This window comes from Taurulus bubalis (genome assembly GCF_910589615.1).
Source record: "Taurulus bubalis genome assembly, chromosome: 5".
Classification (NCBI taxonomy): domain Eukaryota; kingdom Metazoa; phylum Chordata; class Actinopteri; order Perciformes; family Cottidae; genus Taurulus; species Taurulus bubalis.
The window spans coordinates 25819271-25891359 of record NC_136593.1 but is presented as its reverse complement, the minus strand read 5'-3'; the positions used below and the strand labels follow the sequence as shown (position 1 = coordinate 25891359).

Below are 72089 nucleotides of genomic sequence, written 5' to 3'. Positions count from 1 at the left end.
GTTTCAGCCTCACCAGAGTCCAAAAGTGCATTTTGTTGTCAAACACTTAGATTCTATGATTTCCTGCATTTAATGCATCATAGAATACCAGACACTCAAGTTGTACTATAGTGTAAGAGTACCTGATGCTCTCATCACGTTTTACTGCTTTAAGTTACATTTCTAACTTTTATGCTCCGAAAAGACGTTTCAGCCTCAACAGAGTCCAAAAGTGCATTTTGTTGTCAAACACTTAGATTCTATGATTTCCTGTATTTTAATGCATCACAGAATCTAAGACATTTAAGTTGTACTATAGTGTAAGAGTCCCTGATGCTCTCATCACGTTTTACTGCTTTAAGTTACATTTCTAACTTTTATGCTCCGAAAAGACGTTTCAGCCTCACCAGAGTCCAAAAGTGCATTTTGTTGTCAAACACTTAGATTCTATGATTTCCTGCATTTAATGCATCATAGAATACTAGACATTCAAGTTGTACTATAGTGTAAGAGTACCTGATGCTCTCATCACGTTTTACTGCTTTAAGTTACATTTCTAACTTTTATGCTCCGAAAAGACGTTTGAGCCTCAACAGAGTCCAAAAGTGCATTTTGTTGTCAAACACTTAGATTCTATGATTTCCTGCATTTAATGCATCATAGAATACCAGACATTCAAGTTGTACTATAGTGTAAGAGTACCTGATGCTCTCATCACGTTTTACTGCTTTAAGTTACATTTCTAACTTTTATGCTCCGAAAAGACGTTTCAGCCTCAACAGAGTCCAAAAGTGCATTTTGTTGTCAAACACTTAGATTCTATGATTTCCTGTATTTAATGCATCACAGAATCTAAGACATTTAAGTTGTACTATAGTGTAAGAGTACCTAAAGCTCTCATCACGTTTTACTGCTTTAAGTTACATTTCTAACTTTTATGCTCCGAAAAGACGTTTCAGCCTCACCAGAGTCCAAAAGTGCATTTTCTTGTCAAACACTTAGATTCTATGATTTCCTGCATTTAATGCATCATAGAATACCAGACACTCAAGTTGTACTATAGTGTAAGAGTACCTGATGCTCTCATCACGTTTTACTGCTTTAAGTTACATTTCTAACTTTTATGCTCCGAAAAGACGTTTCAGCCTCAACAGAGTCCAAAAGTGCATTTTGTTGTCAAACACTTAGATTCTATGATTTCCTGCATTTAATGCATCATAGAATACCAGACATTCAAGTTGTACTATAGTGTAAGAGTACCTGATGCTCTCATCACGTTTTACTGCTTTAAGTTACATTTCTAACTTTTATGCTCCGAAAAGACGTTTCAGCCTCAACAGAGTCCAAAAGTGCATTTTTTTGTCAAACACTTAGATTCTATGATTTCCTGTATTTAATGCATCACAGAATCTAAGACATTTAAGTTGTACTATAGTGTAAGAGTACCTGATGCTCTCATCACGTTTTACTGCTTTAAGTTACATTTCTAACTTTTATGCTCCGAAAAGACGTTTCAGCCTCACCAGAGTCCAAAAGTGCATTTTGTTGTCAAACACTTAGATTCTATGATTTCCTGCATTTAATGCATCATAAAATACTAGACATTCAAGTTGTACTATAGTGTAAGAGTACCTGATGCTCTCATCACGTTTTACTGCTTTAAGTTGCATTTCCAACTTTTATGCTCCGAAAAGACGTTTCAGCCTCAACAGAGTCCAAAAGTGCATTTTGTTGTCAAACACTTAGATTCTATGATTTCCTGTATTTAATGCATCACAGAATCTAAGACATTTAAGTTGTACTATAGTGTAAGAGTACCTGATGCTCTCATCACGTTTTACTGCTTTAAGTTACATTTCTAACTTTTATGCTCCGAAAAGACGTTTCAGCCTCAACAGAGTCCAAAAGTGCATTTTGTTGTCAAACACTTAGATTCTATGATTTCCTGCATTTAATGCATCATAGAATACCAGACATTCAAGTTGTACTATAGTGTAAGAGTACCTGATGCTCTCATCACATTTTACTGCTTTAAGTTACATTTCTAACTTTTATGCTCCGAAAAGACGTTTCAGCCTCAACAGAGTCCAAAAGTGCATTTTGTTGTCAAACACTTAGATTCTATGATTTCCTGCATTTAATGCATCATAGAATACCAGACATTCATGTTTCATTGTTATATAAGAGTACCTGATGCTCTCATCACGTTTTACTGCTTTAAGTCGCATTTCCAACTTTTATGCTCCGAAAAGACGTTTCAGCCTCACCAGAGTCCAAAAGTGCATTTTGTTGTCAAACACTTAGATTCTATGATTTCCTGCATTTAATGCATCATAGAATACTAGACATTCAAGTTGTACTATAGTGTAAGAGTACCTGATGCTCTCATCACGTTTTACTGCTTTAAGTTACATTTCTAACTTTTATGCTCCGAAAAGACGTTTGAGCCTCAACAGAGTCCAAAAGTGCATTTTGTTGTCAAACACTTAGATTCTATGATTTCCTGCATTTAATGCATCATAGAATACCAGACATTCAAGTTGTACTATAGTGTAAGAGTACCTGATGCTCTCATCACGTTTTACTGCTTTAAGTTACATTTCTAACTTTTATGCTCCGAAAAGACGTTTCAGCCTCAACAGAGTCCAAAAGTGCATTTTGTTGTCAAACACTTAGATTCTATGATTTCCTGCATTTAATGCATCATAGAATACTAGACATTCAAGTTGTACTATAGTGTAAGAGTACCTGATGCTCTCATCACGTTTTACTGCTTTAAGTTACATTTCTAACTTTTATGCTCCGAAAAGACGTTTCAGCCTCAACAGAGTCCAAAAGTGCATTTTTTTGTCAAACACTTAGATTCTATGATTTCCTGTATTTAATGCATCACAGAATCTAAGACATTTAAGTTGTACTATAGTGTAAGAGTACCTGATGCTCTCATCACGTTTTACTGCTTTAAGTTACATTTCTAACTTTTATGCTCCGAAAAGACGTTTCAGCCTCACCAGAGTCCAAAAGTGCATTTTGTTGTCAAACACTTAGATTCTATGATTTCCTGCATTTAATGCATCATAAAATACTAGACATTCAAGTTGTACTATAGTGTAAGAGTACCTGATGCTCTCATCACGTTTTACTGCTTTAAGTTGCATTTCCAACTTTTATGCTCCGAAAAGACGTTTCAGCCTCAACAGAGTCCAAAAGTGCATTTTGTTGTCAAACACTTAGATTCTATGATTTCCTGTATTTAATGCATCACAGAATCTAAGACATTTAAGTTGTACTATAGTGTAAGAGTACCTGATGCTCTCATCACGTTTTACTGCTTTAAGTTACATTTCTAACTTTTATGCTCCGAAAAGACGTTTCAGCCTCAACAGAGTCCAAAAGTGCATTTTGTTGTCAAACACTTAGATTCTATGATTTCCTGCATTTAATGCATCATAGAATACCAGACATTCAAGTTGTACTATAGTGTAAGAGTACCTGATGCTCTCATCACATTTTACTGCTTTAAGTTACATTTCTAACTTTTATGCTCCGAAAAGACGTTTCAGCCTCAACAGAGTCCAAAAGTGCATTTTGTTGTCAAACACTTAGATTCTATGATTTCCTGCATTTAATGCATCATAGAATACCAGACATTCATGTTTCATTGTTATATAAGAGTACCTGATGCTCTCATCACGTTTTACTGCTTTAAGTCGCATTTCCAACTTTTATGCTCCGAAAAGACGTTTCAGCCTCACCAGAGTCCAAAAGTGCATTTTGTTGTCAAACACTTAGATTCTATGATTTCCTGCATTTAATGCATCATAGAATACCAGACATTCAAGTTGTACTATAGTGTAAGAGTACCTGATGCTCTCATCACGTTTTACTGCTTTAAGTTGCATTTCCAACTTTTATGCTCCGAAAAGACGTTTCAGCCTCAACAGAGTCCAAAAGTGCATTTTGTTGTCAAACACTTAGATTCTATGATTTCCTGCATTTAATGCATGATAGAATACCAGACATTCAAGTTGTACTATAGTGTAAGAGTACCTGATGCTCTCATCACGTTTTACTGCTTTAAGTTACATTTCTAACTTTTATGCTCCGAAAAGACGTTTCAGCCTCAACAGAGTCCAAAAGTGCATTTTGTTGTCAAACACTTAGATTCTATGATTTCCTGCATTTAATGCATCATAGAATCCCAGACATTCATGTTTCATTGTTATATAAGAGTACCTGATGCTCTCATCACGTTTTACTGCTTTAAGTCGCATTTCCAACTTTTATGCTCCGAAAAGACGTTTCAGCCTCACCAGAGTCCAAAAGTGCATTTTGTTGTCAAACACTTAGATTCTATGATTTCCTGCATTTAATGCATCATAGAATACTAGACATTCAAGTTGTACTATAGTGTAAGAGTACCTGATGCTCTCATCACGTTTTACTGCTTTAAGTCGCATTTCCAACTTTTATGCTCCGAAAAGACGTTTCAGCCTCAACAGAGTCCAAAACTGCATTTTCTTGTCAAACACTTAGATTCTATGATTTCCTGCATTTAATGCATCATAGAATACCAGACACTCAAGTTGTACTATAGTGTAAGAGTACCTGATGCTCTCATCACGTTTTACTGCTTTAAATTACATTTCTAACTTTTATGCTCCGAAAAGACGTTTCAGCCTCAACAGAGTCCGAAAGTGCATTTTGTTGTCAAACACTTAGATTCTATGATTTCCTGCATTTAATGCATCATAGAATACCAGACACTCAAGTTGTACTATAGTGTAAGAGTACCTGATGCTCTCATCACGTTTTACTGCTTTAAGTTACATTTCTAACTTTTATGCTCCGAAAAGACGTTTTAGCCTCAACAGAGTCCAAAAGTGCATTTTGTTGTCAAACACTTAGATTCTATGATTTCCTGCATTTAATGCATCATAGAATACCAGACATTCATGTTTCATTGTCATATAGGAGTACCTGATGCTCTCATCACGTTTTACTGCTTTAAGTTGCATTTCCAACTTTCATGCTCCGAAAAGACGTTTCAGCCTCAACAGAGTCCAAAAGTGCATTTTGTTGTCAAACACTTAGATTATATGATTTCCTGCATTTAATGCATCATAGAATACCAGACATTCAAGTTGTACTATAGTGTAAGAGTACCTGATGCTCTCATCACGTTTTACTGCTTTAAGTTACATTTCTAACTTTTATGCTCCGAAAAGACGTTTCAGCCTCAACAGAGTCCAAAAGTGCATTTTGTTGTCAAACACTTAGATTCTATGATTTCCTGCATTTAATGCATCATAGAATACCAGACATTCATGTTTCATTGTTATATAAGAGTACCTGATGCTCTCATCACGTTTTACTGCTTTAAGTCGCATTTCCAACTTTTATGCTCCGAAAAGACGTTTCAGCCTCACCAGAGTCCAAAAGTGCATTTTGTTGTCAAACACTTAGATTCTATGATTTCCTGCATTTAATGCATCATAGAATACTAGACATTCAAGTTGTACTATAGTGTAAGAGTACCTGATGCTCTCATCACGTTTTACTGCTTTAAGTCGCATTTCCAACTTTTATGCTCCGAAAAGACGTTTCAGCCTCAACAGAGTCCAAAAGTGCATTTTGTTGTCAAACACTTAGATTCTATGATTTCCTGCATTTAATGCATCATAGAATACCAGACACTCAAGTTGTACTATAGTGTAAGAGTACCTGATGCTCTCATCACGTTTTACTGCTTTAAGTTGCATTTGCAACTTTTATGCTCCGAAAAGATGTTTCAGCCTCAACAGAGTCCAAAAGTGCATGTTGTTGTCAAACACTTAGATTCTATGATTTCCTGCATTTAATGCATCATAGAATACCAGACATTCATGTTTCATTGTTATATAAGAGTACCTGATGCTCTCATCATGTTTTACTGCTTTAAGTTGCATTTGCAACTTTTATGCTCCGAAAAGATGTTTCAGCCTCAACAGAGTCCAAAAGTGCATTTTGTTGTCAAACACTTAGATTCTATGATTTCCTGCATTTAATGCATCATAGAATACCAGACATTCAAGTTACATTTCTAACTTTTTATGCTCCGAAAAGACGTTTCAGCCTCAACAGAGTCCAAAACTGCATTTTCTTGTCAAACACTTAGATTCTGTGATTTCCTGCATTTAATGCATCATAGAATACCAGACATTCAAGTTGTACTATAGTGTAAGAGTACCTGATGCTCTCATCACGTTTTACTGCTTTAAGTTGCATTTCCAACTTTTATGCTCCGAAAAGACGTTTCAGCCTCAACAGAGTCCAAAAGTGCATGTTGTTGTCAAACACTTAGATTCTATGATTTCCTGCATTTAATGCATCATAGAATACCAGACATTCAAGTTGTACTATAGTGTAAGAGTACCTGATGCTCTCATCACATTTTACTGCTTTAAGTTACATTTCTAACTTTGTATGCTCCGAAAAGACGTTTCAGACTCAACAGAGTCCAAAAGTGCATTTTGTTGTCAAAGACTTAGATTCTATGATTTCCTGCATTTAATGCATCATAGCATACCAGACATTCAAGTTACATTTCTAACTTTTTATGCTCCGAAAAGACGTTTCAGCCTCAACAGAGTCCAAAAGTGCATTTTCTTGTCAAACACTTAGATTCTATGATTTCCTGCATTTAATGCATCATAGAATACCAGACATTCAAGTTGTACTATAGTGTAAGAGTACCTGATGCTCTCATCACGTTTTACTGCTTTAAGTTACATTTCTAACTTGTTATGCTCCGAAAAGACGTTTCAGCCTCAACAGAGTCCAAAACTGCATTTTGTTGTCAAACACTTAGATTCTATGATTTCCTGCATTTAATGCATCATAGAATACCAGACATTCAAGTTACATTTCTAACTTTTTTTGCTCCGAAAAGACGTTTCAGCCTCAACAGAGTCCAAAAGTGCATTTTGTTGTCAAACACTTAGATTCTATGATTTCCTGCATTTAATGCATCATAGAATACCAGACATTCAAGTTGTACTATAGTGTAAGAGTACCTGATGCTCTCATCACATTTTACTGCTTTAAGTTACATTTCTAACTTTTTATGCTCCGAAAAGACGTTTCAGACACAACAGAGTCCAAAAGTGCATTTTGTTGTCAAACACTTAGATTCTATGATTTCCTGCATTTAATGCTTTATAGAATACCAGACATTCAAGTTACATTTCTAACTTTTTATGCTCCGAAAAGACGTTTCAGCCTCAACAGAGTCCAAAAGTGCATTTTCTTGTCAAACACTTAGATTCTATGATTTCCTGCATTTAATGCATCATAGAATACCAGACATTCAAGTTGTACTATAGTGTAAGAGTACCTGATGCTCTCATCACGTTTTACTGCTTTAAGTTGCATTTCCAACTTTTATGCTCCGAAAAGACGTTTCAGCCTCAACAGAGTCCAAAACTGCATGTTGTTGTCAAACACTTAGATTCTATGATTTCCTGCATTTAATGCATCATAGAATACCAGACATTCAAGTTGTACTATAGTATAAGAGTACCTGATGCTCTCATCACATTTTACTGCTTTAAGTTACATTTCGAACTTTGTATGCTCCGAAAAGACGTTTCAGACTCAACAGAGTCCAAAAGTGCATTTTGTTGTCAAAGACTTAGATTCTATGATTTCCTGCATTTAATGCATCATAGAATACCAGACATTCAAGTTACATTTCTAACTTTGTATGCTCCGAAAAGACGTTTCAGCCTCAACAGAGTCCAAAAGTGCATTTTCTTGTCAAACACTTAGATTCTATGATTTCCTGCATTTAATGCATCATAGAATACCAGACATTCAAGGTGTACTATAGTGTAAGAGTACCTGATGCTCTCATCACGTTTTACTGCTTTAAGTTACATTTCTAACTTGTTATGCTCCGAAAAGACGTTTCAGCCTCAACAGAGTCCAAAACTGCATTTTGTTGTCAAACACTTAGATTCTATGATTTCCTGCATTTAATGCATCATAGAATACCAGACATTCAAGTTACATTTCTAACTTTTTATGCTCCGAAAAGACGTTTCAGCCTCAACAGAGTCCAAAAGTGCATTTTCTTGTCAAACACTTAGATTCTATGATTTCCTGCATTTAATGCATCATAGAATACCAGACATTCAAGTTGTACTATAGTGTAAGAGTACCTGATGCTCTCATCACGTTTTACTGTTTTAAGTTACATTTCAAACTTTTTATGCTCCGAAAAGACGTTTCAGACTCAACAGATTCCAAAAGTGCATTTTGTTGTCAAACACTTAGATTCTATGATTTTCTGCATTTAATGCATCATAGAATACCAGACATTCAAGTTGTACTATAGTGTAAGAGTACCTGATGCTCTCATCACGTTTTACTGCTTTAATTTACATTTCTAACTTTTTATGCTCCGAAAAGACGTTTCAGCCTCAACAGAGTCCAAAAATGCATTTTGTTGTCATACACTTAGATTCTATGATTTCCTGCATTTAATGCATCATAGAATACCAGACATTCATGTTTCATTGTTCTATAAGAGTACCTGATGCTCTCATCATGTTTTACTGCTTTAAGTTGCATTTCCAACTTTTATGCTCCGAAAAGACGTTTCAGCCTCAAAAGTGCATTTTGTTGTCATACACTAAGATTCTATGATTTCCTGCATTTAATGCATCATAGAATACCAGACATTCATGTTTCATTGTTATATAAGAGTACCTGATGCTCTCATCATGTTTTACTGCTTTAAGTTGCATTTCCAACTTTTATGCTCCGAAAAGACGTTTCAGCCTCAACAGAGTCCAAAAGTGCATGTTGTTGTCAAACACTTAGATTCTATGATTTCCTACATTTAATGCATCATAGAATACCAGACATTCATGTTTCATTGTTATATAAGAGTACCTGATGCTCTCATCATGTTTTACTGCTTTAAGTTGCATTTCCAACTTTTATGCTCCGAAAAGACGTTTCAGCCTCAACAGAGTCCAAAAGTGCATGTTGTTGTCAAACACTTAGATTCTATGATTTCCTGCATTTAATGCATCATTGAATACCAGACATTCAAGTTGTACTATAGTGTAAGAGTACCTGATGCTCTCATCACGTTTTACTGCTTTAAGTTACATTTCTAACTTTTTATGCTCCGAAAAGACGTTTCAGACTCAACAGATTCCAAAAGTGCATTTTGTTGTCAAACACTTAGATTCTATGATTTCCTGCATTTAATGCATCATAGAATACAAGACATTCATGTTTCATTGTTATATAAGAGTACCTGATGCTCTCATCATGTTTTACTGCTTTAAGTTGCATTTCCAACTTTTATGCTTCGAAAAGACGTTTCAGCCTTAACAGAGTCCAAAAGTGCATGTTGTTGTCAAACACTTAGAATCTATGATTTCCTGCATTTAATGCATCATAGAATACCAGACATTCAAGTTGTACTATAGTGTAAGAGTAGCTGATGCTCTCATCACATTTTACTGCTTTAAGTTACATTTCTAACTTTTTATGCTCCGAAAAGACGTTTCAGACACAACAGAGTCCAAAAGTGCATTTTGTTGTCAAACACTTAGATTCTATGATTTCCTGCATTTAATGCATCATAGAATACCAGACATTCAAGTTACATTTCTAACTTTTTATGCTCCGAAAAGACGTTTCAGCCTCAACAGAGTCCAAAACTGCATTTTCTTGTCAAACACTTAGATTCTATGATTTCCTGCATTTAATGCATCATAGAATACCAGACATTCAAGTTGTACTATAGTGTAAGAGTACCTGATGCTCTCATCACGTTTTACTGCTTTAAGTTGCATTTCCAACTTTTATGCTCCGAAAAGACGTTTCAGCCTCACCAGAGTCCAAAAGTGCATTTTGTTGTCAAACACTTAGATTCTATGATTTCCTGCATTTAATGCATCATAGAATACTAGACATTCAAGTTGTACTATAGTGTAAGAGTACCTGATGCTCTCATCACGTTTTACTGCTTTAAGTCGCATTTCCAACTTTTATGCTCCGAAAAGACGTTTCAGCCTCAACAGAGTCCAAAACTGCATTTTCTTGTCAAACACTTAGATTCTATGATTTCCTGCATTTAATGCATCATAGAATACCAGACACTCAAGTTGTACTATAGTGTAAGAGTACCTGATGCTCTCATCACGTTTTACTGCTTTAAGTTACATTTCTAACTTTGTATGCTCCGAAAAGACGTTTCAGCTCCAACAGAGTCCAAAAGTGCATTTTGTTGTCATACACTTAGATTCTATGATTTCCTGCATTTAATGCATCATAGAATACCAGACATTCATGTTTCATTGTTATATAAGAGTACCTGATGCTCTCATCATGTTTTACTGCTTTAAGTTGCATTTCCAACTTTTATGCTCCGAAAAGACGTTTCAGGCTCAACAGAGTCCAAAAGTGCATGTTGTTGTCAAACACTTAGATTCTATGATTTCCTGCATTTAATGCATCATAGAATACCAGACATTCAAGTTGTACTATAGTGTAAGAGTACCTGATGCTCTCATCACGTTTTACTGCTTTAAGTTACATTTCTAACTTTTTATGCTCCGAAAAGACGTTTCAGCCTCAACAGAGTCCAAAAGTGCATTTTGTTGTCAAACACTTAGATTCTATGATTTCCTGCATTTAATGCATCATAGAATACCAGACATTCATGTTTCATTGTTATATAAGAGTACCTGATGCTCTCATCATGTTTTACTGCTTTAAGTTGCATTTGCAACTTTTATGCTCCGAAAAGATGTTTCAGCCTCAACAGAGTCCAAAAGTGCATGTTGTTGTCAAACACTTAGATTCTATGATTTCCTGCATTTAATGCATCATAGAATACCAGACATTCAAGTTGTACTATAGTGTAAGAGTACCTGATGCTCTCATCACGTTTTACTGCTTTAAGTTACATTTCCAACTTTTATGCTCCGAAAAGACGTTTCAGCCTCAACAGAGTCCAAAAGTGCATGTTGTTGTCAAACACTTAGATTCTATGATTTCCTGCATTTAATGCATCATAGAATACCAGACATTCAAGTTGTACTATAGTGTAAGAGTACCTGATGCTCTCATCACATTTTACTGCTTTAAGTTGCATTTCCAACTTTTATGCTCCGAAAAGACGTTTCAGCCTCGACAGAGTCCAAAACTGCATTTTGTTGTCAAACACTTAGATTCTATGATTTCCTGCATTTAATGCATCATAGAATACCAGACATTCAAGTTGTACTATAGTGTAAGAGTACCTGATGCTCTCATCACGTTTTACTGCTTTAAGTTGCATTTCCAACTTGTATGCTCCGAAAAGACGTTTCAGCCTCAACAGAGTCCAAAAGTGCATGTTGTTGTCAAACACTTAGATTCTATGATTTCCTGCATTTAATGCATCATAGAATACCAGACATTCAAGTTGTACTATAGTGTAAGAGTACCTGATGCTCTCATCACATTTTACTGCTTTAAGTTACATTTCTAACTTTGTATGCTCCGAAAAGACGTTTCAGACTCAACAGAGTCCAAAAGTGCATTTTGTTGTCAAAGACTTAGATTCTATGATTTCCTGCATTTAATGCATCATAGAATACCAGACATTCAAGTTACATTTCTAACTTTTTATGCTCCGAAAACACGTTTCAGCCTCAACAGAGTCCAAAAGTGCATTTTCTTGTCAAACACTTAGATTCTATGATTTCCTGCATTTAATGCATCATAGAATACCAGACATTCAAGTTGTACTATAGTGTAAGAGTACCTGATGCTCTCATCACATTTTACTGCTTTAAGTTACATTTCTAACTTTTTATGCTCCGAAAAGACGTTTCAGACACAACAGAGTCCAAAAGTGCATTTTGTTGTCAAACACTTAGATTCTATGATTTCCTGCATTTAATGCTTTATAGAATACCAGACATTCAAGTTACATTTCTAACTTTTTATGCTCCGAAAAGACGTTTCAGCCTCAACAGAGTCCAAAAGTGCATTTTCTTGTCAAACACTTAGATTCTATGATTTCCTGCATTTAATGCATCATAGAATACCAGACATTCAAGGTGTACTATAGTGTAAGAGTACCTGATGCTCTCATCACGTTTTACTGCTTTAAGTTACATTTCTAACTTGTTATGCTCCGAAAAGACGTTTCAGCCTCAACAGAGTCCAAAACTGCATTTTGTTGTCAAACACTTAGATTCTATGATTTCCTGCATTTAATGCATCATAGAATACCAGACATTCAAGTTACATTTCTAACTTTTTATGCTCCGAAAAGATGTTTCAGCCTCAACAGAGTCCAAAAGTGCATTTTCTTGTCAAACACTTAGATTCTATGATTTCCTGCATTTAATGCATCATAGAATACCAGACATTCAAGTTACATTTCGAACTTTGTATGCTCCGAAAAGACGTTTCAGACTCAACAGAGTCCAAAAGTGCATTTTGTTGTCAAAGACTTAGATTCTATGATTTCCTGCATTTAATGCATCATAGAATACCAGACATTCAAGGTGTACTATAGTGTAAGAGTACCTGATGCTCTCATCACGTTTTACTGCTTTAAGTTACATTTCTAACTTGTTATGCTCCGAAAAGACGTTTCAGCCTCAACAGAGTCCAAAACTGCATTTTGTTGTCAAACACTTAGATTCTATGATTTCCTGCATTTAATGCATCATAGAATACCAGACATTCAAGTTACATTTCTAACTTTTTATGCTCCGAAAAGATGTTTCAGCCTCAACAGAGTCCAAAAGTGCATTTTCTTGTCAAACACTTAGATTCTATGATTTCCTGCATTTAATGCATCATAGAATACCAGACATTCAAGTTGTACTATAGTGTAAGAGTACCTGATGCTCTCATCACGTTTTACTGTTTTAAGTTACATTTCAAACTTTTTATGCTCCGAAAAGACGTTTCAGACTCAACAGATTCCAAAAGTGCATTTTGTTGTCAAACACTTAGATTCTATGATTTCCTGCATTTAATGCATCATAGAATACCAGACATTCAAGTTGTACTATAGTGTAAGAGTACCTGATGCTCTCATCACGTTTTACTGCTTTAATTTACATTTCTAACTTTTTATGCTCCGAAAAGACGTTTCAGCCTCACCAGAGTCCAAAAGTGCATTTTGTTGTCATACACTTAGATTCTATGATTTCCTGCATTTAATGCATCATAGAATACCAGACATTCATGTTTCATTGTTCTATAAGAGTACCTGATGCTCTCATCATGTTTTACTGCTTTAAGTTGCATTTCCAACTTTTTTGCTCCGAAAAGACGTTTCAGCCTCAAAAGTGCATTTTGTTGTCATACACTAAGATTCTATGATTTCCTGCATTTAATGCATCATAGAATACCAGACATTCATGTTTCATTGTTATATAAGAGTACCTGATGCTCTCATCATGTTTTACTGCTTTAAGTTGCATTTCCAACTTTTATGCTCCGAAAAGACGTTTCAGCCTCAACAGAGTCCAAAAGTGCATGTTGTTGTCAAACACTTAGATTCTATGATTTCCTGCATTTAATGCATCATAGAATACCAGACATTCAAGTTGTACTATAGTGTAAGAGTACCTGATGCTCTCATCACGTTTTACTGCTTTAAGTTACATTTCTAACTTTTTATGCTCCGAAAAGACGTTTCAGACTCAACAGATTCCAAAAGTGCATTTTGTTGTCAAACACTTAGATTCTATGATTTCCTGCATTTAATGCATCATAGAATACCAGACATTCATGTTTCATTGTTATATAAGAGTACCTGATGCTCTCATCATGTTTTACTGCTTTAAGTTACATTTCTAACTTTTTATGCTCCGAAAAGACGTTTCAGACACAACAGAGTCCAAAAGTGCATTTTGTTGTCAAACACTTAGATTCTATGATTTCCTGCATTTAATGCTTTATAGAATACCAGACATTCAAGTTACATTTCTAACTTTTTATGCTCCGAAAAGACGTTTCAGCCTCAACAGAGTCCAAAAGTGCATTTTCTTGTCAAACACTTAGATTCTATGATTTCCTGCATTTAATGCATCATAGAATACCAGACATTCAAGGTGTACTATAGTGTAAGAGTACCTGATGCTCTCATCACGTTTTACTGCTTTAAGTTACATTTCTAACTTGTTATGCTCAGAAAAGACGCTTCAGCCTCAACAGAGTCCAAAACTGCATTTTGTTGTCAAACACTTAGATTCTATGATTTCCTGCATTTAATGCATCATAGAATACCAGACATTCAAGTTACATTTCTAACTTTTTATGCTCCGAAAAGATGTTTCAGCCTCAACAGAGTCCAAAAGTGCATTTTCTTGTCAAACACTTAGATTCTATGATTTCCTGCATTTAATGCATCATAGAATACCAGACATTCAAGGTGTACTATAGTGTAAGAGTACCTGATGCTCTCATCACGTTTTACTGCTTTAAGTTACATTTCTAACTTGTTATGCTCCGAAAAGACGTTTCAGCCTCAACAGAGTCCAAAACTGCATTTTGTTGTCAAACACTTAGATTCTATGATTTCCTGCATTTAATGCATCATAGAATACCAGACATTCAAGTTACATTTCTAACTTTTTATGCTCCGAAAAGATGTTTCAGCCTCAACAGAGTCCAAAAGTGCATTTTCTTGTCAAACACTTAGATTCTATGATTTCCTGCATTTAATGCATCATAGAATACTAGACATTCAAGTTGTACTATAGTGTAAGAGTACCTGATGCTCTCATCACGTTTTACTGTTTTAAGTTACATTTCAAACTTTTTATGCTCCGAAAAGACGTTTCAGACTCAACAGATTCCAAAAGTGCATTTTGTTGTCAAACACTTAGATTCTATGATTTCCTGCATTTAATGCATCATAGAATACCAGACATTCAAGTTGTACTATAGTGTAAGAGTACCTGATGCTCTCATCACGTTTTACTGCTTTAATTTACATTTCTAACTTTTTATGCTCCGAAAAGACGTTTCAGCCTACAACAGAGTCCAAAAGTGCATTTTGTTGTCATACACTTAGATTCTATGATTTCCTGCATTTAATGCATCATAGAATACCAGACATTCATGTTTCATTGTTCTATAAGAGTACCTGATGCTCTCATCATGTTTTACTGCTTTAAGTTGCATTTCCAACTTTTATGCTCCGAAAAGACGTTTCAGCCTCAAAAGTGCATTTTGTTGTCATACACTAAGATTCTATGATTTCCTGCATTTTAATGCATCATAGAATACCAGACATTCATGTTTCATTGTTATATAAGAGTACCTGATGCTCTCATCATGTTTTACTGCTTTAAGTTGCATTTCCAACTTTTATGCTCCGAAAAGACGTTTCAGCCTCAACAGAGTCCAAAAGTGCATGTTGTTGTCAAACACTTAGATTCTATGATTTCCTGCATTTAATGCATCATAGAATACCAGACATTCAAGTTGTACTATAGTGTAAGAGTACCTGATGCTCTCATCACGTTTTACTGCTTTAAGTTACATTTCTAACTTTTTATGCTCCGAAAAGACGTTTCAGACTCAACAGATTCCAAAAGTGCATTTTGTTGTCAAACACTTAGATTCTATGATTTCCTGCATTTAATGCATCATAGAATACCAGACATTCATGTTTCATTGTTATATAAGAGTACCTGATGCTCTCATCATGTTTTACTGCTTTAAGTTACATTTCTAACTTTTATGCTCCGAAAAGACGTTTCAGACACAACAGAGTCCAAAAGTGCATTTTGTTGTCAAACACTTAGATTCTATGATTTCCTGCATTTAATGCTTTATAGAATACCAGACATTCAAGTTACATTTCTAACTTTTTATGCTCCGAAAAGACGTTTCAGCCTCAACAGAGTCCAAAAGTGCATTTTCTTGTCAAACACTTAGATTCTATGATTTCCTGCATTTAATGCATCATAGAATACCAGACATTCAAGGTGTACTATAGTGTAAGAGTACCTGATGCTCTCATCACGTTTTTACTGCTTTAAGTTACATTTCTAACTTGTTATGCTCCGAAAAGACGCTTCAGCCTCAACAGAGTCCAAAACTGCATTTTGTTGTCAAACACTTAGATTCTATGATTTCCTGCATTTAATGCATCATAGAATACCAGACATTCAAGTTACATTTCTAACTTTTTATGCTCCGAAAAGATGTTTCAGCCTCAACAGAGTCCAAAAGTGCATTTTCTTGTCAAACACTTAGATTCTATGATTTCCTGCATTTAATGCATCATAGAATACCAGACATTCAAGGTGTACTATAGTGTAAGAGTACCTGATGCTCTCATCACGTTTTACTGCTTTAAGTTACATTTCTAACTTGTTATGCTCCGAAAAGACGTTTCAGCCTCAACAGAGTCCAAAACTGCATTTGTTGTCAAACACTTAGATTCTATGATTTCCTGCATTTAATGCATCATAGAATACCAGACATTCAAGTTACATTTCTAACTTTTTATGCTCCGAAAAGATGTTTCAGCCTCAACAGAGTCCAAAAGTGCATTTTCTTGTCAAACACTTAGATTCTATGATTTCCTGCATTTAATGCATCATAGAATACTAGACATTCAAGTTGTACTATAGTGTAAGAGTACCTGATGCTCTCATCACGTTTTACTGTTTTAAGTTACATTTCAAACTTTTTATGCTCCGAAAAGACGTTTCAGACTCAACAGATTCCAAAAGTGCATTTTGTTGTCAAACACTTAGATTCTATGATTTCCTGCATTTAATGCATCATAGAATACCAGACATTCAAGTTGTACTATAGTGTAAGAGTACCTGATGCTCTCATCACGTTTTACTGCTTTAATTTACATTTCTAACTTTTTATGCTCCGAAAAGACGTTTCAGCCTCAACAGAGTCCAAAAGTGCATTTTGTTGTCATACACTTAGATTCTATGATTTCCTGCATTTAATGCATCATAGAATACCAGACATTCATGTTTCATTGTTCTATAAGAGTACCTGATGCTCTCATCATGTTTTACTGCTTTAAGTTGCATTTCCAACTTTTGTGCTCCGAAAAGACGTTTCAGCCTCAAAAGTGCATTTTGTTGTCATACACTAAGATTCTATGATTTCCTGCATTTAATGCATCATAGAATACCAGACATTCATGTTTCATTGTTATATAAGAGTACCTGATGCTCTCATCATGTTTTACTGCTTTAAGTTGCATTTCCAACTTTTATGCTCCGAAAAGACGTTTCAGCCTCAACAGAGTCCAAAAGTGCATTTTCTTGTCAAACACTTAGATTCTATGATTTCCTGCATTTAATGCATCATAGAATACCAGACATTCAAGTTGTACTATAGTGTAAGAGTACCTGATGCTCTCATCACGTTTTACTGCTTTAAGTTACATTTCTAACTTGTTATGCTCCGAAAAGACGTTTCAGCCTCAACAGAGTCCAAAACTGCATTTTGTTGTCAAACACTTAGATTCTATGATTTCCTGCATTTAATGCATCATAGAATACCAGACATTCAAGTTACATTTCTAACTTTTTATGCTCCGAAAAGACGTTTCAGCCTCAACAGAGTCCAAAACTGCATTTTCTTGTCAAACACTTAGATTCTATGATTTCCTGCATTTAATGCATCATAGAATACCAGACATTCAAGTTGTACTATAGTGTAAGAGTACCTGATGCTCTCATCACGTTTTACTGTTTTAAGTTACATTTCAAACTTTTTATGCTCCGAAAAGACGTTTCAGACTCAACAGATTCCAAAAGTGCATTTTGTTGTCAAACACTTAGATTCTATGATTTCCTGCATTTAATGCATCATAGAATACCAGACATTCAAGTTGTACTATAGTGTAAGAGTACCTGATGCTCTCATCACGTTTTACTGCTTTAATTTACATTTCTAACTTTTTATGCTCCGAAAAGACGTTTCAGCCTCAACAGAGTCCAAAAGTGCATTTTGTTGTCATACACTTAGATTCTATGATTTCCTGCATTTAATGCATCATAGAATACCAGACATTCATGTTTCATTGTTCTATAAGAGTACCTGATGCTCTCATCATGTTTTACTGCTTTAAGTTGCATTTCCAACTTTTGTGCTCCGAAAAGACGTTTCAGCCTCAAAAGTGCATTTTGTTGTCATACACTAAGATTCTATGATTTCCTGCATTTAATGCATCATAGAATACCAGACATTCATGTTTCATTGTTATATAAGAGTACCTGATGCTCTCATCATGTTTTACTGCTTTAAGTTGCATTTCCAACTTTTATGCTCCGAAAAGACGTTTCAGCCTCAACAGAGTCCAAAAGTGCATTTTCTTGTCAAACACTTAGATTCTATGATTTCCTGCATTTAATGCATCATAGAATACCAGACATTCAAGTTGTACTATAGTGTAAGAGTACCTGATGCTCTCATCACGTTTTACTGCTTTAAGTTACATTTCTAACTTGTTATGCTCCGAAAAGACGTTTCAGCCTCAACAGAGTCCAAAACTGCATTTTGTTGTCAAACACTTAGATTCTATGATTTCCTGCATTTAATGCATCATAGAATACCAGACATTCAAGTTACATTTCTAACTTTTTATGCTCCGAAAAGACGTTTCAGCCTCAACAGAGTCCAAAACTGCATTTTGTTGTCAAACACTTAGATTCTATGATTTCCTGCATTTAATGCATCATAGAATACCAGACATTCAAGTTACATTTCTAACTTTTTATGCTCCGAAAAGATGTTTCAGCCTCAACAGAGTCCAAAAGTGCATTTTCTTGTCAAACACTTAGATTCTATGATTTCCTGCATTTAATGCATCATAGAATACCAGACATTCAAGGTGTACTATAGTGTAAGAGTACCTGATGCTCTCATCACGTTTTACTGCTTTAAGTTACATTTCTAACTTGTTATGCTCCGAAAAGACGTTTCAGCCTCAACAGAGTCCAAAACTGCATTTTGTTGTCAAACACTTAGATTCTATGATTTCCTGCATTTAATGCATCATAGAATAACCAGACATTCAAGTTACATTTCTAACTTTTTATGCTCCGAAAAGATGTTTCAGCCTCAACAGAGTCCAAAAGTGCATTTTCTTGTCAAACACTTAGATTCTATGATTTCCTGCATTTAATGCATCATAGAATACTAGACATTCAAGTTGTACTATAGTGTAAGAGTACCTGATGCTCTCATCACGTTTTACTGTTTTAAGTTACATTTCAAACTTTTTATGCTCCGAAAAGACGTTTCAGACTCAACAGATTCCAAAAGTGCATTTTGTTGTCAAACACTTAGATTCTATGATTTCCTGCATTTAATGCATCATAGAATACCAGACATTCAAGTTGTACTATAGTGTAAGAGTACCTGATGCTCTCATCACGTTTTACTGCTTTAATTTACATTTCTAACTTTTTATGCTCCGAAAAGACGTTTCAGCCTCAACAGAGTCCAAAAGTGCATTTTGTTGTCATACACTTAGATTCTATGATTTCCTGCATTTAATGCATCATAGAATACCAGACATTCATGTTTCATTGTTCTATAAGAGTACCTGATGCTCTCATCATGTTTTACTGCTTTAAGTTGCATTTCCAACTTTTATGCTCCGAAAAGACGTTTCAGCCTCAAAAGTGCATTTTGTTGTCATACACTAAGATTCTATGATTTCCTGCATTTAATGCATCATAGAATACCAGACATTCATGTTTCATTGTTATATAAGAGTACCTGATGCTCTCATCATGTTTTACTGCTTTAAGTTGCATTTCCAACTTTTATGCTCCGAAAAGACGTTTCAGCCTCAACAGAGTCCAAAAGTGCATTTTCTTGTCAAACACTTAGATTCTATGATTTCCTGCATTTAATGCATCATAGAATACCAGACATTCAAGTTGTACTATAGTGTAAGAGTACCTGATGCTCTCATCACGTTTTACTGCTTTAAGTTACATTTCTAACTTGTTATGCTCCGAAAAGACGTTTCAGCCTCAACAGAGTCCAAAACTGCATTTTGTTGTCAAACACTTAGATTCTATGATTTCCTGCATTTAATGCATCATAGAATACCAGACATTCAAGTTACATTTCTAACTTTTTATGCTCCGAAAAGACGTTTCAGCCTCAACAGAGTCCAAAACTGCATTTTCTTGTCAAACACTTAGATTCTATGATTTCCTGCATTTAATGCATCATAGAATACCAGACATTCAAGTTGTACTATAGTGTAAGAGTACCTGATGCTCTCATCACGTTTTACTGCTTTAAGTTGCATTTCCAACTTTTATGCTCCGAAAAGACGTTTCAGCCTCAACAGAGTCCAAAAGTGCATGTTGTTGTCAAACACTTAGATTCTATGATTTCCTGCATTTAATGCATCATAGAATACCAGACATTCATGTTTCATTGTTATATAAGAGTACCTGATGCTCTCATCATGTTTTACTGCTTTAAGTTGCATTTCCAACTTTTATGCTCCGAAAAGACGTTTCAGCCTCAACAGAGTCCAAAAGTGCATGTTGTTGTCAAACACTTAGATTCTATGATTTCCTGCATTTAATGCATCATAGAATACCAGACATTCAAGTTGTACTATAGTGTAAGAGTACCTGATGCTCTCATCACATTTTACTGCTTTAAGTTACATTTCTAACTTTGTATGCTCCGAAAAGACGTTTCAGACTCAACAGAGTCCAAAAGTGCATTTTGTTGTCAAAGACTTAGATTCTATGATTTCCTGCATTTAATGCATCATAGAATACCAGACATTCAAGTTACATTTCTAACTTTTTATGCTCCGAAAAGACGTTTCAGCCTCAACAGAGTCCAAAACTGCATTTTCTTGTCAAACACTTAGATTCTATGATTTCCTGCATTTAATGCATCATAGAATACCAGACATTCAAGTTGTACTATAGTGTAAGAGTACCTGATGCTCTCATCACGTTTTACTGCTTTAAGTTACATTTCTAACTTGTTATGCTCCGAAAAGACGTTTCAGCCTCAACAGAGTCCAAAACTGCATTTTGTTGTCAAACACTTAGATTCTATGATTTCCTGCATTTAATGCATCATAGAATACCAGACATTCAAGTTACATTTCTAACTTTTTATGCTCCGAAAAGACGTTTCAGCCTCAACAGAGTCCAAAAGTGCATTTTCTTGTCAAACACTTAGATTCTATGATTTCCTGCATTTAATGCATCATAGAATACCAGACATTCAAGTTGTACTATAGTGTAAGAGTACCTGATGCTCTCATCACGTTTTACTGCTTTAAGTTGCATTTCCAACTTTTATGCTCCGAAAAGACGTTTCAGCCTCAACAGAGTCCAAAAGTGCATGTTGTTGTCAAACACTTAGATTCTATGATTTCCTGCATTTAATGCATCATAGAATACCAGACATTCAAGTTGTACTATAGTGTAAGAGTACCTGATGCTCTCATCACGTTTTACTGCTTTAAGTTGCATTTCTAACTTTTTATGCTCCGAAAAGACGTTTCAGCCTCACAGAGTCCAAAAGTGCATTTTGTTGTCAAACACTTAGATTCTATGATTTCCTGCATTTAATGCATCATAGAATACCAGACATTCATGTTTCATTGTTATATAAGAGTACCTGATGCTCTCATCATGTTTTACTGCTTTAAGTTGCATTTCCAACTTTTATGCTCCGAAAAGACGTTTCAGCCTCAACAGAGTCCAAAAGTGCATGTTGTTGTCAAACACTTAGATTCTATGATTTCCTGCATTTAATGCATCATAGAATACCAGACATTCAAGTTGTACTATAGTGTAAGAGTACCTGATGCTCTCATCACGTTTTACTGCTTTAACCCTTCTGTTGTCCTTGATCATCCTGTACACACCCCGTGTCCTGCGGGGTCAAATTGTCTTTGCTAAGGAGCCTTCGAATAGCGCGAGCACACCGACGAGGCTGACTACGGGGATTACGCATGATTTGAATCAATTCAGTTCATTTTGTATAGCCCAGAAAAACAATCTGTCGCACAAACACTACTAGACAGCACGACAGCGCATTACACACACAGCCGAAGATATCCGAACATGGCTTTTGTGCACCCCAGAGAGTTTGACAGACCAGAACTGTGAGCATTACCGTGAAGGGAGGATCAACTGGCCTGCGTTGAACAACAAGTGGCCCAAGTTTCTAGAGTGGCTGGGTGACAAACGATGGGGATCCGTGTCTAGGATTGAGATTGAGTCTTTCCTGAATAGACCCAAGATCAACTTCGGGTCTCTCGTCGTCGCCAACCATTTTGGTTCATGCAAGTCTGCCGTGTGTTCCATCACGGTCAAGACTCACAATTCTATACGACGGTTTCACGGTGCAAATTTCTCCTTGTCTGATATGACCACTGGGACATTTTGGGATCCGATTTACCTACTACAACGGCTGCTTGCAGATCTTGGAAAAAACGACAACACCTGGACCCTGCTATCTAAACCCCCGGGGGTATCCGAGGATCCTTGCCGACCGTCTGTCGCCCGCGTCCTACAGGACATGTGGGAAATGGTCAGATACCTCGGCCCTTTGTGGTGGGGCGTTACGAAAAACTCTATTGGCGAAGACGAATTCCCGGAGATAGTAGACATTCTGCAAAAGAGGGAGCCGCCGCACAGGGACCAGGCAGCGGCCGCCGCGGTGGCAGCCGATCCAACAGCAGCGGCCGCGGTGTGTTTTTATGACGATGAAAAAATTGGATACCTGTTCAGCACTATAACCAGCGACAAATACATGGACTACGAGGTGACAGTCGGCCCTTTGGGTTATTGCGTCAACGGGTCGGACTACTCCAACCTCAGAGATTTGCTGAGGAGCGTCACCACAGAGGTCACCTTTGCGACCTCTGTGGTGCTCAAGAAGACGAACCCGGCGATGGACATCCTGCTGTTTCTCCGCGACTCCATCGACCGCTGGGGGGGTCTCAATGTGTTGTTCCAAAGCCAGTGTTTCCTTATCACTGTATGTACATCACATCAATAAAAATAAAATAAACGGTGACCAAACATTGCTCTGGTGTAACTTTCATGTTTTTAACTTTGTCCCAACATAAAAATGGTTATATATTTTATTAACATTTTAAGCCCCATGGCAGTTTATAGGATTCTGCTCGAAATAGCATACCCAAACTAAAAAGGGTGTATCTCTGCAACCACAAGGGCTATTTGAATAATTTTGGTGTTGTAATAAAGGCAACCCATGTGAGCGTTTGGTCAGATGTGTAAATATTAGTATATATGTTGCTGGCTAGGAGTAAATAAAGATTGAAACACAGAAAATATAAGTTTCAGGTCCGCCTATAAAAAAAGCACTTTCAGGATGATTATCTCTTCACTAAGCCCTGAAGCTCTCCCAAATCATAGCACAATATGTGAACAGTCTCTCTGCAATGTTTGACTTTGAAAAAGTGAAGCAGAACAAAGTCAGAGAGGTAAAGTCCAGAGAGAATTATTATTGTAGCCCAGGTTCTCTGGTTTAATTTGTTGTGTAGCATCAATATATTTGTTCATGATTATTGTAATGTTTTACACAGTTTAACTAAAATGTCTAAAAAAGGACCTATATAGGTCCGGCGGGGCTTTTAACCCTTGTGTTAACACTTTTCTGAGATCGGCCATTTTGTTTCACAACACTCAGGCTCGTCAACTTTTAGCTGAAGGCCAGGGAGACTTGAAAGTTGGCCGCCCCGACTAATACGGCCGTCGCGGTTCCAGCGGTGTCGATCTCAACCTTTTAGGACCTCGGCGAGGCACTTTTCTGAGATCGGCCATTTTGTTTCACAACACTCAGGCTCGTCAACTTTTAGCTAAAGGCCAGGGAGACTTGAAAGTTGGCCGCCCGACTAATACGGCCGTCGCAGTTCCAGCAGTGCCGATCGACACCTTTTAGGACCTCGGCGAGGCACTTTTATGAGATCGGCCATTTTGTTTCACAACACACAGGCCGTTTCTCAATACCCAAGTACACAAGTACGGACTTGTGAACTTTTGGAGTCTGGACTTGGAGTCTGAACTTGGGAGTCCAGACTCTCAAGGACAGGAGGACGCAGGACGGTCTTTCTGCAATTAGAGCAGCAACTGACTTGATGACGTCACCACCTCAGCTGTTGTTGTCATGAGTTCACTCTGATTCTTCACTGTAAAGTATTTGTGCAGTCAAACAAAATATGACAGCCCTTTTCTTTTTGCACTGGTTTCACAGACATACATATAACATTGTATATATATATATATATATATATATATATATATATATATATATATATATATATATATATATATATATATACACACACACACACACAAGGATCCAAGGATATACAAAGATATGTGTATCTGTGTGTATATATATATATATATATAGTGTATCTGATATGTGTATATATATATAGTGTATCTGATATGTGTGTGTATATATATATATATATATATATATATATATATATATATATATATATATACACATATACACACACACACACACACACAGATACACATATCCTTGTTTATAAATATGTATTTCATATATATATATACAGTTATATATTTATATAGATACACATATGATTGCAAAGAATTCGGTCAAAAGTAATAAGACACCGCTGTAGTTCAAAGTAAAAGTTAAATAAAAACATTAAGTTATAAATCTTAACCTTTCCCTCCGTCAAACTGATTTAATGTGACTGTGAATAAATAATAAAATAATAAATATTGCTCGTCAGATCCTCGAAACCGAATTATAACTCATGTTTAATCGATACGGAGACATCGGAGCTAGCGGATCATTTCAAAAAGTCCAGCCGAGATCATGCTGTTCTCGGCGGGCAGAGCGCTGATGGCCCGGTGCTGCGGGGCTCACCGGGCCCGCGAGCAGGACCTCAAACCGTCGGCGAATCTTTTTAAGTCGGCTGATTGTTGACAAAACGACCACAGATTTGATGCTCAAACAATTAACTTCTCGCCTGAAAACATCCTAAAATTACATTTTGTGACTCAACAACGGTAGTATTCAGAGAATGTCAACTTTCAGTTATGAGTTTTCTCATCCGTCATTGTTCCCCATTTGCTGGTCCAAAATGCATTCTGGGATATTGGCTCTCTCAAGTACGCTGAAGTCTGCTCTGATGCATCCCCGGTAAAATGGGCGGATCAAGTCACATCCGGGCATTTTCACCGTTCTTGGCGAGAAGCAGACTTTTGAATTGGAACAGTACTTGGGCCGCGACTGATGACGTTTCACGAGTCCACGAGAACACAAGTACAGAGAAGAACGCTGATTGAGAAACGGCCTCAGGCTCGTCAACTTTTAGCTAAAGGCCAGGGAGACTTGAAAGTTGGCCGCCCCGACTAATACGACCGTCGCGGTTCCAGCAGTGTCGATCTCAACCTTTTAGGACCTCAGCAAGGCACTTTTCTGAGATCGGCCATTTTGTTTTACAAGATGGCACAGGCACAGGCACAGGCCTGACAAGTGTGGCAAGTTTTTTTTTTTAAAACATCAACATAAATAAACATCAATAATAAAAAATAAACAGTGACCGGAACATTGCTTTCGTACGTCTTTATTTGTTAGTGACAAAAAAAACAAAAAAAAACAAAGCGAGATCTCCCGATTTTCAGAATCTCTAGTCTTTCAGAAAGCCTCGCCCGCTCACGAGGCACACGTCGGGCAGTTATGCCAGCGCGCAGCCCTTGCAGATGTACTTGTCGCAGCCGGTGCACGCGGTGTACGTTTTACAGTCCTTCTTCGGTGGACAGATCTGACACCTCTTCCGCTTGCTCGCAGCCCCGCGCGGCCGGGGCGGCCGGATCCTCGGGCCCGGGATCCTCGGGCCCGCTCTGGCCCTCTGGGCGGCTTTCACGACGGCGGCGGACGCTTCCGTGCGGGGCAGACGTCCCCTCCTCTCCATGAAGGGAGCCACGAGAGCCTTTCCCAGCCGCTCGAGGAACACCCTCCTCTTGTTTCACTTGCCGGGCATCCAGTCGGGGTTGAGCTCTCTCCATATCACGAAGGCGTTGTAGGCGGACAAGTCGAGGATATTGTGGAAAATTACCAGTGGCCAGCCCGCGGTCGTCCTTCGGCAGCTGTACGTGCCGGTCACCTTGTCGAGGTTGTCCACGGCGCCTTTGTTGCGGTTGTAGTCCAGGATGATGACGGGCTTGGCGTCCGGGCGATCGCTGACGACGCCCTCTGCGTGCCTCGTGCTCAGGAGCACCACGTTCTTGCTCTTCTTCGGAAGGTAGGACACGAGCGTGGCGGTGGGCGTGAAGACAAACTTTGACGAGAAGACGTCTCTCTGCTTGGACGTGAGAAGCGCGGCCGGGAGCTCTAACCTGTTTTTCCGAACTGTGCCGACCACGGTGTTGTTCCTGAGCAGGAGTTCGTAGGTGGTGAAGAAATTGTCTCACTTGACGTTGCGCCTCCTCAGTCCCTCAGTCACGTCGAGCACGACCCGCAACCCCAGGTTCTTCTCTGGGTGTCCACCGCTCGGCTTTCCGGTGTAGACTTGCATCTTCCAAGCGTAGCTGGATCTGGCGTCGCAGGCGACCTACGACTTGATCCCGTATTTCGCCGGCTTGCTGGGCATGTACGGGCGGAAAGGACAGCGGCCTGTTTACGCAGAGGAGAGGAGAGGAGAGCGTAGCAGAGCAGCAGGTCACAAGATGAGAGGTCATGAGAGCAGAGGAGAGAAAGGAGACAGATTATTATTATTATTATTATTATTATCGTTATCATTGTTACGCAAAGCGGGGAGCCGGCCAAGTACCTCTGAACGGAACAGTTGCTCGTCCACCATCACTTCGGGCCCGGTGTTGTAGAGGCGCGGCAGCTGCTCCGCCCAGGCGTCCCAGAGCTCTCTCACGGCTGGCAGTTTGTCAGTCTCGCGGCTCTCGTCTCGCGGTCGTCGAAGCGCAGCAGTCTGGAGTACGTGTGAAAACGTTTGAGTGACATCGTGGCACGGAATATGGCGCGCGCGCGCGCACACACACACACACACACACACACACACACACACACACACACACACACACACACACACACACACACACAGCTGTCCGTGGTCCTGAAGAGGACAGACGGGGCTCAGACGGGGCGTCTTTGCATACTCTCGGCCGCCTGAATTTAAACCCCTGACCCCGTGCCTAATATGTGTGTGCGCGTGCCGTTGCTTGTAACACTGAAAGTGATGACTAAATAAAATAAAATAAGCCGAGGTTTTAAAAAAAAAAATACAACTCTCTGTGTCCTGTGATCATTGGTTGTTTTTTTTAGCGTGCGAAGCTTTCATATCTTGATATTGTGGCATCACAAGGGGACAGGGAGTAGACGGGCGCTACAAAATGGCCGCCAGGGCAAGAACTACATCTCCCAGCCTGCCTCACCGCTCACCCAGCTGCAGCTGCTTAAGGCACCTGATTGAGGCAGGGCTGGGAGACTTAAAAGAGAGCACCTGGGAAGGAGAATGGACAGGCGGAAGGTGAACCCACAAGCCCCGGGAAGAGGACGATAAAGGAGAGGACCTCGTAGCCTGGATTCACCAGTGTTGAGTTTTGTTTTGTTGATTACCCACTTGATACTTTGTTGTTTTGACGTTACCTTGCTGGTGGGATGGGAAAATAAACCTTTACTTTTGTTAAACACCCTCTGACGTGCCTGTGTCCAGCCCTCCTTTTGCACTGCCCCAGGCTAGCCTGTCCTAGCGACAGCCTGTGACACTACAATATCTAATGAGAATTTTTTGACTTGGGCTCGTGATGGTGTACGAATGATCACAACTGTCACTGTTACAACATCTTTTATTTTGTTTCTTACTGTTGCACAAAACACATCAATACATACATTTCTCCACCCAGCATTTTTCAACCATTTTCAGTGTGTCGAATTTGTCAGGTTTGTTGTCAAGCATGCCATGATAGATGTCACGGATGTCAACAGCGTCAACACATCTCAGACCGTGCATGAACATTTCTGCAGCTCCTCGGATGCGATCGTAGGTGGCATGGACCCCAGATAGAGACTGATGGCGGGCACACAAAACCAGCGTTCCACACACGTTGCCTCAGTTGTTTGAAGTGCTCCCTATAAAAAGCATCCTCTATAGGCCACAAACAAGGATGCAGCTTCTGACTGCCATGAGTAGTCTGACACCCATTGCAGACCTCCTTGCGGTAACTAGTCATGACCTTGTTCAGGAAATGTAGCACGCTGATGCAAACACCCTTTTGTAATGCTGACGAGAAGACTGCTGTTGTGTAGTTGCCACCGTTGGCTACAGGCCCTTGAAGGCCCTCGTCGCTGGCAAACCCGATATCCTCGTCACTGGCAAACCCGATATCTTCGTCTCTATCCTCGCTAGACGGTGGAGACGCAGATGCGGTTGAGGCTGTGCTCTGCTGAGATGAGGCCGGCGACGGAGGTGCAGTCCAGCACTCCTGAGCCGGTGACGAAGGGGGGCTCTGCTGAAATGTGGGCAGAGATGAGGGGCAGCTCTGCCGTGACGGCTGTGCAGTTCCGCCCTCCTGAGCCGGTGACGAGAGACCCGTCTGGCGTCTCTTGGCCACGGGCGCTTCCACACCGGTATCGCCAGGTCTACGGCCTGCAGACATACCTATCGCACTGCCCGTTGGGGTCTTTTCCAGATAAGCGGGAGACGACATCCAAAGGAACTCGTACAAAACAGCAGCAGCAGCAGTCAGAAGGTCCAGAAGTGAATGAAATAACATGGGTCACGGACCCCTATATATACAAATATTTAAACACACCCCAATGTTATGACACACCTCTAAAATACATAGTTACAACCACTTTCCGAGTACACGGGTCTTTTTGACCCAGGGGACAGCGAGAGGATCAATCATACGCGGGTCAATCTGACCCCCCCCCCCCCCCCCTAGGACAACGGGTTGCACGTTTACGTACGTACATGTATACTCGGCCACGTACATATATACACATACACATGCATATATACACATACATAGATACATGTGACTGTACATACACACGCGTTCGTGGGTCATTTTGACCCCAAGACAACGGTAGGGATATTGACACGTACACATACACTTGCACGCGGGTCATTTTGACGCTGAGGACAACGGGAGGGTTAATATAGCCCAACATCACAAAAACAAATTTGCCTCGAAGGGCTTTACAATCTGTACACATAACATCCCTGTCCAGGGACCTCATCACATCGGATTAGGAAAAACTCCCCTAAATAAAGATAGTAAAAACCCTTTCACAGTGAACAAAGTGAACAAAGTGAACAAAACCTGAGGGAGAGCAACAGAGGAGGATCTCTCTTCTTAGATGGACAGAAGCAATAGATGTCACGTGACCAGAATGAATAACTTAACGGAGTTCCAGCACGTTACATGAATATGACAGAAAGTATTAATATCATGAGTAGTAGGCATGGTCCACGATCCATGAAGCAGAAAGAGGTAGAGAGGACGGGCATCAGCAGGGCCGCCATTGCAGGAGGCAGGACTGGCTCTAGGCACAGCCACAATCCATGGAAACTTGAGGCGAGGATGCACAGAGGCTCCCGAAGAAGAAGAAAAAGGAAAAAAAAGCAAGCTGTTGTAACTCAACTGTACTTTGTCAAAACTGTTCCAAAGTTAACATGCTTTATGAGAGGCATGGCTTGAAGAGTTCTGCATGCCAATATTAACTCATAGTCAGAGCGCCACCTACTGGGAAACTATGGCAATTTGAACTAGAAATGAAGGACGAAAACGAAATTGGCCGACTTCTGGTACGGTTTAGAGCATGGTCCCAAGAGAGTTATTTTCAAGTTTATATGTGGTACATACGCCTATCAAATATTGTATATCTATGTTGAACGTACTGCATGGGCTGCTTTGTTGAATTTACCCCTAAGAAGTTAATGGGTCCTTTTCTTTTGAACACAATGAGATACAAACAAGCTTTTGATATATTTTCATGAAATTGAACCTTTAATGATCCACAGAGAATTTTGTACAAATTGAACCCAGCGTTTAGGAAGATTTGGGAATAAAATTGTTTTTCACAAAATTAAAAATAGTTGAAATTCTAAGTCGGCGGAGTTTAATACGACCACATACTTTTTTGTAGAGCAGACACAACCGGACATGTGTGCCAAATTTCAGGTCAATTGGTGATAGGAGGCAAAAACTGTGGGCTATCACATCTCACAAGTTGTCAAAAAAAACACGTTTTTTAGGGGGCGCTATCTGACTTCCTGTATGGTTTAGAGCATGGTCCCAAGAGAGTTATCTTTAAATTTACATGTGTTACATATTCCTAGCAAGTTTCATACATGTATGTCAACTGTAGCGCTGGGGCTGCTTAATTGAATATTTGTAGGGGGCGCTATAGTAATACCCACTGCAGTAATAACTGAAAGGAATAATTGTTTATACTTACCGAACCATCTTTCTATGAAGCTTGTGAACTCGTTGTCCACTCCGGAGTACTCAGCCAATTCTTTGCTAAGTGACGTAAGTCCTGCTAATGCCCTGGACACTGAACCATCGGGGGCAGTGTTGTTTGGAATGAACGTGCAACACATACATAACCCAAACATTTTGCAAACCCCACCCTTCTCAGAGAGCAACATGTCCAAAGCCATTCTATTTTGAAAAGTCATAAGAGATGTTTTGTCGAATTGTTCTCGTAATTGATTGCATCCCTGCTGTAATTAACAAATCTCTGCTGATTATAATAAATGTAATTGATCCAATCTACGTTTTTGTTCATTGTGGGCAATATGAAAATAGATTCAAATCCAGCAGCTATTTGATTCCGAGACTTGAATTCATCTGGCACTCCTCTGGGTACTCCGATGCTGTCCAGGTAAACATGGCTATCAAATGAGGCGGACATAATATTTCCACGTCTTCTGTGCAATTTACCTCTACTGGATGACGCTGAGCTAAGCAGAAAAGAATCTCCTTCTAATGGGATCATCGTTACTGGCATAATTAGTCTAACGAACGCACAGGTTCCTGTCCAATTCCTTAGGAGATAGTCTCTGTGCACCTTATCCCCACAGTACCACCAAACATCCGCTCTGGCCATCATATGGTCACCTACTGCTGATGCCCTTCTCTTCTGCGGTAACATTAACGATTGAACCTCGCGAACTGTGAAGGCAAAAGTGTAGTTGCCTTTGTAATATGTAAACACTGGAGGGTGAACTGGGGGCACTGCTGGAAACAACAAAGCAACTGTGTTACAATTTGGTCCAACTTTGTTCTCAAAACAGTCCAAGCATGCATTTGAACCCCACAGGATCATTTTCAGGGTTCAGTGCGAATGGCACTGTTGCCAACTGCGGCCGTCCCCTCGCACATACCAAACAATCTGGCCGTTTGAGCTCTCTGGCAGTGTATAAAAGCCAGGTGTTGGACTCACTAAAGCCTGTCTCAGTTTCAATAGTTTGTCTTACACTTGATATATTAAAAGGTAGTTTATTACAGAGTCTGGGTCAGCCTCTACTTGTGCACTCGTTTTTGGAGACTCGTCAGTTGGCTCAACTACTTCTATATTAATTGTATAATAATCCCCTGAAGTGCTTTCTGTCCCTAATTTGTAATCGCCTGAGATTTCTACTTGCGGATTGTTTACAGTTATCGTGACTACCGTAATTTCCGGCATATAAACCGCTACTTTTTTTTCACATGCTTTGAGACTGCGGCTTTTACAACGATGCGGCTAATTGATGGATTTTCATAGGCCAACTACCATAGTGCAGTGTTTTTGTGTTTTAGGTTTTAGAACAAGGCCTTCAATGACGTGTGTCCACATCAGATGCAGACTAGGGTAGAAAAAAAAAAAAAAGTGTCCCGTAGTTCCTGTCTGACCCGTGCATGTATTGAACACGGCGCTGCCCACTACACAGTGCGCTGCCCACTACATGGCGCGTTCATACAGACTGTCATGTGTGGACAGCAGACGCTCACATTTCTTTGCACTATTACAGGCATGGAGGTCACACGCTGTGGACCGACTTGCAGAGCTGTTTTAACTTTATAAGCACCAAGACACATATGGTTTACCATTTTGTATTTCCCCATATAAGCAACTGTAAAGTCACAAAACGCGCCGCGCGCACCCCCGTGAACAGCGCACCCTCCGCCTTTCCAGCCATCTGCGTTCTCAGATGCAGCACCCCCATCTGCATCTCCAGCAGAACCTCCAAGAACCTCCAACAGAACCTCCAGCCAGCAGCATCTCCAGCTGTCTGACCAGCAGTAACAAAAGCGCTGCGTATGATTAAATACAACTGCAGATTTTTTTTTTTTAAGTAACACAGCAAGTATTTAACTCACCACATGCCCGTAATCCTCTGTGCGAAAGGCGTCATGAGTAAATCCACCAGCAAGGTAGCTTCTAGATTCTAGGTAGCAGCTAGAAGTTTCTAGTAGCTTTGTGCCCCTTTGACCAATCACAGCGCATGTTAATGGTCACGCTGGCCCGCTGACCAATCATACATCTATGCCAGGGATTCCCAAAGTGTGGTGCGCGAGAGGTATAACCAGCTTTTCAGCATCCACTAACTCAGTGGCCTGTGCAAGGTGTGGCACCTCAACTTGATAAGCCATGACGTTTCTATTAAAGCATACAGTTTGAAATGGTTAATATTCCAAACAATAAAGCCAATCAACAAGAAATGTTTTTCACCAGTCTAAATTCTGGCATATTACCATTCAGTATTCAGAATGTGTGGAATTGTCTTGCTTTTTGCCATCTGGTTTCTTCTGATGGCACCAAACCACGGGTTGCCAGTTCCGGAAACATGCAGAGTGGCTGACTCATGACAAAATTATGACTATGATATTTTAATAATTATTTTAGTTGGTGTTTGAGTTGTTTTGAAATGGCTGACTAATTATTGTAGCCCAGGTTCTCTTGTTTAATTTGATGCGTAGCATCAATATATTTGTTCATGATTTATTGTAATATTTTACAGTTTGAAATGGTTGATATTCCAAACAATAAAGCCAATCAACAAGAAATGTTTTTCACCAGTCTAAATTCTGGCATATTACCATTCAGTACTTTGCCAAAGATCATGGACTTCTGAGTTATGTATTCATTACCATTTATCACAAGCCATTTGACTGATACAGCATGGTTTACTTCATTGAAACCTAGGAAGTCTCTCAATTTTCCACGTAAATACTGGAGATCTTTAACCTCAGCTACATTTACCTTTCATTTGAAATAATTCGGTGCATTAAAAGGGTCAACATTTTGGCAGCTTTCATATATTTGAAAGCTTTTTTTTTTATTGATTTTACATAATTTCTCATTCACCTTTTAAAAAGGCACTTGCATTTGTGATATATAACCATGTGTTACATCTAAAAACAAGCTCAGCTCTCTATATAAAGGAGGCACAATTGTCACAAGGCACAAGTGTAAAGAGATAATATGGCCCTAAAAAAAATGGGTCTTAGGTTCACAAAAGCAGTGAAATATATAAATAAAATGGTAGGTACACATAAGTAAATGTCTAAAACCAAATCGTGTACTATTGTTTTTTGAGCAGAGATCATAATTTCGAATTTCTATCTCATAATTATGTAGTCTGTCGCTACTTTCACCAAAATGATAGAAATGGGACTCAATAAAGACTTCATACTGCAGATAAAGCTTCATGAGGTGTGTGCAAATGAAAAATGACCATCACAACATTTTTTGTTTTCAAATAAAACATGTATTATTCATAAATTCATATTTACACAATATACATGATCAGAAATAGAAAACAGACCCGGGCTGGTGGGGATGGCTCCCCACCACCAAATCCTCTCTGTAAAATAAATGAGTACTAGTTGGTAGTTTGAACAGTTCAACGGGTGTAAGTGTGCAGCTGAGCTGTGTACCTACCTGGTAAACAGTGTCCAGGCCTCGTCAGTCTTCCACGTCGACAGCATAGGTGCAGGTGGCTGTAGCGAAGCTGCATGTTGTCCACTGGACCCTGACAGCTTTGAAGCCTCTCTGTAAAAGAAATGACTACCAGTCAGTACTAAGTTCAATGAAAGAAAGTTACGATTACACACCAAAACAGTAACAGAGCTCCGAGCACAAGCTAAACGTTACGTTAGCATGTTGCTAATGTAAACACACATACCGATAGTTAGCGTTACGTCTTACAAACACGTAACGAAGATCAGCACTCGTTGGTACTAAGTGATATTGACGATGCAGTCGGGTTATAAGCTGATACTACCTGCAGTGGTGTCCCCGCTGTAGCAAGCGATCTCCCGTTAGCTCGCGGAGCTAGCCCTAGCTCCCTGCTAGCTCTGCTAGCTCCCCAACAGCCAGCCCCGTCTCAGAATCTGACTCGGGCACCGGGGAAAACCACCGAAGGGATCGGGACCAGCTAAATGTGCTCACTGTGCTAGTGTAAATATGCTAAAACTAAGTTGAGTTAGTAAATACACGTACCCATCTTTAAGTGGATCCCTTCTCTCTGGATAATCCTCTCGCAGGAGTCGAAGCCTTCAGGGCCTGTCTGACGCTCCTCCGTCCTCATCGCTGCTGGCCAAAATCGCTGCAACTGTGTTCTCTCCATAATCTCTAGCTTCTGTCTAACTGTAAACTACAGCATGTATATATACACCTCCGGTGTGTAGGTTATTGTATCCTAGGTCCTTTGCAGCGTAGCTGGGTGGGTAAGTCTTAGGGATTTCCTGAGTGTTCATTGGTAGTTGGTAGTCACAAAAAATGTTGACGGACACCTGAATTGACTAATCACGGTGAAAGGAGTGTCAGCTCCTTTTAGAGACACACAGAAGCACACAGAGGAGGGGGCCGGAAACTGCAGAGATTGGTGGTTCTAACAGCAGCGGATTCTTTCCTTTTTATTAATATTTTAAAAAAAATGAAACACTGTATATCACGCTGGCGTGACGCAAGACCCAGAGGGTTAATACTATTCTCAATATTTAGATCACCCCTCTTTAAGAAATGGTACCTTCCCGTGGGAAAGCGCAAAGAGGGTCAGTTGAGAGCACGTAAAGTGTAGCTTGCACTGTGGTGGCTAGCTCTTCTCCCTTTGTAATTATCAAATCAGAGCTGCTTTAAGTCATCAAGAACAACAACGCAATGGATGTAGATGAAATGGATGCCACATATCCAGGCATGGATCATGTAGCAACCGCAGTATTTAAAGGTAATGTTAATTTGTTAATGCATGTCTACCTCTTCTTAGCAAGCTAACATTTATTTTAATTGGGAAGTTGGCTAACAAATTAGCATGCTAATTTGAGTTAACTAATGTTAGCTATTAGTTAAGTTAATGTTGACTGTAAGCAGTTAAATGCCAGAACGGTCATTCGTTTAAAACATTTAACTTTAAATAGTGCTTATTGCAAGAAACAGTGTTAAAGTGCAAATGAGCAATTCATTACTGACTGTCAATTATTTAACTCAGGGATTCCCAAAGTGTGGTGGGTAAACTAAATGCAGGTCAATAATATGAAACGACGTGTTCATGATGGGATTCGAACCTCTCCACACAGAACGGAAAAGATTATTCTGCATATATGTAACCCACTATACTATGAACACATTTACAACTGAGTAGATTTCTTCATATTTTTATCGCTCTAACCTTTTATGCCAACAGAGTTATAAATAGTATTTGTCCTTTATAGCTCATTTTAATGAGGTAAGATTTCATAGAAGTGGCATTGGAACGTGCTTATGAACTCACAATTATCGGTATCTCCTCTCTCAAACCCCACATTGTTGATTGACACTGAGGCATCTTATGAAGCAGAGTTTGGTGCCAAAACGTTCAAGCTGTCAAACGCGTCAAACCGATGAAACGCTTCGTGAAGTACTAATGACGTCCGAAGCTTCGGACGTCATCAGTCACGTGACAGTTGTCATTTGATACAAGGTCCGACACTTTGCGCCGACACACAGCGGTTCAGTAGACTGACACAAGCTTCGGAGCTCTGGTATTGTTTGCTCATCTCTAGTAAAAACTGACTTCAAAATAAGAGGACACTTCCGGTGAAGGCAATTTCAAATTAATAGCTATTTGAAAGGAAATTCCACTAATTCCACTTCATGTTAATAGTAGACTTCCTCAAGATGTCACTCAGACACAATCAAGTAATGTTGATGTTTAATTACAACATAAAAGACCTTCAAAATCCCCTTTATGAGCTGACTAAAAATCACTTTATGAGTTAATTTATGTCTACTTTCAGATTCGATTTGAAAGAAAATGACTCTTGTTATGAACTAATTCTACTTCATAGTGATAGTAGACTGCCTCAAGATGTGACCCAGAAACAATCATGGCAGTTTGATGTTTAATAACAAAATAAAAGACCTTCAAAATCCCCTTCATGAGCTGACTATCATTTTTATTGACAATCAATAGGCAATTTACGTCTACTTTCAGATTAGATTTGAAAGGAAATTACTCTTGTTATGGGGGTTGTTATTTTTATTTTTTTTGGGATTGTTTGTTTTGTTTGCTCCATTGTCTTTCTATATTTTTGTTTTGTTTTGTGTCTGTCAAGCGTCTTTGAGCTTCTGGAAAAGCGCTATATAAATTAAATGTATTATTATTATTATTATTATTATTATTATAATGCAACACTGTCAAAGATAACTACATCATCAACTTTTTACATTTCACTAGTATAGGCTGTATTTTGCATTGAACATACTTCACATATATTTTATTGACTTGACTTTGAATCAAGTATTACTTTATTAATGATGATTAATTTTGTATTAACAAAACCCAAAACCGACTAAGTGGATGTAAGAGAGATTGTGTAAGTAAATGCAAACATTGTTAGAACACGTTTTGTGCTACGGAATAGTTTAATTCAGAGATACTCATCTCTGATATTCTAGCAAAAAGTCAAGAAAACAAGATGGAATGAAGATCAAAACTATGGCCTGAACACTTTACAAAAAAGGAAGCACAAATGCAACTTTTTCACAGATCTGTAGATACAGTGCAAACATAAATCTAGTATATGACTAGGTTTGTTCTTTCTGACAGTTGTGTAAATAACAAAGTATCAAGCATATAAATTTGCTTTCATATCTGACAAAGTCCAGCCAACAGTCCTTGAGAATATGCCTCTATATCAGGCCAGCTTATTACAATAGCTTATTCACTGGGATATTACTCACTCTGCTGGAAAACACAAGCATTGGCCTTAAGACCTGCACGTGTCAAAATGTACAGTTCTAATAGTTGCAGATAATAGAAATGGTAGCCAGCCAACATCTCATCTCAACAGTTCATATAAAACAGTTAAATGTCTATTGGAAAAAATATGTAACTCAATTAATTTGATAAAGTCTAGGCTCGTTATGGCCACCAGACGTATACATCTGATAAATTAGTTCTCTTATTGTGGATGTTTTGTAACATCTGTGAGATTATTAAATTGGGATGCACCAATATATAAGAAGACTAATAAAAAAAAAAAAAATCTGTAAAATTCTGGAAATGTTCATACTGCTGATATTAAGCCATACAAAAAGCAGGTTGTGCATGGTCTCTAAAAACTGTTGATTATCTTGATGATTACGCTTACACCTGCATTAAGGTTTTTGAACAAATGCATATTGGTCTTGACTGATATGGGGAAAGGTTAGATTCCACCTCTACAATAAGAAAACTAAACAAAAGTGCTTTGGCAATCATTTAAGTCTTTCATTTTCACCACACATACAGGGGAGAAGATATTGCTTGTATAAAGCTGCACTCTATAAAATACATGTTTGTTGTTATGTCTTCACAACAATGGCTGGCCCTTTTTAACATTCATTCCAAAAGTCTCAATAGCTACTAAAAGTTAACTTCTTTTATTCTTAGAAAACATACTTTATCTTGTAGCTGATATAGTTAGTAGATTACAAGTTCTTCTAAAGTAAGGACTAGTAGTCACTAATTTGCCTTTTACTAGTGAGTACTTGCTTAATTCTATGTTTTGATTACAATTACATTTTAATTTGCACATCTACAAATTAAAACAATTAATAAATGAAAAGATGAAAACTAAACTGATGGCATATGTGTGAACAACACCTTCGGATTATTATTTTCTGTGTTCTGTTGCTTGGATGTTCCCTAACTATTATTATTATATAAAACTTTCTGTAAGTGTCTATATCTAACTTCTCTATTGTGCTTCTGTAGTTCATCCCCATATTGAAGGCCATATCTTCTCAGGTCAGCATGAGAGGAAACATACTATTCAGACTCAGTGATCTCTACAGGACTCTTTGTGACAGAAACAACAAAAGCTCTTCAGGGACCCCAGAGGCTTTCTTCTGTTCTGCGCTGGGTTTGTCCCCCTCCCCAAACCACCGGTTCGCCTTTTTGCGGGAGACTCAACTGGTACAAGGAAGCAATGTGAGTTGCTGTTGAGTCCTCCAGCCACCAGGGGATAGCAAAAGTGAGAAGCAGATGTTAATTGGCATGTGGGAGCAACAGGAGTGCCCAGGTATCATGAAAGACTGCGTGAAATTTAGACCCTTTGAGTGGAAAGATGTCCACTTATTCTAAAAGGTCCTGTGGAGAGACAAAACAACACAAATTAGTCAAAAAGAATAAAAAAGTTGACCTAAAATGGTGTCTTTTACAAAGTATTAGATACCTGATCAGAGTCTTCATTGTACTGTGATTTTCCTGTCTCCATGTAGTGAATGTCAATATCATCGACTCCCTCTATTTTATCAGCCTCAACATGTTCCCTCATAACAGAGTATCTGTGCACAAGGAACCTGATGACGACATGAGTGCATGTTAGAAACAAACAGATGAAATACAGTATTTACAGCGTTTATCTGTCTGCATAAAGTGTGTGTGGAAAGATGAAACGCAGTTAACTGACCGTCCTCCGCAGACATATTTCTTCACCAGCCAAACACCTGCAACAGCACTGGTCAGAAGCATCGCTATGACAACCATCACTATAACAGCGGTGTTCGGCATATTGTTTTCAATCTGTTAAGAGTTACAGAAGCAGAAATGGCTGAAAATGTAAAGAAATCACAATGCAAAAAGTAACCTTTGAAAACACACTGCATAATTCACCACCTCCATGCTTCCAAATGTTCTGATGAATTGCCAAAGTACAGAGTAACTGAGATTACCTTGCTGAAATCTAATAGTGTATCAGGAACTGTAACATTGTAGGTGTTCACACAATCCCATGTGCACCAACGAAAGGTGGGCACCCACAGTCGACTCACTCTGCCTGACATTAGTGTAAAATATGCTTTATTGGCTATTTATCATCCCTGTTTGTGAATAACTGTGTTTGCACAACAGAAATGATTTGTTCAGGAGCCTGAAGATGCCAGGTTGTAAGAAAAAAATGCTAAAAACTGATATGATCAAGTCATTTGAGTTTGATCTGAGTGCGTTTCAAATTATTAAAGTTCTAACAATAAATGTGTTTCCATCCACTTGTTTGTATTTCAATCTAAGCATTTCAGTGGAAATGCTGGAAATAAAAAAAAGTGAAATATTGCATAAAACACTTTATGTTTGGCTGAGGAAGAAATGTTTCAAGAAAAGCAAAATGTGACAAAATGCTATGGAAACAGCCTTGACAGATGTATAAATCCTGAAACTCATGAACATGTGGCGTTCACTGAAGCTTCCACTCTCCTGAAAAAGTGCGGCAAAAAAAAACATAACATTTATGGGGATTGATGATGAGACTGTAACCTTCTTCATTATGAACATATGTAATAAACATAAATGCCATTTTCTCATCTTTTAACCACGTCACTTCTTCTTCAATGGTTTTATGGCATCCGGTTGGAGAATTAGCGCCATCAACTGTGTATCTTGGTGCAACCAACTCCTAATATTTGGATTGCGTGGATGGAAACCAAAATTTGCCCTTTCCTTTGCAGATTTGATAGAAATTCAGTTAATATTCGCAGAACATTTGGTTAGAATGGCAAATGTTTAACTGTGTGGCTAAACCCACTTAGTCTCATTCTCAGAGTGATCAGAACTGACCAAATAATCTGGATAAAGGGCGTTGCTGGTGCACATCCTCTTCAGGTCTGTCTCCTTCCTGCCTGGCTTAAAACCTCCTTCACACTGGTCTCCTGGAATCTTCCGGTAGCTTAAATGTTAGGAAAGACAAAACTCACTGAAAATAACACAGGGCAAGACAAAGCAGCTGCTAAACTTAAGATAATATTCATAATACTAATGGAGGGGATTGGAAACATACTAACCTGTTTTCATATTCGGCTTTGACCTTTGATTTTTATCTTATCTATCTTTTATCTTTTCTAGTAAAAGACACTAAGGACTCCTTAGTAAGGACACCTTTAATTGTGTTGTGTGCCTTGTATTTATATAGTTAATCTTGAACTACATCCTCACAGAGCAATGGGTTCACGCAGAGGTCCTACAACATTTGGCACTTTGTCTTTAATTAATAATCTGTCATAGGCTTCTGGAAGTGAGCTGGTGAGGTCACTATTTCTTACAGTGCCTGAATTACTGTTGGCTTGTGTGCTGTTCATATAATCCATAACCTAAGTAATTCTGTATTCATTTTCTATATTAGTTTGAGGTCAAACTAAAGTGAGGAATAGAGGACAGAGCAAAGAATAAAAAAAGGCGTCCTCACCCGCTGGTCTGAAGCTGTTCGGTGGTCCCATTTAAGCAAAACTCCAGAGGATGACCCTTCATCTCCTCTTGCTCCATGCACTCTGAGCTGTTCTCTGGCCGGTGATATCCAAAGTCACTGTGAGACAAAACAGATGCTCAGCTGATATTACAGAGTTACACATTTACAGAAACAAACTGTGTAAATCTGTTCTCTATATAGTCTCATCGTTGCACTAATTGCAGGATTAAAATATATTCTTCACAGCCGGTCAAAAGTTTGGAGTCACCCGCCACAATCTTATTTTATCTTAAAAGCTTTATCCACTACAGCCTTGTTCCGCTCTCAGCCACTACAGGATAGCTCTGTATTTGTATTTGTTTTGAGAATAAAACGCTGGACAACAGTTAGACCAGACTGACAGTTGAAAGGGCAGAAAGAGAAAAAGATCCATCTGAGCAACAGTTGAATATGAATAGAAGGAATAACCAGTCATTGGTGAAATGAATTGGAATCTTAGCATCAAAAGTTACGGATTTGAAAAGGAATAAGTTACTGTTTGAAGTGCACACAAATGCCTGTAAAAAAAGATTCAAAAACAAAGGGTATTTGGGGGGGAATAGATATAACAGTATTCTCCCCTGGCATGTAACACATTGGGGACTTTGACTAAACACAAGTTTTATTCAAGTAATTCTTCTTCTTTTGGGGCCAAAACTATGTAAAAAAATGTAAATAATAAATGTAGTGTCTGAATTATACTATTTTTGTCTCTAAAATTGAAGGAAAGAAAAAACATAAAAATACCAAGTGTGTCCAAAATTTTGACCGGCAGTGTGTACACTCACACACTGCCGGTAAAAATTATAATATAATATGCACATTCCTCGAGGCACCGGCCGAGGAGGTGGAGTAGCTGCCATCTTTGACTAGGGTCTGTTAATGGGTCCTAAACCTGGATTGAACTGCAACTCATTTGAAAGCCTTGTTCTTAGTCTTTCACATCCAACCTGGAAAACAGTACAGCCGATTCTGTTTGTTGTGGTATACCGAGCACCAGGTACGTACTCAGAATTTATTTCAAAATTTTTGTCTGAGAACATATAAGAACATATAAGAAGGCCCTCCGTAATGCCAGAGGAGCCTACTACTCATCACTAATAGAGAAAAACAAGAGCAACCCTAGGTTTCTCTTTAGCACTGTGGCCAGGCTGGCTGAGAGTCATAGCTCGGTGGATCCGTGTATTCCTATAGACCTCAGTAGTAATGACTTCATGAACTTCTTCAATGGTAAGATTCTGGCTATTAGAGACAGGATCGGTGATCTCTGCCCTCGACTACTGCCGGTCCATCCTCAGGTGGGATGGCCATGGAGGAGGCTGTGGGCCTTGTTGTGTGTCTGGATGGATTTTTTACCATCAACCTCGACCAACTGTCTTCAATGGTTTCTACTTCTAAATCGTCTACCTGTCTCCTGGACCCTGTTCCGACGAAGCTGTTTAAGGAAGTTTTACCTTTAGTTAGTGCCTCTCTACTAGATATTATCAATGGGTCTTTACTAATAGGTCATGTACCACAGTCTTTTTAAGTAGCTGTAATTAAACCTCTTCTTAAGAAGCCCACTCTGGATCCAAAGGTGTTGGCTAACTACAGACCTATCTCTAACCTTCCCTCCCGCTCTAAGATACTGGAGAAGGTAGTCGCAAACCAGTTGTGTGACTTTTTACATAACAATAGTTTATTTGAGAAGTTTCAGTCAGGATTTAGAAAGCATCATAGCACAGAGACAGCACTAGTGACAATTACTAATGATCTTCTAGATACTTCTAGATCTTCTAGTCTTGTTAGACCTTAGTGCAGCGTTTGACACCATTGACCATGACATGTTATTACAGAGACTAGACGAGTTGATTGGTATTAAAGGTACAGCACTAAGCTGGTTTAAGTCGTATTTATCAGATCGATCTCAGTTTGTATTTGTAAACGATGAGGCCTCGGAAACCACTGCCGTTCGCCATGGAGTTCCACAAGGTTCTGTGCTTGGACGAATTTTATTCACCTTATATATGCTTCCTTTAGGCAATATTATCAGAAAACACTCCATAAACTTTCACTGTTATACCGATGATACTCAACTATATCTGTCGATCAAGACAGATGAAACCCACCAGTTCGCCAAACTTCAAGAGTGTCTTAAAGACATCAAAACCTGGATTACTTGCAACTTCCTGCTGCTGAACTCGGACAAGACTGAAGTTATTTTACTCGGACCAGAACACCTCAGAAATCAAGTATCTGTGATATGGTTTCTCTGGATGGCATCGCTCTGGCATCTACCACCACCGTAAGGAATCTCTGAGTTATTTTTGACCAGGACCTGTCCTTTGGCTCCCACGTGAAACAGATCTTAAGGACCGCCTTTTTTCACCTACGGAACATCTCAAAGATCCGACACATCCTGTCTCAACGCGATGCAGAAACATTGATCCACGCATTTGTTACCTCAAGACTGGATTACTGTAACGCCGTATTATCAGGCTGCTCCGGTAAGTCCCTTGGATCTCTCCAATTGATCCAGAATGCTGCAGCTCGTGTACTAACGAGGACTCAGAAGAGAGATCACATTACTCCTGTACTAGCTGTTCTCCACTGGCTTCCTGTAAGATCGAGAATCATATTTAAAATCCTTCTCCTTACCTACAAAGCCTTAACTGGTGATGCACCATCATATCTTAAGAACCTTATAGTGCCATATTACCCCACAAGAGCATTACGCTCACTGAATGCAGGGTTACTTGTGGTTCCCAGAGTGTTAAAAAGTAGGTTGGGGGCTAGAGCTTTCAGTTATCGGGCTCCTCTTCTGTGGAATCAGCTTCCACTTTCAGTCCGGGAGGCAGGCACGGTCACCTCATTTAAGAGTAGACTTAAGACTTTCCTCTTTGATAGCGCTTATAGTTAGGGCTGTTTCAGGCTTATAGTTAGGGCTGGCTCAGGTTTGCCCTGGTCCAGCCCCTAGATATGCTGCTATAGGCCTAGACTGCTGAGGGACATCTTAGGATACACTGAGCTCCTCCTCTCCTTCTCTTCCTCTTTCGCTCCTCCTCTCCTCTTCACCTCTTCTTTCTCTCCTTCTGGATAAATGATTGTCTCTTCAATGCATATTACTAACTCTACTTTCTTTTTCCATGGATTCGTGGCTGCATGGAACCAGGCCTGCTGATGCAACCATGGCCCTGCTGATGCAACTGGCCTGGAACCAGGCCTGCCAGCTGCCATGGCCCTGCTTTCTCCTCCCACTGCCCCTGGGATGCCCCTCCTCTCTACCTCCTTCTGCTTAATGGATCGTGGCTATCTGGATCATGGACCATGCCTACTACTCATTATATGAATAATTTCTGTCACATTCATTGAATGTGCTGTAACTCCGTTACGTTATTCATTCTGGCCACATGACATCTATTGCTTCTATCCATCCGGGGAGAGGGATCCTCCTCTGTTGCTCTCCCTCAGGTTTCTTCCCCTTTTTTTTTCCTGTGAAAGGGTTTTTTCCGAGGCAAACTTGTATTTGTGATGTTGGGCTATATAAAATAAACTGAATATATATATATATATATATATATATATATATATATATATATATATATATATATATATATATATATACATATATACACACATATACATATACATACACACACAAATATATTTGTATTTTACAAAAACATACCAGTGATAATCGTCCATTGTACATATACAGGGGGACAGCTTCTTGGTGACAGCATATTCCCTCCCGTTCCAGCAGACAGAGTCTTTCCTCAGGCGTAAGAAGGTCTCTTTAAAGCCCAGCACACAACCATCATTGGATCCACTGGGGTCTGTAGAGTGAGCCAGCCACTGGACATAGTCCCCTTCAGTACCTTCACACACATACATAGTATATATATATATATATATATATATATATATATATATATATATATATATATATATATATATATATATATATATATATATATATATTTATTAAGTAAGTCAAAACGCAAAACATTTTCTGTACACCCATATTCTCTCGCACACTCACAGTCTCTGGTGAGGAGGTTCCTGACTTCAATGGTGATCACCACCCATTTACTGAAGTCGTTCCTGTAGCCCCACAGGCTGACGTTCATGGAGCGAGAGCCAGGCTCACTGTCCATACCACTGAAATGAAGTGGGTCGCTGGTGAAGTTATACGTATGCCAGCACTGCCCCTCATCTGTTGAAAACCTGACAAAGTGAGGGGCAAAGAAAGAGAGAGGAAAGAGCCCATAAAGCAAAATAAAGTGAACAGTAAAACTAACAAATGTTAAAAAACAATAAAAACAATCCTACAATAACCACGTCATCTACTATACTCAGTTGTATTCACTTGATCTGGTTGACAGGTGAGTTGGTGTGCTCCACAGCCACAAGCAGCCCTCCAGAGTCCAGTATAGCATAATGGTGGGGGCCCCTGAGAGCCAACAGCCACGAGTAGCCACCGTCGTCAGACACATACACATCAGGGGAGAGAGCTGACTCTGCATCTCCAACGCTACCTGAAGAAACAGAGGACAATGCTGTTATGAGGCATATAACCATGCAGTGAAATGATTCAGGGTGAAGACATCTTGGTGTTGTTTTTTTTTACCATGAGCCAGAATAAGGCCCGTAGCACTGGGTTGTGAGAGAGGCAGCATAGGGACGTTCATCTTCATGGTGGTGCTGTAGGAGGCGTGGATGTGAAGTCTGCACTGTAAAGACACAATAATTAGGGTAATGTTGGTACCAGGTCGACATGCTCACTGCTTCTACATACAAATGTATATATTCCATTAAACTGTGTATAACTCTATGTCTCACTCTGTTAGGCCTGTTGGTAGAGGTTTCAGTGTCACAGTGGCTGTTATGTGGTCTACGCAGCGTCTGCCATTTTGCTCCTTGGTCAAAGGTGATTACTGTCTCCATTGCACCATCTGCAATCAATAACATTCACTTTAAATACTATCAGGATCCATATAGGTAATTCTGCATTTATAGACTGCAGACAATAAAATACAAACTTACACTCCTCGTAACATCTTTTCAAAACATTTCCAAAGTTTCGAGACTGCTGTCTAAAATTTTGTTGAGATAGGTTAAAAATCTAAAGAGCCAAAAAGAAACCTGAATTTACAAGCTATCTGAAAATCAAAGATAGCCATAGTGGAAAGCACAGTGTGAATGTTGTAGTTTGTTGAATTAAAAGGTTTGCCGTTTGCAGCAGCTCACTCATGCTTGCATGCTAGAGTTTCACACATGTGCTATACATTAATGCACCAAGAAGAAATAGTTTCTCAACCAATTCCCTCTTTGCAACTCATTACACATACATGTGATGACATATTCAGTGTGATATATTACCTGTCGCACAAGTGTCAAGTCCCAAGAAATATGTTTTTTATTTGATTCATATTGACACCGATTGAAAACCAAATAAATTACGAAATCAATCCATAAATGTATGGTGTTCTCTGAAAATGAGTTGGCAGTACTGCTCTTCCAACTGCTTCGATTAACACACATTTTATACGACCATTTTAACATCACATTTAGTGTTCCTTTAGAAAAAAATGCAGTTTGTTCGTAATAAAATGAAAAGATTCATTAAAAAAATGTCACAAAGAATAGCCAGAAGGTTCCCCTTAAATGTGTAATTACATATATAATGTAGTGTGCTGACCTTCTGTGAGTACGCTGGTCATGTAGACACCCCGGAGTGAAGTAACGGCAGTGAAGTCGGTGTCGCTTCCTGTGGTCGTGTAAAGATGGCGTCCCAGAGACTTGGAGAACACGGCTCCTCTGTCATCAGACACATAGATGGTTCCAACACCGGAGTCTGGCGCACACACACACACACACACACACACACACACACACACACACACACACACACACACACACACACACACACAACAGAGAAACTTTTTGCAGCTTCAGTATTCCTTTTTCCAAGGACACGTAATGCAACGGTTAGCATGAAGGTTGTTTTGTATTATCTACATTATTGTTATTGTTAGCATCGTCATCCACAGCGATAATCACTATGAGCATCCTCTCTGGTTCTAACCTCCAGGGTTGTCCACGTGCATGAATATCATGTCCTGATTGGCTGCCAGGATGGAGTAGAACTGCTCGTGGTTGACTGTAGGGAGCTGAGCCATATTCCACACCTCACCGCCGTCTACTGATACGTGGATCATACGCTCTGTACCCTAACACACACACAGAAATGATGTGATAACAACTCCTTGAAAGCTTTATAATTCAGATAGAAATATATTAAGCCTTGTAAAAAAAGGCCAGTGCACCCAAATCAAAAGATCAAACTACACTTTCACCTGCATGAGTTTAATATGCACAAATCCAAAAGCATATAAAAACTATTTCCCTATTTACACCTATTTTTAACATGTGATCTGTATCTGGTTACAATATCTGGATGATGTCATATGATGCACCGTCTTTTGCATTTATGAATAGGTATGGTATGAATAGAATTTTCATTATTTCAATTTTATACGTGGATTAAGATCAGTTCGTAATATACAAATTGGTTAGATGGGTGGTCAACACGGCTTGTCCCAAGTCAAGGAAAGCCATGACACGGACAGGGGCCAATAATGTGTTATTCAGTCACTAGTCTAGCCTTTTCCTGCAAGTTAAAGACTTGCAGGAAAAGGAGGAGTTGGGTAATATTGGGAAGATTTTTTGCTTCAGAATGTAATTACATTCATTGCTGGCTGAGATCTTATCCCAGTATGAGCCAAACCACCTCCACATGTGGTCTGGCTGAGCCTACCATGGTTTCTGATCACGATGTATATTGCGTATATCACTTGTGATAAGAAAACGTTTTTTTGGGTGAAATGACCATTTGAGTCTTGTAAAATACATAGTGGCGAAACATTTCTACAAAAATGTATTTATTGGTTCGATTTATGCCTCTCAAGGAAAGAGGCAAAGAGGCAAAAAATGTGCTCAGACATCCAAACACACACACACACACACACACACACACACACACACACACACACACACACACACACACACACACACATACCGTGCCAGTCATGATGGAGGCAAAAACAAAGCGACCTCCCAGCACAAAGGAGTAAACTCTTGTTGCGATGGTCTGAAAACTTTGACCGTAGTCTGCTGTCTTCTTTAACTCCAACATTCCTTTATCACCTAACAGAGAGAACGTGGAGTCACTAGATGTATTGCAGAATTTTAGATGTATAGGTGACTATACAGTCTTCACTTACTGCATGATCCATTGTAGTTTGTTGTAAAGTAGACGCTGTTTTTTGGACCCCTATATGTGAGAAAAAGAAACAGTGAAGGAAGCATTCTGGAGAAAGGAAAGTTTTTTTTTTCCATCTAAAGGTTGTCTGAGTACATTCACTTTTGGATTTTGTAGACATCACATGTACCAACTTGAATCCTTATTGTTTCTGAGTAAATGTAATTTGCCAGGCTGAACACACGTGCTGTCCTCTTTGTTTACCTTTTTTTACGTCGCCATGCTTCCTCTAGTTACCCCATGTTTAACTGTACTGTACCGTCAGTACCTTTAGTTATTTGTAAAGATAACACTGATGAATATTGTGTTAATTCTAGTCTGTTTAAGAGTCACCACATTGTGCTTTGTGCAAAGTAATAATACATTGTATATATATATTTCTGTTTAGATCAAAACCAGCCTACCAGCCTCATACAATAAAAACCAAGTGGATTTTCCTGCTGTATGATTATGCCTGACTACACATCTATAGCGTTTGTCAAATAACCTGGTAATAAGCACACTCTCATGCAGCCCTGAATGTTGAATATTCTACAGTTTATTTTAATTGCTGTGCGAGCAAGACACACATTGACCCCCATGGGCCGTGCTCCAAGCCCTTTCTGGCTTTGTTCGCTGCCAAAGGGGACAAAGGTATTCACAATACAAAGATCCTGCCAGCTCAAGGACTTGTGGGCTGAATAAGAATGCTGCTGCGGACTCATGATTCAGTCTGACAGCAGCCTCAGCTCCCTCTCTCTACAGTCAATTTATGTTGGGGCCTAAATAACAGCTGTGGTCATGCAAAGCAATCACAAAGATCCCGCAATGCAGTGCTAACAACCGCAGGCTGACACCACAACCTCACATGAACTCTGGTGCCCAATTGAAACGAGAGTCAGAAGAGTGATCCGAACTGTAGTGAATAAAACAGCTGGAATAACAAACAATGGACAAAGAACACACAAACAAACTCCTATTATCCTACATTCCTTTTCTATCAGTCCCTCAAGTTTGACTTGGTTATTTATTAGGCCATCTGTTACATATTGGTACCAAGTACCTACATATTCTCTGTTAATATATAATTTAATTACACACAACTGACAGATGATTTAAGGCAGCGGTCCCCAACCTTTTTTGAGCCACAGACCGGTTTTGTGTCAGACAATATTTTCACAGACCGGCTCACGGTGTGGGTGAAAAATATGACGTGAAAAATATGACGTAATAAATATGACGTAATAAATATGACGTAATAAATATGACGTAAATGATACGACCGGCATGAAGACAATTATAAAGTGCATAAAGATACAACTTACCATGATGCTGCATTAGTGGAGCCCTGAGCTTGTTTCTCTGCTACGAGCCGGTCCCATCTCGGGGTGATGGGAGAACAAGACCGACATGTGTTTATGTCCAGTCAACTGACTCTACTCCGTAACTTAAACCTTTATATGCACTCTGTAACTTCATTAAAACCTGCTTCACAAAGACAGGATGTTGAAATGGAGGCAGGGTTTCAGAGCTTTGTTGGCGATCTCAGAAACTCTGTTTTGATTTTAATCCAGAACACCGAGTTGAAACGGACTTTTAAGTTTCATTTTTGGGGAAACGTATCACGGAACCTCTTGACATGTGTCAAGAAGTTACGTTTGAGGCTATGCACAGATGGATGTGTCTGGTCATTTTTCATTTTTTTCCATAAATTCTTTCTCTGCCGGTCTGTGGGTTCCTTGGTACCGGGCCACGGCCCGGGGGTGGGGACCGCTGTTTAAAGGACATTACTCACCATCTGACCAAGCAAACACTGTCATGGATCTTCCTCCAGGTGGCACCAAAGTCCTCAGACAGCCACAGGTCCAACTGACGGGAAAAGGCTTGGTCAGTAAAAAAAAGTGTGGATACACTTTTAAGTGTTAATTTATGCCTAATCAAGAGTGTAGGATATTGAAACAGATGTTCAGCTTTAAGAGAGGTAGCTAGGTCCAGTTTAGTTTACTTCATCAAATCTCAAAACTAGGATCTGAGGTTTGGTGTAGTCTGAAGATTAAAAGCTGCTACCGTGATACTGAGCGTCAACAGTATGTTGCAGTCTCCAGGGTTGTACAGCATCTGAATGAGAGGCTCAAACGGCAGGTCAGTTGGATCAAAGGTCATGCCAAAGTCCTGTGAGCGAAACAGTCTAAAGCCCCCTATTTCTGACACATCCCCAGTGAGCATCACCTGAAAACAAACACAGAGAGGAGCTTTCAGGAAAGATCAATCATTTGCTTTATAAGTATTTGATGTGTTATTATGAGGCAACAGTATGTATTTTTGTACAGACCAACCACAAATCCTTCTGTAAGGTACAAGCAGGGGTCTGGATGTGAAAGGCACTGCATCTTCAGCGTATAAAAACTAAGAATAACACACTTGGGCTCACCTTGCCAGAGTGGTCGGGACTGATGGCAATGCCAAACTCACTCTGGATGAAGGTGTGGTTGATCAGGTGAGTCACATCTTTGAATGTCTTTCCATAGTCTTCACTGACACAGTGACAAAGTTGCTGTTAGACCCTCAGACCACAGCTCTGACAAATCATTTACTGCTCAATTTATCAACCACCAGGCATGTCTCACCTCCTGTAGAGGTTAGACTGGCCAAAACGCATCATGAACAACGGCACCTGAAATGTCGTCAACACCAGCAGCACCTGGGAAAAGGGAGCAGGGATTACACAACCATCTCTCCAACCTCTTGCCCCCCCCCCCCCCCCCCCCTTTTTCATTTAGTCATATATTTTCACTCACCCCAGATCCATCTCCCACCCAGGCCAGTGACAGTGAACCCATGGTCCTCACTTTGAAAGTGAACTGGAATGGAAGGAGGTGAAAACAAGTATTTAAATAAAAAGCTAAATGTTTCAGGAATTGGATTATTTTAAATATTTCTGAGACTTGCTTGATATTTTTTGCGTAATACTGTGTCAGAAAATCAACAGAGTAACTGGCCATTTGAATGCACTCTGCGTGTGTGACCTACATTCCGGCCTAAATGACAAAGCTAGGGGCCAGAGAACAAAACAATTACCAATGTCCGGAGCACAGCAAGACACACACACACACACACACACACACACACACACACACACACACACACACACACACACACACACACACACACACACACACACACACACACACCAACATTCTTCACTTCGAGTCCTGAGGTTGGAGAAAGAGTGAGTGTGTGTGAGTGTGTGTGTGATACATTTGAAGATAATTCAGTAAAAAAAATGTAATCTTTAATTTAATTATCAACCCATTTCTGAATGTATGTTTCTGTTTTATTTGGCAAGTGACACAGAACTCTATTATAAGTTTAAAGATGTCTGGTATGGTATAGTAATGCAGAGTAAAACTCTATTATTATGATAATCCTTTACTCAGGCACATGTGTAAACACCACACACCCACACACCACACACACACACACACACACACACACACACACACACACACACACACACACACACACACACACTACAGTAAATATAGACTGAAGGTATTCTATTCTGAGAATACCAGAATACAAAAACCTTAATTTTCATACATACATTAATACAAGCTATAAAGGGTTCAAATTTGAATTGAAATTGAAAAACAAAACCTCAGTGTTAGATAATACCTAATAATTAAGTAATATTATAATAGGCAATGAGTATAAACACATTTTTATTTCACAACAAGTGCACTGAGTGCAAACAACATTCCAGTCTATTCATGCAGAGTGACTTTCGAGTGTTTTGTCATTTCAGCGACATATTTAGCCACCGGAGGTTTCTCCCCTCCTCTCTTTTGCTGGCAGGGCAGAGATGTTTACAAGGTGAGCCCAGCCCTGGAGAGTCTGCATAGAGCTCTATAAAGCCACAGGAGACGGCCAGATCTGGCTGCTGGAAACTCCTTGTAAATAGGTCCAGTGGAAACTTGCCGGCCCCGGCCATTCAAGTGTGTGAACGCAACTTTCCATCTCTCCCATAAATCATTTCATCACAGCCTCCCTGCATCCAACTATTATTTCATCTCTCAAACAGCGAAGTACTTGTCAGCTTCCTTGCAGTCACCCATTCAATATGTTGGTCAGTTAAAAGATGTCAAGCACAACGTTTCCTGTGCTCCCAACAGTCTCGACCATTAAACCACAGTGTTTTGACTTCAGATCTGTCGAGGAACATTGGTACATGTCAGGTTTCCCACTTCCCCCATGTTTTCATCTCTTCTCCACTTCTGTCTTTGAAGTAGTAGGCATGATTATACAATTAAAACATCTTTAAAAGTAAAACATTGTTTGTGGATATGAATTAACTGTTAGTGTCATCGTCACACTTGAGATTTAAGGACTTGGGGTCTGGATGCAAAAGAAATCCAGTTTACTTATTGCCATCAGTGGTCAATGTCACTGAGTCGTAGTGGTAACTAAAAAAGTGGGTAAACTAGGAGAATATGCGCAAGTGTAGAGTTACAGAAAAGAAAAAGCAGACCTCCAGAAACAAATTCACTAAGCCTGAAACCCAAACAATCAACAATTAAATTATAAAGCAGGTCGAATGAAGAAAAGTCTGAGAAGGCTGTGTCCAAGTAAAATCCGCTTTTTCCTGGAGAAGAGTAAAAGTGAGTCAATGTAAAGCTGAATAATCTTTCTTTCCTGTTCTGTGATGGGGAAAACAGAAGAGTAGACGATGAAGAGAAGAAAAAGACACTTATTAGTCAGCGGAAAAAAAATATCAAGAGATAAGTCTGACTCGGCTGGACGTGGCCTCACAAACCAGACATGACCTCATGCTGTATCATGTTGAATTTAAGGGTTGACATCTGCTCTGAAAAGGCTCCTCTTAGCTGCTTCTGCACAACAACTCATGACACTCAAAGTGTGTCAGTAGTCGACTGTCAGAGCAGAACAGCAATGATGTGCAAGTGGGTTTCTCACACACACACACACACACACACACACACACACACACACACACACACACACACACACACACACACACACACACACACACAGGGTGGGAGCTCAGTGTAGTCCTCCCTAGGTCAGACGCAAGCACAATGAGCTCCTTGTTCCCGCTTCTCTGGGTTTTAACCTTTCTGCTTCAACCGTGTTTACACATATAAAACTTCAGAAGAGCAGGTCAAACTCTTGGCTCTGATCTAAACACATGAGGCTGTGTACACCATTCCTCTGAGGCTGAGCTACGTTTTGCGGGCAGAGACGAAAGTCGGGTCGTATTAATATCTATTTGATTTTTATTGTGGAAGTAAATCAGGTCAAACCATTATGATTGTTTTGGGATTTGCTAAATAACAGTTCAGTCAATGTCTATCTATAAAAAAGTGAAAATATGACCATCGCCATTTTAATCTAGTACTTGAATGATAAATTGCTTTATCTATTGGTTGATCAACAGAAAGTTGTTTTGATTTAATTGTTCGGTTTGTTTTTAGCCTTGCTAGCAGCACGGCATAGTTCAAAGTAGATGATTGTTGGCTTACATATTGCAAAATGCAATCGGATACAGTAGGACATCCTGGTATTTTTGGCACACTGCACTTGACAGACTAAATATTTTCCTGGCTTAAGAAACAGTATGAGCAGTAAAAAGCACAGCATGTGTTAGATGCTAGTTATGAGCAAATGTTTGCATGCTAACACACTAAACTGAGATGGTGAACATGATAAACATCATATATCATAAACATCAGCATATTAGTAATGTCTCTGTGAGCGTGTTAGTATGTAGCTCAAAGCACCACTGTTACAGCCTAACAGAGCCGTTAGCATGGCTGTAGACTCTCAGCCTTGTTCACTGTTTTCTGATATTTTACAGACGAAAAAATAAATAGATCAATCAAGAAAACAACTGTCTGTTCATTTGGTTCAGCTCTGATTCAATCTATGTTGACGCAGAACAGAGAAAAGCAGCAAATCCTCCCATTTGAGAAGCTGGATCCGGAACATTTTTGTGCATTTTTGCTTGAAATAAATGTTAGACTTTACAATAGTTTTTGTTGATTAATTTTCCTCACGCTAATCGACTGTAAGCACTGGTGGAGTGAATGGATGCAATTAAATGCAAACAATAGATTAAACATGTACTTGGTATTTCTCCACCTTCTAAATTTCAAGTACAAGTCTCCCTTCGAGTCACAAGTGCTTCTCTATTTTCAACAGTTTGCTGATCTCATTGGCCGTTTTTCTCTCTATGTACATTAACAAACCCATACTTTGCATAACACACCGTTTCTCTCTTTATGTGAAACATCAACTCTGATGATTTTCGTGGTGCTCCAACAGCTGCCTGTGGCCCAGTTACGTTCTCACCCTGAAAACAGAACATAATATTTTCTCTACGTTCTTTTGTGCAGAGGGCATCGAGGACGGGTCGGAGTGAGGACAGAAAAAAGAAAAGAAAGAGCAAATTAGATTGTAAACCAGACAGAGTCAGCTAAATGAACCTTGCAAAGACATACCTAAAATAAATTAGAAAAACCTTGGGCTGGCTGACAAAACACATCCTTGTAGTCTATCAGGGCCTAAAATAAAGTAGGTTAGACTTCTCTGATGTGGCAATTTACACAGCAAAGTAGAAAATAAAGAGTATATACTACTGATCAATCTAGAAGTGCAGCTCTGATAACAGAAAACCTAATCCACGATGGCACTAAGATTAAATTCATCAGAATATCTTTGAGGGAGAAAGGCCCAGAGGAGATGGGAGGGTCTGCTCTCAGTCAGCACGCCTCTCAGTCAGCACGCCGAATCGGTTTCATGCTCAAAAGCTCAGCCCAGGTGTCTGAACCACAGAAATGATGTAACTTCCACTTTGTCCATCCCTCACACTTTCACACGCAACAGCAAGACTGTCCTGCGGAGCTCTGAAGCTTTAGACCGAGCTGTTATTCTTGAACATTCCTCTGGACATCTGGGTTGTTCTTGCTGTGCTTCCTATTACAACATGTTCAGTACTAACGTAACAGAAGGTGTCCTTTGGTCCTTTGGATTAGAGTTAAAAGGAGAAAGAGTTCAATATTGGAAGAAGAAAGAGAAGGCAAGAGGACATGGATGTGCAATACATTCTCAACATACAGCACAACTAAATACATTTTGTAGTAGAATCTTCTTTTCACTATTCATCGTCAGTAGGACTAATGAATCTGACCCATATTGACGATCTAGATTTTTTCAGATAATTTAAAAAGAAAGAGTGTAACAGATAGAAAAAATAGGCGGGTCATCAGGAAGTAAACCTCCAAATATTTTGACAATAGCAAATCTTCAATCAAAACCTTTTCCATTTTCACCTTCTCCAATATATTCTCACTTTCTCTCCTTTGTATAATTGTGAAACGGATTAGAGCTGCAATGATTAGACGACTGATCCACTAGTTGATAGATAGTCAACTATTTGCATATGGCTGAATTGTTTCTTTCTTCTTTCAAGCAGAAATGCCAAATACCCCTGGTAGGGCTGTCACAGTATCATATTTTCACCACATCATTATCATGGCCAAAAGAATATACATTAAGGAAAATATCACCATTTCAATGTAAATTATGAAGAAATATAAATATACCAATATTGTTAATTTCATCTTTAACTTTGTTTATTGTGCATTTAGTCTCTTTTCTGGCAAACTAATACACACAAAATACAGGTGTAAGGAGGTGGAGAGAGAATATTTAATAATAACTGTATATAAAAAGATTTAAGAGGCACTGGATTATTTACAATATATTACCACGTGTGTATTAATAACATTATATCAATATTTATTTCTTCTTTGTCATAAATTACAGTAAACTGAATATATTTAGGTTTTGCAATGCTGATTGAAGACAGAGCAGGGCTGTAAGATACTATGACAACGTATTATCATTTTCATTATCAGTTATTCTGCAGATGACTTTACTGGAGTATTTCTCCCCTCTATCACATCCCACAGAGCTGCCACTTATCTTGTCACGTTGGAAAAGCTCGCGTTAAATCATCTACAAACTGTAGATGATTTAACACGATCTGTTTGAGTGAGAGATTTGAAATGAAATGAAATAGTTTACAGTGTGGACATTATGAGCGGCTCCATGTGCTGAGAGACCACCGACACATGGAAGTAGCCCGTGAGTTCACTTTAACTTTATCCCACAACCAGGAACACAAAGACTGTTTCACCGCAGGGAGTTTAATGGTGTCATGGTGGGTTAAAGGAAACTTGAATAAGTCACTTACAGAGTGGGTGCTGTTGTGCAGGGTTGACTCTACTCCAGGCAGAGCTGTACATGTCTGTTCATTCAGTCCTGCGCTTCGTTTCGAGAGCTCCGACTTCTCCAAACTATGTTGCTCCTCATCACTGCCAAACTCCCACTGCAGCCTCCTCAAACCTGATACATTTTCTCCCGCGTGGAAGTTTGCGCCCAGCGCAGACGAAAGCAATCCGAGCGCCAAAATGCAAGACACGGAGATCATGTTTACAAGAAGACTGCCCAACTTTGGACTCCGCGAAGAGCTTTTCCGCCCCAGAAGTTGGCTTCACATGACCCCCTCATCACTTAATACATCTTCAATAACGTCCCATCCACCGTGGAAGAAGATTGGCCAGCGCCAGAATAACCCGCGCTTTGATTGGACAGGAATCTTCCTCAACCGCGACGTCAAGAGTTCTCTGGTGTTACGCTGCCCCCTAGTGGAAAGACCGTGCAAAGGCCAGCACACGTTTTTTTTGTAGTTTATTCTTTGAGTTTCAATTCCAAGAAAAGGAAGACAAGTAGAACAATCTCGCTGATGCTTTTCATAGAATAGGATTAGTTTACTATTTTAAATGTTTAAATAAATCAGGGAAATTAAACCAACTAATTGGTTGTATAAGAAAAAGCCCAGTGGAAAACTGGATATAAATACTTTATCTTAGATAAACATCATTGGGGACAATTACTGCCTGAAAAAAAGATGTTACAGAAAATAAAAACAAATTTTTAGTGGACAATTATTTTCTTTTTTGGTAGTGGACATTTGAAACAACAATAAATAAACAAAGAGTCAGACACCCTTTCTGAATATAACAGTTTAATTGTAGTACTGATTCGTAACAAAAAAATCCCCCCCCCCCCCCACCCACACTGTTTTCTTGCCACTCAGGTCTAAGTGCTGGTCAGACTCACGCACAGAGTTCTAAAGATACTGAGACAAGAAGTAAATTAGCCCATTCAAATAGAAACCTCTTATGTAATCCCAAAAAAAATTCTGAATGCAGCAAGAAGAATGTGCTGAGCTGATGAAAAGATGTGGTTGTTGAGACATTGAGCCACGGTGTTCTTTCATGTCCTCTCCTTTCCTGCTCAGAATTCAAAGCAAGATTATCAGGTTTTTGATGCTTTAGATATCCTTGATTACATCCTCCAGCTCCTCTTTGGAATACATGTGGAAGGTCTTCCCGGGCTCTACTGTCGCCAGCTACAGAAGAGACACATCAAGAAAACTTGCATGAAACCTGAGGAACTCTGAAAGTAATGTGAAAACTGATGAGTAATATTTTCAAACAAACGCAAACATAACTGCACTGGGAATTTGTACCAATATGTTTCAAGTACATATTTTCACTGACAAATTCGACCTTCAAGCACCTTTATGTACTAATGAAGTATTTTTTTTTTAAAAAGGGTAAAAAATATCAACAAACCTCAATGTTGGTGGAATTTAGCTTCTCCTCCATCACCTGCTTCAGAATGGTGAGAGATGACTTGATGGCATCTTTTAATGTCATAGACTGCAAGTTAAACAGTGAGAGGGGGAAAAACAGAAAAGATACAACTGTTCAGTCCTCGTGATTTGCATGTCTATATTTTACTTTAGACTATACCGATTGAAAACATTAATTTTCTTAAATCTTTGAAAAACTAGTCAAAAAGTCTCACAAAGACTCATTGACATTACAATTTGCTTCGCTCATGTTCCTGGTGAATCTAAATACGCAGTGGTTGTACCTTGTGGTAGACTTCTTGCAGGGAGCTCTGTGCTCCCTCAGAAGCTGAGCCAATGGCTCGAGCATCACATTGCACAAAGGTTCCTGATGGGTCCATGTGGTACCTGCATTCACAAACAAATAACAGTAAAGTCTCTGTAAATTCAGAATTGTATTTAAAATGAACATGCCTCTGTATAAAATGTAAAGTGTGTAGGGAGCCCAAATACGTACAACTGGGGTCCTTTTTCATCAACTCCCCCGAATAGAAGTGCAACACCGAATGGTCGACTCTGTATAAATAACAGCACAGAGGAACAAAGCAGAAAAAAAGACTACAGGTTATGGTAGTTTACTTGAACACTATCAAACATTATGCCTTTGGAAAAAAAATGAAAGAAGAACAACATTTGTTTGAGGTTTGAATTGATGAGTGTTTCAGCATGGAAACGAGCCAAGTGACTGACCATGGCACCGGGGTCAGCGTCCTCCTCTCCAAACTGCAGTGCCAGGTTGGACACCGCCTGAGTCACACTCTCCACAGTCATCGTCTCATTGTATGTGAACCAGTGGTTCTAAGGAAGAATATATACAGATTATACACTGATATAAAATCAGGTTGTTAGAGAACTGCATACATTACTGTTTGATCAGTATTCATACCTGGGTTTCCACTCTTGCTTTGTCAATTAGAGTCTTGGCATCAGCTATCAAGCCACTCATGGCGCAACCTTTGAGGCAGAAAGAAAGAAAATGCACATGCTACAACATAAAGCAACAATAAGCACGGTCAAACTGGGAGAAATGTAATGTCATTCCATGTTATCAGAGTGAACATTATCATGCAAAATATAAGAGTTTGAGGTACAGTCAATCTGTGTCTGTCAGCTGAATATTAGTTTATCCTGCTACTCACCGATGTGACTGTCAATCTCCACGATCTTTTCAATGCTGTTGGGCTCCATCAGCGGAGAGGTGATCCTCTTCTCCACAGCCAGACAGACCCCCTCTGATGTCTGGATACCGATGGCTGTGGAGCCCAACTGAAGGGGAATGCCAGACCAAAGAAAATGTGTGAGCATATCAAGGTGGACATTTCATTTATTTTTGGAATTTATTAGACAATGTTACACAAAAGAAGACTATTAGTCAACCTAAGTGATTCAGGATGTAATACTCACTTTTATGGCCTCTATGGCATATTCAACCTGGAACAATCTCCCTTCAGGAGAGAATGTGTTCACGCCTCTGTAAGATAGATGTGAACAAGAATGATACTATGAATAGTTATCAGTTTGACATTGGTGGAAAACAAGAAATAAATGTGTTTAGCATCATGTTGTGTTTAGGTTTAGAGATACCGCTTAAAGTAGTATTTTAGCTGCCTATCTATCTTGAGTGGAACACAGGTTTTCCTGATTAAATAAAGTATGTGTTGTAGAATAGGGATACCGAAAGTGAAAGCAGGCTAACTTATTGCGAAGTGACTCGCTAGCTGCCAGCTAACTAGCTGCGACAAACAGCAACTATGCAACAACAATGGACGGAAACAGAGGAACTTTCGGAATTTCCTGAGCAGTCAAGTCTATTGAATATCTGTTTAAACAACTTCTTAACATCCTTGTGCTCTCTTAATGTCGCTCGTTCCCACTGAGAAGTGCTCAATATATGACAAAGCAGTTTGTGTTGCACTTACCTGTCATATTCCGATCTGGTCAAAAACATCTTTAAACGTTTAACGCAGGACCTACAAAAGAGAGGAATAGTTTATAGAACTATTTAAAAGAAAATGTAAGCAATTATAAAAGCAATGGCCATTCATTTCTCCGAGTATTCCGTGACACCGGGAGATTAGCTAGCTAAAGTTAGCTGCGATACAGAGCAGCATGCGAGCTAACTGACGCAGCCAAACACTGAAACTGTACAGAACGTGCTCACAGAAGTCTATCGTCGACATTAGGACATTATTATAACATTTAAAAGAACATTCATCAACAATTCTGCGACATTATTTTACATAACTGTACTTGTTAGACTCAATTACCTCCAGCCACAAACACTTGAATGAGTTCGCTTGTTTGAGGGGAAGCGACTGGGGTGTAACACTCAAACGCGCCGGTCGTCAAAAAAGTCGGAAACGAAGGTTCCGGGTGTCTTCTTCTTCTTCTTCTTCTTCTTCTTCTTCTTCTTCCTTGAGGTTTATTGGCGGTTGGCAAACAACTGTTTGGTGCATTACCGCCACCAACTGGTATGGAGTGTGGATCAAGAGGTCTAGAACTTGAGGTGTGCAGAGTTGTTGTTGAGCATTTGTGGTATCCTACAATTTTAAATATCAGTTTGTTAGCAACGAGGACACATTGTACGGAAGCGCATTGCATTCACTGGATACAAACAAAATAGACCCCTTTTCTCGTAATTACGACATCCTGATCTTGTAATTACGAGATCCTGATCTCGTAATTACGAGAAAAGATAAAGAAAAAGGAAACGTCTGTAAATCCTCTCTCAGTGGCAATGATGGCGCTATCGCAGTTAATCTGCTATTATTACCTTCTCGGTTTGAGACACTGGGAAATACTGATGTTTCTAAAAAATGATGGTATTAAATTGAGTATGTCAACACTGCGCGGGCATCTCAAGGCGTTAGGATTGTTCAGGCGGAAAGCCCAGTCTGACGTGCTGGATGTCGCTCTGTTTCTGCAGGAGCAGTTGAACCAACACGGGATGCTTCATGGATACAAATTCATGCATTTGAAATGCATCCAATCTGGTTTGGTAGTGACTGTAACGGACCTCTGAGAGTTTAAAGTATTGTAATAGTTTGTTCCTTTTTTTTGTCCTTTATTTTAGTCCGTTTTGTTACTGCAGTCGGTGCATTTCCGGTTGCGCTCTTATTTTGAAGGTACAAAAAACGGAAGTTGTTAGTAAGAAACGTGCAGAAAGGAAAAGTTGCCATAACAACGGAAAAAAGTGATACAAAGGTTACGGATGTATTAGTTTAGCACCTGGCTGATATGGTTTGCACCTGTTCAAGTTCATTTTTTGAGAAAATATTGTTTTAGATTGTTACGTTTTTTGTCAGAGCTTAAGCTAACCAACTGCTATTTCCGTTTTTCTTCATAGTTCTTACGGTGAGTTCAATAAACCTTTACGAACCATCACTTAAAGACTCCAGACTATAATTCTGCCGGGGATGCTACAGTGACTCAAATAACTGTGCGGCACCTTCTTCCACGGCCACCGTGGAAGAATAACCCGCGCTTTGATTGGACAGGAATCTTCCTCAACCGCGACGTCAAGAGTTCAATCTCGCTGATGCTTTTCATAGAATAGGATTAGTTTACTATTTTAAATGTTTAAATAAATCAGGGAAATTAAACCAACTAATTGGTTGTATAAGAAAAAGCCCAGTGGAAAACTGGATATAAATACTTTATCTTAGATAAACATCATTGGGGACAATTACTGCCTGAAAAAAAGATGTTACAGAAAATAAAAACAAATTTTTAGTGGACAATTATTTTCTTTTTTGGTAGTGGACATTTGAAACAACAATAAATAAACAAAGAGTCAGACACCCTTTCTGAATATAACAGTTTAATTGTAGTACTGATTCGTAACAAAAAAATCCCCCCCCCCCTGCCCACACTGTTTTCTTGCCACTCAGGTCTAAGTGCTGGTCAGACTCCCGCACAGAGTTCTAAAGATACTGAGACAAGAAGTAAATTTTGTCAAACAACAAAGTTGTTGAGGTTGGTGGAAATATCGACGATCATATATTGAAATTTACGACAACAAAAAGTTTGACCAAATGAGCACGCTAGATGAAGGGATAATCAAAGTTAGAACTATTCATACAAAGGGGGATACTAATATGTCCTAAATTGTATGGCAATCTATTAAAACGTTGAGACATTTCAATGAAACCTACAAATGGCAAGGAACTGGAGGAAAAAGAGAGTAAGAAAATGTATAATCAGGGAACCATGAATGTCTGGAGGAAAAGTCCAAGTATCACCAAAGTCAGAAGGTTTCATTTTCTTGGCAACATGAATATCTGCACCAGAATTAATGGCGATCCATCCAATCATTTTCGAGATATTTTAGTCTGGATCATGGTAGTGGACGGACTGAGCAGCAGCTAGTGCACATGTTTCCGAGAACGATAATTTCGGAAGTTAATTACTCCACGAATAAAGTTAAATGGAAGTCTGTGTTGCTCATAATGTCTTTTAAATGCAAGGTCCGGTCTTGTGTATTACATTTGTAAAACTCACAATGATGTCTGTTTGTAAAATAAAAAATAAAAGACGATGAACAAAGGAAGACTCAATGCTGGCTGTTGTGATTCTCAGACACCACTAAGGCTGAATCACAGCGAGTCATCAATGTTATTCTGCCAGACCAGAGGCACCACTTTCTCATGCCGCTGGGCTACGTCCTCACCTCCTTCCTGCTTCTGGCATTCATTATCCTCATCATCATCCTCATCACACGCAGATGGAGAATCAAAGGTCTGACCTGCAGTACCTTAGTTTGACTGAAGATTTACATTGAATCAGCATTTCTGAATCTCATCTAATTTTCCTGTATTTTCAGAGTTTTACCCGCAGTCATTCATGAGGTGAGAACACACAAACACACTCACATAATCACTGTCTTTCCCTTTAACACACAAACTCAGATGTCTCTTTCTTATTGTGACGGTCCAGCCGGAGTCACAGCAGCTCGAAAGAGTTTGAGGTGGATGTTACTGAAGTGAATACGTGCAGTCAGGAGGAGAGAAGATTTGGTGAGTCGAGTCAGATGAGAGAGAGAAAAGGTGACTTTTGTCTTGACTGCATGTTTTGACTTTCTCCTGTGTGATTTAAGACTACAAGAACAACCTGCTGAAAGAGAAGGTCCACATGAACACTCAGCCTAAAGTCATTGATCTTGACAAAGGTAACACAAACACACACACACACACAAAGTCCGCCATCGCTAATTTGTCTTCTCGTATTCATCTTCCTTAATCGTCATTTTGGCTTGTCTTCTTTGCAGAGATGCAGACATTTTCAAAGTGAGGAAAAGTGAAATTGGAGTCACTGGCTGGTCCAGAGGCTGCACAAACTTAACACCTCCACACGGCCATCTGTCCAAGCCAGAGAGACAGCAACAGACAAAATGTTGTGACACTGAGGCATTGTGTTTTCAATTTTTCTGTATTAGTAAAAAAAAAATGCTGATTTTGTTTGAATTGTACAAACCAAAAAATACCAAAACCAAAATATACTGAAGTTGGACCATTGTGTGCAGCACAATAGTGCCACCCAGAGGGGAATCTAAACCTGGGCTTGACTGTTAGATGAAAGAGCAAGTGTGCATAAATTGAACTAAATTGTGATTGAGTGGATATGAATTATGGTCATTATTCCTCAAATAAAAAAAATCTTTACTCACATGTCCATCTTGGCTTGACTGGAATGATGCATCACTGAGAGGCTACTATCAGTGTGTGCTACTTCCTGTAGGGTTTGATTAACTGTACCTAACTGCCCATCGAAACAGTGTATGGAAAAATGTATCATTTTGATGCTCAGACTGTATATTTTTTTTAATGTTCCATTTGTAAATGTACTCAAATTCAATGTTTGATGCTGATGTTTAACTGAAGTTGATAATTCATGATTTGTCTATTTGTATTCAAATTAATTAAATATTATTATTTGTTAAGTGAGTGTGGACAAAAAAAAGTTTGTAAATAGGTTTGAAGCACCGATGAAGCGCTACATTAATTGAGTCACAGTTGATTTTTACCATTTTCCCCTGTGCTTTTCCTACCGTGACATGTCAAAAGTAGGCCAACATCATGGTTCCCAAACTATTTTGTCTCTCAAGCTCTCAAGTTTTTAAGACAGGTAAGAGTGACATATACTCCTCTCCCCCCCGGCCGCTTATGACCGGATTCTGAGGCACTTCTTTTAGCCTCTTATAAAAAAAGATATCTCTAGGTTTATTAAAATTAGCCATATATGTCTGACAAACCGAACTAGATGCTAAAATCTGTGCCTCTGTACCTGATTCCAGGAATCAGCCAACCATTTGAGCATTTGATAATTGATTGGGTGGGTCCTTTGCCTCGCGCAAAGTCGGGTGCTACCTATCTTCTGCATACATTTTGACGTGTATGTTGGGGACAGTGGTACACCGGTAGTTGTTTTTACTGACCACAACCCACTTACCTTCCTGAACTCCTTGACGTGTTCCAACCAGAGGTTAATCAGGTGGTTATGTGATGGGGACGGACAACGTGATAACGGACGTACTGTCCAGGGCTCCCCAGTGACGAGAATGTATTTAGTTTTTCCTCCTGTGCTACCTGACCTATTAAAAGTGCTTCTGAAGTGCACCGGTTGCTGAGGTGGGAACCTGGTGCAGGAGGTATCGGACCGATGGCGAAGGTCATGGTTCATCCTGGTTGTTCTTTAGATGGGAACAGGACATTTGGTGATTTTCAGTGATTTAGAACATCTGCTTTGGTGTCACTTGGGATATTTTTTATGCTGGGTTTCCCGTCAGGACCCAGCTCTTATGGAGGGAGAGGAGATGGTTCCCTAGCCTGTACACTGGTCTGTCTGTCTCCTGCACCCAACAGGTAACAGGAGGTGGCACGCCCTACATGGAAGCACATGGGCCCGATGCTCTCCAAGGATAAAAGCAGCCAGGCAACAGCGCCTTTTTCCTTGTAAGCGTTCCCGATTGTTTTGGGGTGCATTGCCACCCATCTTAGTGAGCAAATAAACCTTCCTATGTTTTGCCTTAAACACGGTGTCTCCCTCTTGTTTTGCAATGGCGTTGGAGCCGGGTCGTGACACTCATAAGTGATGGTCTCTATCTCTGTGATTGGTAAGTGACATTCACTGTTTTGACTGGATTTGCACTATTGTGGAAGGGAAAAGTGCGCTGAGTTCCTAACATTCTTGAAGCTCTTGAAATGGTGTTGACACAGTGCATGATGTTGTATTTGTGCTATTAATCTCTTTGTGAAACTACTTTAAAGAAAAACTAATTTTATCTCTGAAAGTTAACAAATCATACTGTGATCTTTACTGACTATTACAGGATATATATTTTTTCTAATCTAACAAACTATATTTTGATAATGAGTAGTTCTAATTCAGATACAGGTTCTGAATATGCTTCAGTGAAATGTAGGAGTTATATTTGTTATGACAAATGTATTCAACTCATGTCTGATATTGATCATGTCAACAATTTGAAACACTTTAAGCAATGACTGTACTCTGCAAAACACACTATAGAAGGGTTGTTCAGGACAAAAGTAAAGTGTGCAACCATTACAGTATGTTTCTTTCCAGAGGGTAATCATACTCATTTCATTTGAATCATGTAAAGAGGGAGATTGTCCTCCTCATTATATATGTTATACCTCTCTAAAGCATGTCCAGATATCCATTGACACTGCTAAAGCCCAGCAAAAAAGCACATCAGTACCACAGTGATAGTATATGGATAGTGAATGGTGGGCTCATATATACATAACTAATATTGAGCTTTAAAATCACTTCAATTCTGTAAAAATGTTAATTAATTAATGTATTGTAATATTGAATGGATAATGCCCGGCTGCTGTTTGTTTACATTAATATGACTTGTGCAACCTTGTTTCTTGACTTCCTCCGCATGTGAATTTCATCATTTTAATAAAACGCATTGAACATCCATGTATGTATAACAGTCTGACATCCATAATGAATGTGTACATGTCCATTTACTGTCACTTGCAATTGGTTGATTATTGTGCCCATGTACAACCTGCCCTGCATGTGTCTGCTCAGATCTCTCCATCTGATCTGTGTGGCACTGTACGTTTAACTGTGAAAAAGGAGTTAGTTTCTCTTAGTTGTTGCATCAGACTGTACACCAGATGTTTTGCGGTTGACCCCTGACCTCCAGTGGCGGGCCGTGCATTTCCTACCTAGGCCTGCTGTCTGATATCGTAGACATAAATACGGGGATGACGGGAAGTTGTTCGGCGCGCACCCCCTCCATATTGGACATATTGACCGAGTATTCACCGGAACTTTCATCTCATAATTTCATTTTTATATCGTGCAATAACTCTCAAATGTTTCATTGATCTATTTAGGCCGACAGTATATGTACCTGACAATACTCTTTGAGCCAGACCTGTTTGTTGCAAAGTAAAAACACAAATGTATCTTGTAGTTATTTTCTATGTATTTCTTTATTTTGTAATGTCTCTCCAATGTTGGTTAGTTTTATGTGATCATTTTGAAATAAGCTACAGCAGTGTTATGAACATGATAATAATGATATTATTAATTAAGTTCCCACATTGTTTCCCCCTCATATATTAACGTCATATCTTGTTCCCATGCACCTACATGTATGTATCCTTACCTTCTGTTCTGGTACACAATCAGTAAAGATAACAATTGTTTATGAGAAGAAGAATTATACTACACGTTGCTGGCTGTTCCTCCATTTTATTTGTATCAACATGTAATATTACAAAGATCAATACTTAACAGTAATAACAGTAATGCCTTTGAGTCAAATCAAAAATCAAAAAGAAATGCAATTATAATTTGCACAATATTTATTGTATATAAAGTGTCATACATTTAATTATATCATAAATATTCTGATATTGTTTCTAATATAAAGACATATCTAGAAGAACATGTATGTAATCGTGCTAATACTACTATAAATACTGTGCATACAGTTCCTCGTACTCTTGTCTGGTGGGTGGGGAGGGTGGTGTCGAGGTGGAGGGGCAGGGAGGACCGTACTCACTGGGTCTCTGACTCTCTGGGGTGCTGAGAGGGGTTCAGGTCTGTTGTGGGTCTGGGTCGTCCTGGGATGACGGGTTGGTTGACGTCCACCCTCAGCTGCCCCAAGAGTGAAACCTGTGGAGTCCTGCCCTGTGAGACACACACACAAGAGATGAATACTTTGGAACTCAACTACACAACCTTTACATTGTTGTGTTGAATCTGGCCTCCAATGATGGAATCGTATTACTGATACTTCTGTAGTCCTTGGGAGGGATTACTTACTCAGCACACTGAAAGAAAGGCGACCGCCGCTCTTTATCTGGTCCTGTAGTCTTATCCTTCTCATCTGCTGCATCTTCAAGGAGACCCTGGATGTTGCTTCCTGTATCACGGCCATCGATACCTGAGTAAAAGAGACTTGGAAACTTTTCTTAACGTTAGTAATTGTTTACAACACATCTGTCTGGTTCAGTCAGACACTTTCAGGGGACTTCTGCTCCCCATACTCCCGCAGCACCCTACACAAAACTCCAAAGTACACAACTGGGGGCGCAGCTTCTTCAGGACGATCCGCACCAAAACCTCTGCTGCAGGATGCTACCTATTGCCAACCCCGCCAGACGCGAGGGAGGTTACCTTCCCCGCCAGACGCAGGGGAAGGCTGTCTGGCGCTTTATCAGTCCTGCCAGACATAAAGGTTTTACAATACTGCAGCAAACAGGCGGTCGGTCTCAATCCGAGTCGCTGTCCTCATCCCACTGCCAGTGCCAGTGTCTTCTGTTTGTGGAAGATCTGAGGCCTGACTTGAAGGGTGCAGACTCTTCTGACCTCTGTGGAGCTGGGGGCGCCACGCCAAAAGGGAGGGTGAAAAGATAGCCAGGGGGAAAGGGACTTGGATGCTGCAGGTCCTGTCAGAAACTCAGAGTTGGGAACCGTTGGGTGAGAGGGTCATCTTCATCTTTTTCTTCTTCCTCAGCGAAGCTTCTTCAGGACGATCCGCACCAAAGCCTCTGCTGCAGGATGCTACCTATTGCCAACCCCGCCAGACGCGAGGGAAGGCTGTCTGGTGCTTTATCAGACCTGCCAGACATAAAGGTTTTACAATCCTGCAGCATTTAGGCTGTCGGTCTCAATCCGAGTCGCTGTCCTCATCCCTCTGCCAGTATCTTCTGAAGGATCCGAGTCCTGACGTGGAGGGCGCAGACTCCCCGTAGTCCTCTTCTCTGGTCCTCTTGGCGGAGGATCCGACTCCTGGCGTGGAGGGCGCAGACTGCCCGTCCTCTTCTCTGGTCCTCTTGGCGGAGGGTGCGAGTCCTGACGTGGAGGGCGCAGACTCTTCTGGGGCTGGGGGCACCACAGGGTCATCTTCATCTTCTTCATCCTCCTCTTCTACCACCTCTTCTTCCTCCTCTTCTTCCTCCTCTTCTTCCTCCTCCGAAGAGTCCATGGAGCCATATCCGGAATCTTCGGGATCCCAGTCTTCCTCGTTGTCCTCTCTCTCGTCGTCTTCTTCCTCGTCGTCCTCTCCCTCGTCGTCCTCTCTCTTTTTCGTCCTCTCCCTCGTTGTCCTCTCCCTCGTCGTCCTCTAGGCGTTCTCCATGGAGGAGCTGGCGAATGAACACTCCCTGTTCCCAAACACCATACACAAAATGACCATTCACAAATGCAAGCTCCAACTCACCTTCCTTACCTTCGTCGTCTAAGGCGAGCCTGACGGGGCCTCTAGCAGGACGCTCCATGACGTAGTTCACACCAGCTGAAAGGGAAAGGTTCAAACGTAAGGATTTCTCATAACATTAAATATTTCTGGATTACATTGAGCAATAATCAAAGTTTAAAAAAAAGAAAAAACGACAGCATATGCATAACCTAACAATGCAGACAGCACATAGGAGGCTGTGCCTGTAAACATTTATAAACAGTAATATCAAACATACATAAGTTCTGCCTGTGTTAGTTTAAACAGATGAGGGAATCAGAAACAAATAATACTGCTTCCATCTGTTCACAAAGATGGAAATTTTGACAGTATATACTGTATGTATATATACACGTATATATATATATATATATATATATATATATATATATATATATATATATATATATATATATACATAGAGAAAGAGAGAGAGAGATAGAGAGAAATATATTCCAATGCCAATAATTATTAGTATCGTTATTGATATTGTCAGCAGTATTACTATTTGTATTTGTCTCAAACAACAATGTAGCGTTCATAATTAGCAAGCTTAAATCTTAAATTGCACATGAAGAGTGCTTCATTTAAAAGGCACAGACCTTGCAGGTGCCTTTCACGCGCAGCTTTTTTTTCTGGTTAATTAACCGACATGTTGAGTTCTCGTGAGCTCTCATCAAAGACATTTATTCTGCACCAAACAATTGTAAGGACTTCAGTGTTTGTGTGAACAAAATGATCAATGGTTTGCAATAAACGGCGCGAACGTATTTAATTGACACTGAGGACGTGCGTCATGACGCACAGTAAAACATGCCGATATTTATCCAACATGACCACGGTAATCTCTTTCGTTTATAACTCATAATTCTCCCTGCTCATGAGGTGCATATCACAGTACGTGGAGGAGATGTTGGAGGACGCACGCGCACATGCAGTCCCATAATGACTTAACAGATCGCTCTTGTCCCGTCAAAACAAAGTATCGCAACAACGAGCAAAGTGCATTTCAATGTTCAATGTTAAATGTTAAATAACTCATGTATTTAATATGCTAAAGTAAAAGGAGGAAAATGTGTGTGCAATAAGTCACGTTTCAACAGTCAAAACAAATATGGTTTCCATGGTGGACAATCTACAGAATTCGATAAAAATGTCTCAGGTGCCATTTTGTTTTTGACATTTCAATGTTAAATTTCGACGATTTGATGCCTTAAACCCAAAATAACAAGGGGTTCAAACCTCTATACTAGTCATTAACACACTCCTCACATCTCCCGCAATTTTTAAGCCATTCTGTCGCTCAAGTATCATTTTACAGGCCTGACAACATTCTGTGACGTTTTAACATTGAAAGTCAAAAAGTTTCACTGATTTCTAAACTGAGAACACTTTTTAAAAGATTTTTTTATTTAATTGTTTTCGTTGATAATAAAAAAAAAAGCTAAGCTAAACATAAAAGTTGTCTTACCTCCACAGCTCTGGTCCAACTCACAGCCCAGTCCCTTCAGCAGGCCACTGAAGTCCTCTTTCAGGGTCTCTGGTCCTCTTTCAGGGTCTCTGTCGTGTGTCTCTGTCGTGTGTTAGGTGTAGTAGTTCTGTTCGCCAACAAGTTTCTTTCCAGCAAATTATCTCAAGCAGTTCAAAACTCAAAGAGTTAGCTTTACACGGTTTAGGTTCACAGGAGGTTTTCAGTCCATGTCCAAGTCCAAAGTGTAAAGGGAAGAATCAGAACCGCCGCGGCCCTTAAATAGCCTCGGTCCGGTTTCCATGGCATTTGCTTGTGTGCGTGTGTGCGTGCGTACGTAACTGCGTGCCTCCGTGCGTGTCATTAAGCAATACAGAAAGAGAGATATTAATTGTTTTGATCATATTTGTCAAATTTACTGTATATATTTATTTGATTCATATAGAGCTATGCTTAGTTCATTTGTCCGTGATCTGTTGTACAGCTATGAGTTGTAAACCTTACACAACCCGTCTCTGCGATATGTGAACACGTCGGTATTGGAGATTGGAAAAGGAATTGAGAGAGAGAGAGAGAGAGAAAGAGAGAGAGAGAGAAAGAAAGAGACAGAGAGAGACAGAGAGAGATATGTGCTCCTCCGTTGTAAATGTGTTGTTGGACAAATGTCTCACAACATAACAGATCTGTTGAACACTGAAAGCCAAATGGTAAATTAAATAGACTCTTTTATCGGGCAATATTGTAGATAATTATGCTCTTGTTGTATTAATCACAACATTTACAGCGTTGTGTGCTTTACTTTGTTGCATATCTTGTTTTTTTGTTCCTTCTCGCATACTGTATTTGTTGAAACCATCATCTCCTCTCTTAGTGGATTTGTTCAACTCCAAAACCACCAATATAAGCTCATTTCAATCAGGAGAGACCAGTCAAATAAAGAAATGATTATTGTTTATTTTTAACAGATGATATGTGATGATAAAGTCTCAGAGTCTTCGGCGCTTGGACTCTGCATGGAGATCTGTAACTGAGGGCCGTCTGCCCGATCAGCAACAAGATTAATCCCCCCGTGGAGTCCAGACCTGGTGGTGATGGTGATGATGGATCTGATGAAGACTGGGCGGAGATGGGAGGTGGAGGGTGCGTAACAGCAACATGAATGAACTGAAGTAGAGACGGTCATATCGAAAGAGACAGCAGCAAGTTGATTGGCTAACAACGTAATTGTTTCGTGGTGCTTATTGGTCAGAGGAGACCAGCTGATCTGCAGCTGGTGTCGTGATTGACGGCCCGAACAATGACAGCTAGTAAACAAGGAGTGCGCATGCGTGAGACGTGACGGCAGACGTATACACATAAATGACGGGCTTGCAAGAGTTTGGTCTTCGACTAAACTTACTCTAAAGCTTCATTTGTGTTGACTTTTATTTCTTTTTCTAAAACACTGATATTGTCTTGACTCAAGAAAATGCCGCTGGACCAGAACAGGACCGGTTCAGTGGTTTATTGGAGGTTTATATACGATTAGTATGCCAGAACAATATTTAGTCCCAATATTGTACCAGTTTATTATTCTGAAAAGACCAAACCACCAACATTTTATGTAGATAGATTTTCTATCAAAGACAAAGTATCTGCAAAGTGAAGTTGCATGTTGCAGTTGCCCTGTTTGTCTCCAACGTGACAAAGACAGTAACATGATTGAGATTATTGAGTTCAAACACTTTCATAACGACCACTCTTCCATTTTTATTTCAGCCCAGATTAACAGACAGACTACAGCTAACTGAACATGATTTAATGTTTGTTATTCTAACATAATTTTTTAATAATGCAAATAATAAATGACCAATGACCTTGGTGATGAGCCTTTTTAGTAGCTCAAACTATTTTCTATGAATACAGTTATATTATATAGTATATAGTTATTGTTATGAATAATATCTCTGTTCATTCTGAGTATTTAATTTGAGGGGAAATTGGATTGTTATTGAACGCTTATTTTGAGTATTTATTGCACTTTTTACTGAACTATATTTACTTGACAGAAAAAATAGAAACTTTGCAGATTAAGAGACATT

At 39.5% G+C, this 72089-nt stretch overlaps 2 protein-coding genes and 1 pseudogene across 3 annotated transcripts; 1 reads left to right on the top strand and 2 right to left on the bottom strand.

Moving 5' to 3' along the window:
* Positions 1-36850: 36850 nt before the first annotated feature.
* LOC306736324 (sortilin-like) lies at positions 36851-56542 on the bottom strand (the record flags this gene model as incomplete). Its single annotated transcript, XM_079217942.1, has 20 exons — positions 36851-38620; positions 38706-38832; positions 38943-39055; positions 40085-40193; positions 40710-40826; positions 44416-44605; positions 44770-44954; positions 45097-45265; positions 45358-45460; positions 45570-45682; positions 46429-46584; positions 46816-46960; positions 47809-47936; positions 48014-48063; positions 49826-49899; positions 50098-50259; positions 50462-50564; positions 50658-50731; positions 50829-50891; positions 56306-56542. 20 exons carry the CDS (start codon positions 56540-56542, stop codon positions 38606-38608), a joined length of 2433 nt encoding a protein of 810 aa, XP_079074068.1. The 3' UTR covers positions 36851-38605.
* Positions 56543-57188: 646 nt separating this feature from the next.
* On the bottom strand, positions 57189-60152 carry psma5 (proteasome 20S subunit alpha 5). Its single transcript, XM_079218551.1, has 10 exons — positions 60079-60152; positions 59731-59781; positions 59216-59282; positions 58951-59077; positions 58698-58765; positions 58502-58609; positions 58269-58327; positions 58057-58159; positions 57753-57839; positions 57189-57526 (listed from the first exon to the last, which is right to left on the bottom strand). The coding sequence occupies exons 2-10, from the start codon at positions 59757-59759 to the stop codon at positions 57449-57451; spliced, it is 726 nt and encodes a 241-aa protein (XP_079074677.1). The 5' UTR covers positions 59760-59781; positions 60079-60152; the 3' UTR covers positions 57189-57448.
* Positions 60153-62020: 1868 nt separating this feature from the next.
* Positions 62021-63100, top strand: LOC306737110 (matrix remodeling-associated protein 8-like; annotated as a pseudogene). Its single transcript has 5 exons — positions 62021-62045; positions 62390-62560; positions 62719-62826; positions 62907-62978; positions 63078-63100. The product of its transcript is annotated as a matrix remodeling-associated protein 8-like (transcript).
* Positions 63101-72089: the final 8989 nt, after the last annotated feature.

Excerpts from the sequence above, each read along its gene's own strand:
- psma5 (XM_079218551.1), bottom strand. The coding sequence starts at position 59,759 with ATGTTTTTGACCAGATCGGAATATGACAG. Across the intron at positions 59,283-59,730 it reads ACCAGATCGGAATATGACAG|AGGCGTGAACACATTCTCTC; the intron begins GTAAGTGCAACA and ends TCTATCTTACAG. Across the intron at positions 58,160-58,268 it reads GATGAAAAAGGACCCCAGTT|GTACCACATGGACCCATCAG; the intron begins GTACGTATTTGG and ends TTGTGAATGCAG.